The 60,835-nt window shown below is 35.7% G+C and overlaps 1 protein-coding gene across 1 annotated transcript; it reads left to right on the top strand.

The window, feature by feature from the left end:
* Positions 1 to 317: 317 nt before the first annotated feature.
* Positions 318 to 48,338, top strand: LOC123561643 (WD repeat-containing protein 37-like). Its single transcript, XM_045354149.2, has 12 exons — positions 318 to 372; positions 19,827 to 20,044; positions 23,739 to 23,809; positions 25,429 to 25,539; positions 30,424 to 30,609; positions 32,108 to 32,289; positions 38,889 to 38,949; positions 39,683 to 39,865; positions 42,972 to 43,110; positions 43,554 to 43,688; positions 44,095 to 44,206; positions 47,074 to 48,338. Exons 2-12 carry the CDS (start codon positions 19,920 to 19,922, stop codon positions 47,194 to 47,196), a joined length of 1,428 nt encoding a protein of 475 aa, XP_045210084.1. The 5' UTR covers positions 318 to 372; positions 19,827 to 19,919; the 3' UTR covers positions 47,197 to 48,338.
* The last annotated feature ends 12,497 nt before the right edge of the window (positions 48,339 to 60,835 follow it).

Consider the following 60,835-nt stretch of genomic DNA (forward strand, 5'->3'; position numbering starts at 1 on the left):
TAGAATGTATTTTACAGAACCAATACACAGGCCACATTTATCGGTAACCTTATTATATGACATTTTATATATATAGAGTAAAACATATTTTTTCTTTCCATACTGTATACTATATGACATTCGAGAAGGTTGCCGTTAGATTGGGCCGATGACCTAATGTAGTCTAGTCCATCAGTAATCAGTCCCTACCAGAAATTATACAATTCTGCACAAATAAGCTAATCCATTTCTTTTAAACTTAGCGCGGTTAGACAAACTCTTGTTTCCTCAACACTCTCTGGCTACCGTAAACCGTACACTGGCATTTAGCTAAACTTGCACGAGTTACTTCCCTTGCGGGCAAATGTCAAAATCGACAAAATTATAATGAGAGTAAGTAATTTTATTTTGATACGTTTCCTTTCACTTTGTTATATTGAATTAAACCCTGGAAAATGATTTTAAAACAACTGACCTTTGCCAGGGCTTAACTGGGTAGCCTTGGATAATTATGCATGTAGTGGTCTTACTAGCGTTTGTTTCGGATAAATGACGTACCGGATATTGAACACAACAATATACATATTTGGTTAAAGTATTGCATGCAACTGACTATCTAGGTGTATCTCAGTAACTACTGTAAACATTGGATTGAAAATTTGGGCAATTCTTCTTGGTTATCAATAAATTATGCCGCTTTTTCAGCTTAGAAATTTGCTTAAAGTTTTGCATGCAGTTAAGTTAGGAAGTACCTCTAGACAAGCCTGTTACAGTGCTTTAGGGTATAGTGGATAGCTAACTAATTTTTCCTGCATTCCAATTCAAAGAAATGAAAATAGTAATTTTTGTCCAGTATATCAGGCAGAAAACATCTATTCTTCTTAAAACATTCAGCTTTTCATATCAATTCATGTGTTTTTTCTCTCCAAGCCATTGTTTACATAATTATGAGCTGATTTAGGGTGTACAGGATAGTTTTGGTCATTTTTTCCATTATTAGTTTAAATCCACATCTTAACAAACTTTCCAAAATCTTTACTACAGATCAGAATAATAATGTATTCTCTTTTCAAAAACATTCAGCTTTTTAAATTTCTATCAAATACTTTTTATTCACTGACGTTTTTTACATATACACTGATTTAGTCTATAGGTGATAGCTTAATTTTACATTTGATGACATATGAAAAATAACACAACAAGCAAATATTTAAAATGTATGTCAGAATGTCTGTTTGCATGCCAGTGAAAAAATGATATGAAAATTTGTATAATAATTCAAGTCTAAATATAAAATTTATCAATCTATCCTCTATACCCTAAAATACGCTATACCCTAAAGCACTGTAGGGGTTTTTAGAGGTACGGACCTCCGATTTTCTAGAGATTAAGGGTCATTTACGTTTCAGATTTTGTTGAAAATGAAATAATAAATACGACTTCATCAGAATTCATCTTAAACTTGGATCTAAATGGTTTACAGATAACAATGTTCACCCGATTTGTTACATTTTCTTTTGAAACATAAATAACCAAAGAACACCAAATAAATCATGAGGATTCGAATTGGCAGGAAAAAAGATATAAAGATTAAACAAAATAATGTAAATTATCTTTGGGAAAAAACTATTTTTAATGATAATTAACCCTTAGGGTATTTATGTTTTCTACACATTTGGTAGCCGTTACAAGATACAAGGGACGTTTTCACAAACAGTTTCTTTTACTCGCTGTCGGTTAATTGATTATTAAACAATCAGTTCTGTGTCGATTATCATGATATCTTGTTAAATAACAAAATATTATGCTTAATTTATTTTTTCTGCTGAATTACAAATACAAGCACTCATTTATCTGTTATCAACAGTTTATTTTACAACAAACTAATCGGCACAGAACAGTGTATTCATTTGGAGTTCCTCGGTTATTTAGGTTTTGAAAGAGAAGGTAAACAATTGGGTGAACGCTGGTATCTGTAAACCATTTAGATCCAAGTTTTAAGTGAACACTGGTTAAGTCTTATTTTTTATTTCATTTTCAACAAAATTTAAGATATATATAACCCTAAATTTCTAGAAAAAGGAGGTCCGTACCCTTAGAAAACCCCTAACAGGCTTGTCTAGAGGTACGGATCTGTACCCCTAGACACTTCCATTAAGTTAACTATCAAGATGCATCTCTGTAACAACTCTTTGTATAGGAAAGATCGCCATGACGTCACGCATTAAAATCAGTTTATCTGGTGGTAGGCAAAAACAATGGTTTTACATCGTTTGTGTATGGGATCGGAATTTTAAATTTTTATTAACTTTTTCGCTCATTTCTGGATTTTCAAAATTTAAAAAGTTTTGAAATACTTACAATTTTCATATTTTCGTATTCAGATATGTTTTTTAAATGAATAACCGTTTTAAATAATATATAATTTTAATAGCGGCGTAGTAATGTTCAAAACTTTTAGAAAAACACTGTAAGTTAAGCGTTCATAATTAATCCATTTTATTTCGAAATAATAATAAAAAGTAACTAATAAAAGTAACTGTTTTATAACCTTTCCATTGATAAAAAATTATTGACATAATTTGTGTTTTAAGAAAGTTTAGACCATTAGAAAAACATCACTTTTTACAAAAAACATGGACGTTCGGCGTCCGCCCACGTACCCGATCACAGTTTTATCAGTTCTAAAAATAGAAAACACAACGGATTTGTATACAAACACGATCTCTCCTATTGAACTGAAACTTCATATCATGCTTCCAAGTTAGCAGACCTACTGCACAATGCTTATTAGTGACATACGCTAATTGTTAAGCAGTCATAGAACAAAAATGTTTTTAGCTGGTGTGATTATGAAATTTAATAATATCTTCAAGTTGTGGTTGTTTATTTAATCTTTGGTTGCTTGCAGTGGCATTGATTAATAATCTTGTTTAGCCACATTCTCTTGAAAACTATAAGAGAACTCTATAGCTTTGAAAGTGGAACATTGTACACTTGTTTATCATGGTTAAATAAGTGAGTAGACCACTGCTTGGCCAGATTGAAGGCTGCCTTCATTAAACATATAAATTAAACTAGAACAACTTTTTCTTGGCAGCCAGATGATGGATGTTTACCAAACTTTGTCTTTAGCATTCTTATAGGCCTGTCTCAATTTTTGTGCGCCCTCATGAGTGGTGGGGGCATATAGATTTGGTCTTGTCCGTGCGTGCGTCCGTGTGTCTGTGCATCTGTGTGTCTGTCCGAAGTTTGTGATGCGCCTAGCTCAAAAAGTAGAAACCTTGCATGAGTCTTTATCATGATATGAACTTGCGCACCTCCTATTTTTTGTCTGGCTTCGCCCCCTATTTTCCAGAGTTATGGCCTCTGAAATAGTCAAAAATGCACATTTTCACCTTGTGACACGCCTAGCTCAAAAAGTATTTGATGTAGATTCATGAAACCTTGCATGAGTCTTAATCATGATATGAACTTGCGCACCTTCTATTTTTCAATTGGGTCTGCCCCCTATTTTCAGAGTTATGGCCCCTGAAATAGTCAGAAATGCACATTTTCACCTTGTGATGCGCCTAGCTCAAGAAGTTTTTAATATAAATTTATTAAACCTTGCATGAGTCTTTATCATGATATGAACTTGAGCACCTTCTATTTTTCATCTGGGTCAGCCCCCTATATCAGGAGTTGTGGCCCCTGAAATAGTCAAAAATGCACATTTTCACCTTGTGACGCGCCTAGCTCAAAAAGTATATTATATAAATGGATGAAAACTTGCATGAGGCTTTATCATGATATAAACTTGAGCACCTCCTATTTTTCATCTGGGTCAGCCCCCTATATCCAGAGTTGTGGCCCCTGAAATAGTCAAAAATGTACATTTTCACCTTGTGAGGCGCCTAGCTCAAAAAGTATATTATATAAATGGATGAAAACTTGCATGAGGCTTTATCATGATATAAACTTGCACACCTCTTATTTTTTGGCTGGCTCCTTTCCCTATTTTTATAGTTATGGCCCCTGAAATAGTAAATTATGTGCCTAGCTGAAAAAGTATTTGATGTAAATTCATGAAACCTTGCTAGAGTCTTTATCATAATTAATCCTTTTTATAAAATGTTTGTTTAGGCTATACCCCATTAAGACTGCAAACATTTGAATTATTTCCTCTTATTTGTGACAAATGTACCAGTGGGGGGCACATCCTGTGTCCTACAGACACATTCTAGTTTTTTTTATTTCCCTGGTGTAGTTGGTGAAACAGGGCTTGACAAATCCACTTGCTTGCTCATTAACAAAAGCTCAGGGCCAATGGAACTTACTGTAGGATGCGTCCCTCCAGGATAAGTGAGATTTTTGACCAATAATATAGACTAGTAAATCCAATTAAAATGGAGCCATGCAGAAACCGGATACAGTACTACATTATGATCATATTAATTAATATTATTAATTAGCTTGATAGTCCTGATAGTACTGGTTTATGGACTTTTAAAACAGACGTCTGTAAAAATAATTTTTCCTGGTGAATTGCAGGATGAGTATAAATTTTAGCAGTATGAGTGAAAATTCTAAGCAGCTCATCCTGCAGGAGTCCTACAAAGACCTAGAAGGCATATAGTGTTTAAAATGACCATGTGTTAGTCCTTATGTTTGATTTTTTTCTTGAGTTATGTCTCTTTTGTCCTTGTGTCCATCCGTCCGAAGTTCGTGATGCTCCTAGCTCAAAAAGTATTTGATATAAATTGATGAAACCTTGCATGAGTCTTTATCATGATATGAACTTGCACACCTCCTATTTTTTGTCCGGCTCCGCCCCCTATTTCCAGAATTATGGTCCCTGAAATAGTCAAAAATGCACATTTTCACCTTGTGACGCGCCTAGCTCAAAAAGTATTTGATATAAATTGATGAAAACTTGCACGAGTCTTTATCATGATATAAACTTGCGCACCTCTTATTTTTCGTCTGGCTCCACACCCTATTTTTAAAGTTATGGCCCCTGAAATAGTCAAAAATGCACATTTTCACCTAATGACGTGCCTAGCTCAAAAAGTATTTGATGTAAATTCATGAAACCTTGCATGAGTCTTTATCATGATGTAACCTTGCATACTTGGCATTCTTCTTGAGAATCTTAGCACTTATTATAGAGTTATGACCCTTGAAATAGCCAAAATAGTGGATTTTTTTATTATGATGCTCATAGCTTAAAAAATATATGGCCTAGAATAATGAATCCTTTATATAAAATGTTTGTTGAGGCTATACCCCCTTAAGACTGCAAACATTTGAATTATTGCCCCTTATTTGTGACAAATGTACCAGTGGGGGCACACCCTGTGTCCTACAGACACATTCTAGTTTGGATTTAAAGTTTATACAACTACTATACTCTAAAACTTCTATCCAATTTAGTTGAAACCTGTCAACATCAACAGCATCAGTTGGACATGAGCTTATTTTCAGGACTTTTATGTTTGGTTATTTCTGTGCTCACAGTTACGAAGAACCATGAGGTATATTTAATGTTTGAACTGTCCATCATACTTCTTTAATGTGCTTAACTACAGTTTCCACCCAATTCAAACTTGGTATACATCATTAACATGAAGTGGACATGAGCATATTGTTAGGACTTCTATTTCTGTGAATCATATAATGTATGAACTATCCATCCGTCTGTCCATCATTCTGTTTGTCCATCTGCCTATCACATTTTTTTGTGTACTCAACTCCTCCTGCAGTTTTCATCCAATTCAAATGAAACTTAGTATATAATCAGCAGCATGAAGTGAACATGCACATACTTTCAGGACTTTCATATCCACTTATATTCTTCTGTTATGCCCCTTTTTTAGCTCACCTGTCACATAGTGACAGGGTGAGCTTTTGTGATCGCCCTTCGTCCGTCGTCCGTCCACAATTTCGTGTCTGCACGATAGTGGTTTCATTTATGATTTTATTATGCCCCCCTTTGAAAAAGGAGGGGTATATTGTTTTGCAGATGTCGGTCGGTAGGTCGGTCGGTCGGTCGGAATGTACACCTATCCGTTTCCGGATGATAACTCAAGAACGCTTGGGCCTAGGATCATGAAAGTTGATAGGGAGGTTGGTCATTACCAGTAGATGACCCCTATTGATTTTGAGGTCTGTATGTCAAAGGTCAAGGTCACAGTGACCCTGAATAGTAAAACGGTTTCCGGATGATAACTCAAGAACACTTGGGCCTAGGATCATGAAAGTTGATAGGGAGGTTGATAATGACCAGCAGATGACCCCTATTGATTTTGAGGTCAGTATGTTAAAGGTCAAGGTCACAGTGACCCTGAACAGTAAAATGGTTTCCGGATGATAACTCAAGAACACTTGGGCCTAGGATCATGAAAGTTGATAGGGAGGTTGGTAATGACCAGCAGATGACCCCTATTGATTTTGAGGTCAGTATGTTAAAGGTCAAGGTCACAGTGACCCTGAATAGTAAAACAGTTTCCAGATGATAACTCAAGAACGCTTAGGCCTAGGGTCACGAAAGTTGATAGGGAGGTTGGTCATGACCAGCAGGTGACCCCTATTGATTTTGAGGTCAGTATGTCAAAGGTCACAGTGACCAGGAACAGTAAAATGGTTTCCAGGCAATAACTCAAGAACGCTTTGTCCTAGTGTCAGGAAAATTGATAGTTAGGTTGGCCATGACCAGCAAATGACCCCTATTGATTTTGAGGTCATTAGGTCAAAGGTCAAGGTCACATTGGCCAGGAACAGTTAAATGGTTTCTGATCTTCTTGTCCAAAACCATAGGGCCTAGGGCTTTGATATTTGGTATTTAGCAAAATCTAGTGGTCCTCTACCAGGATTGTTCAGATTATTTCCCTGGGGTCAAATATGGCCCCACCCCTAGGGTCACATGGTTTATATAGACTTATATAGGAAAAAACTTTGAAAAACCTCTTGTCCAAAACCACAGGGCCTAGGGCTTTGATATTTTGTATATGACATCATCTAGTGATCTTCTACTAAGATTATTCAAATTATTCCTCTAGGGTCAAATATGGCTCCGCCCTGGGGGTCACATGGTTTACATATACGTCTATAGGGAAAAACTTCGAAAATCTTCTTGTCCAAACCGCAAAGTCTATGGCTTTGGTATTTTGTAATGTAGCGTCATTTAGTGGTTCTCTACCAACTTTGTTCAAGTTATCCCTCTCGGGTCAAATATGGCCCTGCCTCAGAGGTCAAATGGTTCATATAGACTTATATAGGGAAAAACTTTGAATCTTCATGTCCATAACTTACATCATTCAAATTTGGACCACATGTATAGTTTTGAGTGGCAAGATGAACCTTGACATGAGTTGACCTTGATCTTGACCTAGTGACCTACTTTCACATTTCTGTACCTACAGCCTTCAAATTTGGACCACATGCATAGGTTTGTGTACTGAAAAAAAACTTTGACCTTGTTATTGACCTAGTGACCTACTTTCATATTTTTGAAGGTACAGGTTTCAAATTTGGACCACATGCATAGTTTTTTGTTCCAAAATAAAATTTGACCTTGATTTTGACCTAGTGACATAGTTTCACATTTCTCAAGCTACAGCCTTCAAATTTGAACCACAAGCGTACTTTTGTGTACTGAAATGAACTTTGATCTTGAGATTGACCTAGTGACCTACTTTCACATTTCTGAAGGTACAGGCTTCAAATTTGGACCACTTGCATAGTTTTATGTTCCGAAATAAAATTTGACCTTGATTTTGACCTAGTGACCTACTTTCACATTTCTCAAGCTACAGCCTTCAAATTTGAACCACATGCATAGTTTTGTGTACTGAAATGAACTTTGATCTTAAGATTGACCTAATGACCTACTTTCACATTTTTGAAGGTACAGGCTTCAAATTTGGACTGCATGCATATTTTTGTGTTCTGAATTGAAATTTTACATTGATTTTTATCTATTACCTGCTATCACATTTCTCAAGCTACAGCCTCCAAATTTGAAGCACATGCATAGTTCTGTTTACCGAAATGAACTTTACCTTGAAATTGATCTAGTGACCTGCTATCACATTTCTCAAGCCACCGCTTTCAAATTTGGACCACATACACATTGTTTTGTACCTAAATGAAATTTGACCTTGATTTTGACCTTGAGCTAGTCTTGAAATTTGGAACATTCAAAAATGGCTCAGTGGATGGCGCCAAGATCAATCTGTAATCTCTTGTTAGGTTAATAGGTTAAAGGTCAAGGTCAGATTAAACCAGAATGATAGTACTTTTGTTTACAGTGAGCATATAATTTCTGTTCCTTGTGCAATTACTAATTGCATCAAGGGGGGCATTTCGTGTTCGACGAGCTCTTGTTTTAACCAAACTTGCACACAACTTGTATCACCATAAGATCTTGGTTCCTTTCTTGAACTGGCCAGATCCCATTATGGGTTCCAGAGTTATGGCCCCTGAAAGGGCCAAAATTAGCTATTTTGACCTTGTCTGCACAATAGCAGCTTCATTTATGATTTGATTTTAACCAAACTTGCATAAAACTTGTGTCACCATAAGATCTCGGTTCCTTTCTTGAACCGGCCAGATCCCTTAATGGGTTCCAGAGTTATGGCCCCTGAAAGGGCCAAAATCAGCTATTTTGACCTTGTCTGCACAATAGCAGCTTCATTTATGATTTGATTTTAACCAAACTTGCACACAACTTGTGTCACCATAAGATCTTGGTTCCTTTTTTAAACTGGCCAGATTCCAATATGGGTTCCAGAGTTATGGCCCCTGAAAGGGCCAGAATTAGCTATTTTGACCTTGTCTGCACTATAGCAACTTCATTTATGATTTTATTTTAACCAAACTTGCACACAACTTGTATCACCATAAGATCTTGGTTTCTTTTTTGAACTGGCCAGATTCCATTATGGGTTCCAGAGTTATGGCCCCTGATACGGCCAGAATTAGCTATTTTGACCTTGTCTGCACAATAGCAGCTTCATTTATGATTTGATTTTAACCAAACTTGCATAAAACTTGTGTCACCATAAGATCTCGGTTCCTTTCTTGAACTGGCCAGATCCCATAATGGGTTCCAGAGTTATGGCCCCTGAAAGGGCCAAAATTAGCTATTTTGACCTTGTCTGCACAATAGCACCTTCATTTATGATTTGATTTTAACCAAACCTGCACACAACTTGTATCACCACAAGATCTTGCTTCCTTTCTTGAACTGGCGAGATTCCATCATGGGTTCCAGAGTTATGGCCCCTTAAAGGTCCAAAATTGGCTATTTTGGCTTTTGCAGCCATATATAGACTTCATTTATGGTTTTAATTTGATACAAACTTCCAAAATATCTTCAACAACAATAAATCTTGGATTCCATGACAAATCAGATCCAGTCGTAGGTTCCAGAGTTATTTTATATCTGATTACCTCCCCTGATTGTAATCAAAATGGATTTATATCAGAAAGTACTTATAGGACTTATTTGAAATTTCGTTATTGTTATTAATTGGACTGAGACAATCAGGGTAGATAACTATGGACTGATTCTATGTCAAATTACCTCCCTTTATTTCAAATTAAAATGGGTATATCTCCATAACTAATGAAGATACTGATCTGAAATTTCATTTATGTCAACAGATTTATTTGGCAGATCCTTCTTTTGTTCACTTATAATTTTTTTTTTTTAATTACTTCCCTTTTACGTTGCTATAAATAGCTTATTTTAGTAACTTTTTTATTATTGGCCATAGGGAAAAACCGAGACCACTTTTCTGTGGTACAACATGGATGGTACCTCCAATTTTTAGGTGTATTTTGACATAGCTATACCTTGTAAGAATTTTTTTTCTTTTTGGTTAAATTTCTTCCCTTTGTTGTTCCTGTCCTTTAGACTTAGATATTTTTTCTGAGGACCTTCTTGGCCTCAAGTGCAATGATAACAGGTGAGCGATATAGGGCCATCATGGCCCTCTTGTTTAACTTACTACTATTATAACTGTATATCTTTACCTTTTGTACACAACTTTAATTTAAATGAAGCTTGGTAAATATCATCAACATGAAGTGGACCTGCATATTTGTGGGAATTTCATGTCCTATTATGTTTTGTTATGTGGTATAGATTTCCACTGGAGTTTTTTTCTAAGATTTGATTTTTCTATCCTGAATCAAGAAAGAGTTATTTTAGCATAAATCTAAATTCAATTTATTAATGAAAAATATAAATACAGGAAATATAGAACTATCATATTGTATTTTTCAAAGATTTCCATTGACAACTACATTTGACAGCTACAATTATATTAAGCTCAGAAGCCTTGAGAAAAGCAAGATTGACATATTATTACCTCCTTAAGCCTATATTGGTTGTGCAGCTAATGGATTTGGAAGCTACACATTGTTTTAAACTTCCCTTTTGTTAAGATTGTTAAAATATTACATCAAAACCAAATATAAAACTAGAAGGTATATTTATATCAAAAGAAACAGTTAATTTTTTAAATACTTTCATCTTTAACAAAATTTCAATAAAAATTCATGCATGTCTATTTGAGATCTAACTGTGTGTGATGTGTCTTTTTCTTCTTTAAATAAATCTCTAACAGGATATTTAAAACTGAAAAATATGATAAAAAGTTGCATAGTTTATTCAATGCTTTTATCTTCTTACAGTTAGCCTTGATTTTAAATTAATTAAAGATTTTATTACTATAAATTACACTCAGTGAAATGGACAGTATTGGTCAATTCAAATTTTGGTCCTGTGCAGTATTCCTGATCAGTATATGTAGTGGTCAATACTGGTCAATTGAATACTATGATTGTATTACTTATTTTTAAAATAAAGTTACCATGTTCAAGCATAGAGAATAATACAGTGGGATTATTGATCATGACAGCTAATTAGTGACTAGATAAACAGGCCAGCAACATACCTGTTGTATACTGTAAGGCATTGTGTGACAACTGCTCTCAAAACACAACCACTTCCATGAAAGGGTCCAGGTGTTCACAGCAATTTTTTATTAAATTATTTATACCAGTAAAAATAATTAGATTTATCACTTGTGAATCAAACACTTACTGCTACAGTTTATGAAATACTTTCAATTAAATTAACACTTTTTCAACATATTGTGACTTTTTTGTATAAAATAATGTATCTTTGTAATTTAATCTTACAGAAAATGTTCAATGACCAAAAAACTCAACCAGTATTGACCAACCGACCACTTCAGACCAACTTAGGAGTACGGATAAGGTTGCTTTAACTAAATAATAATGCCTGCATTCGCCATAATCAAGCCTCAAAATGCTCTTAACAGTCAGTATTGACTAATTGACCAGTACTGACCAATCGACCAGTATTAACCGGTATTGACCACTTCAGGGAGTATTGACCGGGGCGGTTTTAACCGCCCAACATTGTACACACATATACATGCACGCACCCGGGGCTCTCCCCCTCCAACACACACACACACACACACACACACACACACACACACACACACACACACACACACACACACACCTAATGAAACATTTAAAAAAGAAAATTCTTGTGTTTCTTTATTATAATTGTTTCTCAGTATCTCAACCCCTCCCCACTTCCACGCACCCGGGGCTCTCCCCCTCCAACACACACACACACACACACACACACACACACACACACACACACACACACCTAATGAAACATTTAAAAAAGAAAATTCTTGTGTTTCTTTATTATAATTGTTTCTCAGTATCTCAACCCCTCCCCACTTCCACGCACCCGGGGCTCTCCCCCTCCAACACACACACACACACACACACACACACACACACACACACACACACACACACACACACACACACACACACACACACACACACACACACACACACACACACACACACACACCTAATGAAACATTTAAAAAAGAAAATTCTTGTGTTTCTTTATTATAATTGTTTCTCAGTATCTCAACCCCTCCCCACTTCCCCCTTTCCAGCCTTCATTACCCTACCCCCATCCCACATCAAAAATCAGTTTTTTTGAGTCGGCTGAACGCTGAAAGCGTTTGACGAGTCTTTGCTATTGCCCGATTTCTCAATCACATTAAATGGCCTCACAACACAGCAATTGATGTAGTTCCATTAGATTGTCTTTAATTTCAAAGAGTTCATTGATCAGATGAAGTTCAGTTATGTCAATCCCATTTGCTGTGACCAATATGCGATGTAATCTGTCAAATTTATGAAGTGTAATTGTGCAATACTCAAATAAAGCCACGTATTTTCTTCCGCGGTAACTCATTAAGCATAAACACGCATAACGATTCTGCGGGATTTGGTAATCCATTTGCGCATATGATTATGGTGACTAATTTCATGCCTTTTTATCATAAAATAGCAAATATGATGTTCACAAATTAAATAAAAACTGCATATTAACTTATAAGCCAAATCATCCATTTGTTACCCTGTCCGTTTCAAAAAATAATCTTAAAAATCATTGCGCAAATAACAAATTTATTGCGCTGTGCATTTCATGAATTGTGCAGGCTTACCAAGCTTGCGTAACATCCAGCCAAAGTCAAAATTTAGTTCCAGAACATACTGCTAGTATTTTATTGAGTCGGGTACCTCTGAAAGCATTGGAATGTCTCTTATCAAAGAGTTTACCACATCGATGAAATTAAATTACGACAGCTTCATTTTAAATGACCCGAATAAGATATGTGCAGTATGTTAATTCTTCCGCGAGACTTCGCGGATGAATCCTAACTACATTCTGGGCACTTGTCGGCGAACGCACGTGACCTGTTTATAACAACACTTCTACGACTTTGCGTTTGAAAATACAGACTTCGGTTTACCGAAAAAATACTACGAAGATCGGCCAGATAAAAATGATGCAAAATCGCGAGTGGCGAAAATGCAAACGTCTATAACTTCGTTTTAAATTGTAACCTTTCTGGAATTTTGACTGGTACGGATAATTTGCTTACGATTCAGGTCACAAAAAAATGAAACCGTCACCCATTCATGATGACACATGGGTTGAATTTTGCAGTCAGTAAGCGGATAAATTATCGGGAGAAGAAGCTCTTACTGGTTTGTTTAATTACTACTGATTTTGAAAATGATTTTATTTCTTATTTTTCGAGAAATAAACAATCGGCGAAACATTAAATTGTATTTTCTTGTAGTTTTCGAAATCAAAAGTAGATCGTTTATATTAGACTGCTTTGACGAAACGAAACAACTTTTTTATGAAATGATTTAAGTAAGAGGTAATTTCACCGTCAACTTCAATACAGATACTGCCAGTTGCTGCTAAACTGTCTTTGTATCATCACAATTTGTAAAACATATTGTTGAAACTGGAGATTTTGGCGGTATTAAGAAAGGAAGTGTCTAGGGGAATCTGATTCTAGCGGTACGGATCCGTACCTCTAGACAAGCCTGTTAGGGGTTTTCTAGGGGTACGGACCTCCATTTTTCTAGAGATTAAGGGTCATTTACATTTACATTTCAAATTTTGTTGAAAATGAAAAAAACAAATAACACTTCATCAAAATTCACCTTAAACTTGGATCTTTAAATGTTTTACAGATTAACAATAATCATCCGATTTGTTACATTTTCTTTCGGAACAGTTCTTTCGTCCATCCATTACAAATTGTATGTGGCAGTCTGCGCTATAAAATTTCAATATATAAATTGTCATATTCAAATTTAGCATGTGCGAATATATACCAGCCGATAATTGCCTGTTTTGGTAATGCCGGAGGCAAATGTTTACTGGAAAAATATACCCTTACAGAAGCAAGCCTCTGTGGCGTACATGCTGCGTATTTGCTGTGTATATGCCGCGAACACAGTAGTACGCCAGAGGAGTACATTTTACATACACCGCATGCCGCGTACATGCCGCGTACTATTTCGACGAGTACACAGCATGTACGCAGGAGGTCACTAGTACACTTCAAGTACGCAGCACAGACTCTGAAAATTTAAGGAGTACACTGCATGTACGCAGGAGGGACTTGTACAAGAAAATAGTACACTGCATGTACACCGCAGATACTTTGAAATTTGTGCAGTACACTTCATATACGCGGGAAAGACTTGTACAATTTCTTTTGGCATTTATACTCAGTTTTTTTTTTATAAGTTAAAGTCTGAAGTAAACTTCATTTACGCGGGAGGGACTTGTTCATTTTCTTTTGGTGTTTATACTTTGAATTTTTTTAGGTAAAAGTCTGAAGTACACTTCATGCAGGAAGGATTTGTACATTTTTTTTTTTTTTTTGGAAGCAAGAACTTGATTTCCGAGTAACTTTTATCTTAATAGCATAGAATAGTTCAGATTACCGGTATTCTAAACAATGAAAATTTGCCATTTACTATTTGCAATGTTCATTTGTGAAGCTTACATCTTAGTGATTTCTGAGCTGCACCTTGCATGCAGTGTAAAAATATATTCTTTTTCATTTTGAATTAATCCTGGAGCTTTCTAACTTGGATAATTGAAAAGCCTTATTTGAACTTCGTTGCATTACATTTTGTAATACATGAAATAATTACCAAGATAATGCCTCAACAGCGCCCGAATGAGAAGAATTAATAGCTCTCACTGTTATTTGAATACTCTTAAGCAAAACACCATTCTATCATGTTTTATAAAGGCTTTAATGCTCATTATGTTAACTCATTAAGGCCTCACCAGATTAAAAAGTTGTTCATCGGATTTGCCGCTCGTATATTTTCAGAATGTTTTTGGCTAATTGCGCTCGCCCCATTGGAAAAAATCAATCCAAAATTTTTTGGTGCGCTACTTTTTACGGACGTAAAAGTGTATAAATGCTTATATAATTCCAGTCCTAGATTGTTCTCAGATGGATTTTAATCAAAATAAATACATACTACGCACACATAGTCTATAATAAATCATAACACTTATATTTAGTTGCATTAAAGTTGTTTCCCCTTGATGCAGTTACGCCATTTTCTTCAAATGTTTACCAAATTACATGCTACAAACATTGATTTATTTCATTGAAAAGTGGATGAAGAAAAGCATACTAATTTATTTGATAACATCAATCTACATTATTTTGGTAAGGGTAAATACTTATTGATGCATGTCACTTATCTTTTTTCTGTCCAAATGATCAGCATTTGCATACAAAAGTTGGTGGGGTAAGGAATTTACATTATCACAGCAGTTTCGCCACAAGAGTACACAGCATGTATACAGTAGGAGTACACAGCATGTACGCCGCAGGACTCGGGCCAGGAGTACACAGCATGTACGCCGCAGGAGTACACAGCATGTACGCAACAGGAGTACACAGCATGTACGCCGCAGGGGTAGTACACCGCAGGCTCATTTGCATGTGAAAAGTGTATGTGCCGCGTACATGCTGCGTACTATTTCCCGCATACTAAATTCCTCCAGCGTACATCCTGTGTACTATGTAGTCCACAGCATGTACGCAGCAAGTAGTACGCGGCAGAGCTCATTTGCATGTCAAAAGTGTACTACAAACGTACTATCGGTGTATGTGCGGTGTATATCCTGCGTACTATTTAAAGCCGTTGATTTTAGTACACATCATGTACGCATCATATACGCTGTATGTACACAGCAAGAGTACGCAGCAGGCCTTTTTCTTCTGTAAGGGTATATAGTCATGGGCAGTATCTTAGTGTCAGCTGTCAAATTGTAGTTTATACTTTCAATATTTTTATTTTTGCAAACCATTCTTCAATATTAGAGAAATATATTGGGTTTAAATACGTGTATAATGTCAATCAAAGTTTTACTAGGCATCGATTGAATGTCTATTTCATCTATTGTAACAAAATCTCTGTTCTGTTGGGAAAAAAACAACTAAAAACAAGCTGAAACTGGTAGACTATACTGCCAGTACATCAATCATTAGCTGACTCTCAGGCCCTTCAGGCCTTTGATTTTCACTTTAAGTTTTTTGTGTTTCTTTCTACTGTCTCTTATTATCCCAGACATTTCTTCACCTTGGTATATACATATGTATTTTTACTTAATCATGTTTCTCAGTATTCTTTCTAACTCAACAAAGCCCCACCCTCCAAATTTTCCACACTCGGAAATAATCCCCTTTCAGAATGTGCTCTTATTAAACTTTTCATCTTTTGTAGTGAGCATCGGTGTCTGCTGACAATTCTTTTTAGCTTCTTTTAAGCATTATCGCCTGTGGTCAACAGGTTACCCCTCTTGTTTTAAGGGATCAGTAGCTTGAGGGTCAAGGCCACAGTGACCTTGAAACTGAAAATGGTTTCTGATCAATATTTCAAGCACTTCTGAACTTCCAGATTTCATAGAAAATTTGTCTTTGGTCAAGAGATGACTCCTGTTGTTTTGTGGTCAGTACTCAGAGGTTAAGCTGTTGTTATTGAGGTCATTCGATCAAAGGTCATGGTCACAGCATACAAAATTTACCCATTTGCCTCCTGCAGACCATCTTGTTTTGTAAGGTCATTATAGAAGTTATTTACATGTATTTCAATGGTATTTAGAATAAATAAAACCACCAGACTACTGAATGAGTGCAGAAAATATAGAAATAAATAAGGGAAGAACTGACAGATAATTTGTTTAAGTAACACTAAATGTGATGTTTGCCCACAAGCATTTGTCTTTTTATAGCTCTGTGATTATATTATCACATCTTGGAGATTATTTTGCCCCGCAGATACTTCATTTAGATAAACTGATTAACAAAACCAGAAATTTCAGACCAGTAGTTTCAGACTAACAGTTTTACATATCATCATGTCTCTCCAAAAAATTGTAGGGATACATATTGTTTTTGCTCTGGTTGTCTGTCGATTTGTCTTTCTGTCCTTCTTTATCTTTAGTTTTCCAGATTACTGACATTACTTCCAGATTCTCAAGCATGAGGACTACCTGAAACTATTATTGTTTGATCCACCTTATCTGTAACACAAACCAGGTCCTTCTTTAGCTCATCTGTCACGTAGTGACAGGGTGAGCTTTTGTGATCACCCTTCGTCCGTTGTCCGTCCGTTCACAATTTCTTGTGAACACAATAGAGACCACATTTTGCAACCAATTTTTATCACACTTGCACACAACTTGTATTGGCATAATATCTCAGTTCCTTTTGAAAACTGGCCAGATCCCTTGATGGGTTCCAGAGTTATGGCCCCTTAAAGGGCCAAAATTTGCTATTTTTGGCTTGTGAACACGATAGACACATTTTGCAATCAACTTTAATCACACTTGCACACAACTTGTATTAGCATAATATCTCAGTTCCTTTCGAAAACTGGCAAGATCCCGTCATGGGTTTCAGGGTTATGGCCCCTTAAAGGGCCAAAATTTGCTATTTTTGGCATGTTGATAGAGACCACATTTTGCAATCAGCCTTAATCAATCTTGCTCACAACTTGTATTGGCATAACATAACATAACTCAGTTCCTTTCGAAAACTGGGCAGATCCTATCATGGGTTCCAGAGTTATGGCCCCTGAAAGGGCCAAAATTTGGTATTTTGGCTTTTGCAGCCATATAGAGACTTCATTTATGGTTTGATTTAATACATACTTGCCAGATATCTTCAACAACAATAAATCTTGGATTCCATGATAAATCTGTCAGATCCAGTCATAGGTTCCAGAGTTACCGCTCCTGATTGACCCCTGAAAGAGCCAAAATTTGTTCATTTTTACCTTGTGAACATGATAGAAGTGACATTTTATATTTGATTTTAACCACACTTACACACAACTTAAGTCACAATAAGATCTTGGTTCCTTTCGAAACCAGCTAGATTCCATTATGGGTTCTAGAGTTACTGCCCCTGAAAGGGGAAATTTTTTCTATTTTTGCCCTTTCAGCCATATAGAGGTTTCATTTATGCATTGATTTGATACAAACTTGTACAGAATGATTATCTTGATGATCTCTAGGCCTGGATCGAAACTGGGTCATGTTGGGTCAAAAACTAGGTCATCAGGTCAAATCAAAGGAAAAGCTTGTTAACAACCTAGAGGCTACATTTATGACCCTATCTTCATGAAACTTGGTCAGAATGTTTATCTTGATGATTTCTAGGCCAAGTTCGAAACTGGGCATATGGGGCCAAAAACTAGGTCACCCAGTCAAACCAAAGGAAAAGCTTGTTAACACTCTTATTCGTTTGATGTGCATGAAACTTGGTCAGAATGAAATATCGGATGAATTTTTATCTGGGTCATGTGGGGTCAAAAACTAGGTCACCAGGTCAAATAAAAGAATAAGCTTGTTTACACCCTAGGGGGCACATTTATAGCTCACCTGAGCACGTGCTCAAGGTGAGCTTTTGTGATCACCCTGTGTCCGTCGTCAACAGTTTGAATGTTAACACTCTAGAGGTTACAATTTTGGCCTAATCTTAAACTTGGTCATAATGTTACTAGTACCCTCAATAAAATCTTGGACGAGTTCGATATTGGGTCATCTGGGGTCAAAAACTAGGTCACCAGGTCAAATCAAAGGAAAAGCTTGTTAACACTCTAGAGGTCACAATTTTGGCCCAATCTTAATGAAACTTGGTCAGAATGTTTCCCTCAATAAAATCTTGGACAAGTTCAATATTGGGTCATCTGGGTTCAAAAACTAGGTGACTAAGGTCACCAGGTCAAATCAAAGGAAAAGCTTGTTAACACTCTAGAGGTCACAATTTTGGCCCAATCTTAATGAAACTTGGTCAGAATGTTACCCACAATAAAATCTTGGACAAGTTCTATATTGGGTCATCTAGGATCAAAAACTAGGCCACCAGGTCAAATCAAAAGAAAAGCTTGTTAACACTGTAGAGGCCACATTTATGACTGTATCTTCATGAAACTTGGTCAGAAGGTTAACACTCTAGAGGCCACATTTATGACTGTATCTTCATGAAACTTAGTCAGAATGTTAATCTTGATGATCTTTAGATAAAGTTCGAATCTGGGTCATGTGGGGTCAAAAACTAGGTCACCGGGTCAAATCAAAGGAAAAGCTAGTTAACACTTTAGAGGCCACATTTATGATCATATCTTAATGAAACTTGGTCAGAATGTTAATCTTGATGATCTTTAGGTCAGTAGGTCAGGTGAGCGATACAGGGCCTTTATGGCCCTCTTGTTTATTCTATCTTCATAAAACTTGGTCAGAATCATGAAGTCTTGGATGATTTCAAATCTGGGTCACGTGGGGTAAAAAACTAGGTCACTAGGTCAAATCAAAGAAAATGCTTGTTTACACTCAAAAGACCGCATTTTTTGGTCCAATCTTAATAAAACTTGGTCAGAATATTTGTCTCCATGAAATCACTAGGTGAAACATGTTTACACTGTTATGGTGTGTTGCAGGTGAACGACCTAGGGCTATCTTGGCCCTTTTGTTACAAAATGGCAGAAACTTAATTACAATGGAAGAATACCTCCTCAAAATTACTTCAGGTGTTGTTCAAGATATTACAGAAATCAAAAATTTTTCTAATACCACCCTCGGAGTTCTTTAAAATATGGTATTGTTTAATATTTAAAGAGAAATTAAGAAAAAAAATCCTTGTTACAGAATAGATAGATCAAGCAGTAAAATATAAAGACAGGAATAAGGAATGAATGTAACATTTTACTATTTATTGATTCTGCGTAAAGAAAGGGAGAAAAATTATTTATTGTCCTGTCCGTACAATTATTGCCAATATCCTAGATAGAGAACTTCTTGGCAGCTTCCTATAAAATATCCGTATTCTGATACCAGTTACTTCCACTACAATTATCTATAAATATCTTCACTCTGATTGCAGGTGCCTGCAGATAATTGGCAGCGATAAAGTTGTGTAATCGACACAGTAATTGACACTACTGTATAATTGATCAGCGACTGAGTATTGGTGACGATGCCAGTTGACAACGTCAACAAGAGTAAGAGTAAAGGACCGGGACATACGGTACGACAGCATAGCACGGGTATGGCGGGACGTTATGATTCTGACACTGACAATCCGCTTCCAGCTGCTTTCAGGTGAGTGGTATTGATTTTTGTTTGCAACTGACAAAGTATATGTTGGTGGTTCGTCTGATGGTTTATTTCTATTTTATTTATTTGAAGTTTTTGCAATTGTTAAAGATAGATTCCTGGTAAGGCAATAGGTAGAAAGATAGTGTACAACTTCTGGTTATTGAAAGTGTTAATTTTCTTTCATGGATGAAAATAAGATAAGGGTACCAAGTGCCATTGTTTTATTTCAAAATTCCTATTTATTATTCTTGATATAGTTAAATAGTGTGAAAAAAATAGAGATACATGTAATAAGCTGTGAGATATTTTCATACATTTTTTTCTGCATAGATTTAACCTCTCTTATTAAAGCACTTTCAGAGTTGCAATGTCATAATTTTTTTTAAATTATGATTCTTGTCCAGTAAATAATACATAATTATAAAGTTCTGTTGGACTGTTAAGATTTTGTAATACAAATTAATATATAAATATTTAATATATATAACAGAAATATATCAGAGTGTTGCAGCTAATGATGAGTCATATGAAAAAGTTTTAACCTTTGCCCTGCTAAATTTCTAAAATGGACTGGTCCATCATTCAGTTTGGGCAGTACCCCTTAATATTCAAAGGGATGTGTTCACTAAAAATTTACTGACTGAATAGCGACCAGTGCAGGCTGATCTTGGTCAGCACTGGTCGCAAAGGCAGAATCACTTGCCACCAGCAGGTTAAAGGTTAGTATCTTCATATTACTGACAGGTTTTGATGTAAACTGTGTAACTTACATTGAGAATACAATAATAATAAATGAAGATAGAAATATGAACTATACATAAGTCTCAAAGTTTTTGAGGGTGGTGATTGGATATTTTTGAATTTTTGAGATACCTGTACCTTTAATGTCAGATTTATGGCCAAATATGTATGTCAGATTGGGAAAATCACAGTTTAAAAAAAAAGAGAAAGAAATGTTATTTTTATGCCAACTAAAAGAAAGTTTTATGACATTTCATTTACAAATAAAATCAAAATTGTTTTTTTTTTTAATGGTGTCAAAAGTGACTGAAATTTACGTTGGAAAACACTAAGTCTTATGACAAAGAAATTCAAAACTAATCAAGATATTTTGAAATTTAAGAAGTTACTATCATGCTTGCAGTTCTATTAATACATAATATTAATGATACTGACTTATATTTGAAAAGAAATCAAGGGAAGAACTTGTAATGGAACAGGTTGATGGAACATCAGAATCTCTATTTTGTTTATCATTTAAAAACGTCCTGGATCATTTTCAAATGTTTATTTCTATGCTCTGTAAGGCGCCTTTGAACGAGTTTATCATGAAAAGGGCGCTATATAAATCTAGTAGTAATATATTTCATTTTAAATCAGGTTTTCATAGAAAACCAGTTATAAGATTGGGGTATGTTGTTGGGCAGGCGTCAAACTTGGTTTCCGCACAATAACTTTAGTTTGGAACAAGCTATAGACACCAAACTTGGCCTGTAGATAGGTGGTAAGGAGACGAAGGTAGGGATTGCACTTGGGTCAAGGTCAAGGTCGCTGTTGCTAAAAATAGAAAAATTGGTTTCCACACAATAATTGTAGTTTGCATTGATGTATTGAAATTAAACATGGCCTATAGGTAGCTTATAGAAAAACCAAGGTTGGGATTATATATGGGGTCATTTGGGTCAAGTTCAAGGTCAAGATAACTTATTTAATTTTCAAACTAAGAAAATTCCATGGTGCGCAGTGGTCTAGAGCATTGGGCCAAAAGCTACTTTTTAGTCAGTGGGACGAAAGGGCGTCGGTTCAAATCCTACTGAGATCCAAAAAAAATTGTTTTCTTTTCTTTTTTGTGAAAAAAAGGTAATGGTCAAGGTCACAGTTACTAAAAATAGATTTTTTTTCTCTAAAAATAGATTTTTTTCTCCGTGTGATCATCAAAAAGGTGGTTTCTGCTTTATAATTTTAGTTTGGACTTACTTACTGCAACCAAACTTTTTGTACAGCGATATTTGGAGTGACTGTTACTAAAAATAGATAAATGGCTTCCACTCAATATCTTTAGTTTGGGTACACTTATTGTCAGTATACTTGGTGTGTAGATAGCTTTTATCAAACACAAAAGGTTTGGAATGTATTTGAGGTCACTTGGATCAGGGTCAAGGTCATTGTAGCTAAAAACAGAAAAATGGGGGTCATATTTGAAATAAAAATAGATTTTTGTGCTGTGGAATGGAAGGGTGTTGGTTCAAATGTAACTGAGATCAAAAAAAAAAAATTTTTTTATTTTTATTTTTTGGTGACAAAAAGGTCATTTTAATGCCATTGGGTAACTAAAAATAGAAAAATATGGTCATAGTTTTAATGAAAAATATATGTATAATAGAATATGACTGTTTTTTGTCGAGCCCGCTTGCGGTAAGCTCGACTTAGTCGCCACTTGGCGGTTCGGTGTATTTGCGTGCGTCCGTCTGTGCATGCATCCGTCCGTGCAAGCATCCGTCCAATTTTGTCCGGACCATAACTTTGACATGTATGGACCAATCTTGTTTATATTTGGCATGAATGTTAACCTCAGTGAGAAGGAGTGTCTTATGCAAACCCCATTTCCTATCTTAAAGGTCAAGATCACAGTTGGAGGTCAAAGGTCAAATCGAAGAATGAGTTTGTCCGGAGCATTTCTTCTTAATGCATGGTGGGATTTTGATGTTAATTGGCATGAATGTTCACCATTCTGAGATGGAGTGTCTTGCACAAGAACCAGGTTCCTAGGTCTAAGGTCAAGGTCACACTTAGAGGTCAAAGGTCAGATACAAGAATGACTTTGTCCGGAGCATTTCTTTTTCATGCATAGAGGGATTTTGATGTTACTTTGCGCAAATGTTTACCACCATGAGGCACCCTTGTTTTTAGAATTACTTCCCTTTGTTTTTACTATAAATAGCTTATATTGTAACTTTTTTATTACTGGTGGTAGGGAAAAATCAAGACCACTTTTCTGTAGTATAACATGCATGTTACATCCAATTTTGAGGTGTATTATGACTTTAATCTCTACTGGTAAGGATTTTTGTTTGTGTGGACTTAGATTTTTTTGATCTTTTTATTTGGCATAAATGTTTGCCTCAATGAGACAGAGTGTCGTGTGCAACTCTCAGACCTTTTGACAGCTGGCAGGCTCGACATGTTGCCTGCGGGCATCTAGTTTAAAGAACCTGTTGTGTGATGTAATTGAAAACCTGGTTTTTGTGGAATTTCTACGTTTCTTGTACAGGGATATTTTGCATAAATAAAATCTCACATAAGTAAGTGTAATCAAGATGCCGTGTTTTGAAAATATGATCTTGATAATATTTTGGAAGGACTTTATTATACCCCAACAAAACGAAGTTGTGTGTGGGAGTGGGGGGAGGGGGGGGGGTATATAGGAGTGAGCTTCTACTGGTAGGGTTAAAATATTCCCAAGTGCAGAATTGAGTTTGAAGTCCTTACAAAGTAATTTTCTCAGCACCTGTTTTTAGCATTGTGGCAATGGCACATCTGCATTGTTACTTGAGTTTTACAGTCTGGCTTCATTTGCTTCTGGTTTCAATTACCTGCCCAAGAATCATGAAAGAAATGATATACTTTATTTGTCTGCTAATTTTGCATGATGTGTTGTACAGGTTTCCATAATTGGCAAAGTTGTGTTATATTTCAGGTCAAGACTTCATCATTTGTTTGCACAGATAGAAAAAGAATTTGAGACAGTGTATGCAGAGAATCTTTTATGTGAGTAACACGCTATAATATAATATATATATATATTATATTTATATATATATAAATTTTTGTTACCATAGGCATTTCTGATTTTAAAGGTTCATTTTGATAATGAATTTATTCCTGATTGTTTATGGAAGTGATTCAGTACATACGAAATGTGAATGGTTTTGAAATGTCATCTGGATAATTTCAGTGCAACACAGGCAGGATATATAATATATTGAAAGTGTATTATTGCTGTAGTGAACTTGTCCCACAGAAAATTCACTGAAACCAATTACATTTCCAGATTTGTATAATTCAGCCTCTAGGGATAGACAGATTGGAAAAGTCTTGCCCTGGGATTCTAGAGCACTTAGATGATTAGTTGAAAACTCTTGCTGTATTGTATACTCATATTTAAAGCTACACGCCTCCACTCATGTAGTCTGTGTAAAACCTGTAGAAAAACTACACTGTATTAGTCAGGGAGTAAAATCTGCTTTATAATACTTTACCAGCTTGCTTCAATGTAGATGAGATACTTATAAATAAAATCTGTAAGAATCCTTTGAAAGCGTAGAATGCAACCAAGAGAAATAATAGCAGACTCAATTTGATTGTGTTTGTTCATGAGAGGTATTGTAATGTACATCACCCCTCATGACCCCTAGCACTAGCTTAAATGGGCTTCTTTTAGAGTAAAATTGAATGTATATCAAAATCCTAAAGGAAATGAAAATTAAAAAAATAATTTAATTGACCTCTCACCCAAATAGGTTCAAGCCTTACTTGGTTTGTCATGCGACGTAGCAATCCAATATATGGTTTTGCCCAAATGGTGCTTGTGTCTACAATTATGCACACAAGGGCATCTTGGACATTTCTCCACATTTAAAGCTGGAAAGTGGCCATATGATAGTCTTAATGCTTTAAAAATGCAACATAAACAAAATGAAACTTATTTTATAGGTGTTGCTGTTTTGTGTGAAAATTTGGATATTTTTGTAAACCATCAGGATGCATGCCCCTAAAACATTTATAGATTTATGAAATATCAGCATATTCTGCAAGTTAAACAGTGGCACTGCAACACAAACAAATAGTAGATGAATATTACATAAGTGGATCCTGAGAAAGGCTCTTGAAAGTGGAAACATCAATTTTAAGTAGCAAAATTGATAAATCTTATTCTTTTATATTGTTGGTAGTTTTGGTATTTCTATACTACATAACTATTAAAAGCTAGCTGGAGATCTGATGCGGAGCCTCTGTGGCCAAGTGGTTAAGGTCGCTGACTGCAAATCACTTGCCTATCACGGATGTAGGTTCAAGCCTCACTTGGGGCAAAGAATTCTTCATGTGAGGTATATGGTTGTTGGTCTACCCAAGTGCCCGCCTGAGATAAAATAATGCCCAGAGGGGCACACTGGGGTTTTCCTCCACCATGAAAAGCTGGAAAGTCGAAATATGACATATAACAGTGTTGCTGTGACATTAAACCCAATAAACTGGAAAAAAAGATCTGAGGCAGTGGCGCAGCTCATCTTGATACAAAGATAGTTCAGGCTAACTGCTTACATCTGTTATTCTGAAATAAGTATGATAACAGAACAGAAATTACTTTATTTTTCTCTACTTCACAGTACAAGATAAAGTTGAAGGACTGCAGGAGAGATTGGATGCATATATTGCTGGAGACAAAACTGGCGTCGAGACCCTGGATACACCTGATGGAGGAGTGAAGGCAAAAAGATGTAAGATTGAATTTAAAACTAAAATCTAAAATATGAGTGAACTTTTGTTGAAAGTTAAAAGATAGTTATTGTACATTTAATGTGACCTTCTGTTAAGATCTGTTGCAAGTGTTGAATCTGCAAAAGGCATTAGAGACATGTTTTTGCCAAATTGGGAGAGAGGCAATTTATTTTAGATATGGTGCCTATAAAGCGCTTGATGAATGGCTTGCTGGTTACAGTCCGAGAACCTAAGGATTTTTGGCAAGTAATTTCGCAGGCCATTCAGTAAGTGTTTTCTTACATGACATCAGAAATTAATTTTCACGGTTTTCTTTTTAAATTTTTAGCTCACCTGTCACGAAGTGACAAGGTGAGCTATTGTGACCGCTTGATGTCCGTCATCCGTCGTGCGTCGTCCATCAACAATTTCTAAAAAAATCTTCTTCTTCAAAACCACTGGGCAGATTTACTTGAAACTTCACAGGAATGTTCCTTGGGTCGCCCCCTTTCAAAATTGTTCAAAGAATTGAATTCTATGTAGAACTCTGGTTGCCATGGCAACCGAAAGGAAAAACTTAAAAAATCTTCTTGTCCAAAACCGCAAGACCTAGGGCTCTGATATTTGTTGTGTAGCATCATCTAGTGGGTCTCTACCAAGGTTGTTCAAATTATCCCCCTAGGATCAAATATGGCCCCGCCCCGGGGGTCACATGGTTTATATAGACTTTTATATAGGGAAAAACTTTGAAAATCTTCTTGTCCAAAACTATAAGGCCTAGGGCTTTGATATTTAGTATGTAGCATCATCTAGTGGGCCTCTACAAAGATTATTCAAATTATCTCCGTAGGGTCAAATATGGCCCCGCCCCGGGGGTCACATGGTTTATATAGACTTATATAGGGAAAAACCTTCTTGTCTAAAACCATAAGGCCTAGGGCTTTGATATTTATTATGTAATATCATATAGTGGGCCTGTACCAAGATTGTTCAAATGATCCCCCTAGGATGAAATATGGCCCCACATCGGGGTTCACATGGTTTATATAGACTTGTATAGGAAAGAAACTTTAAAAATCTTCTTGTCTGAAACCACAAGACCTAGGCTTTTGATATTTGGTATGTAGCATTGCCTTGTGGTCCTCTACCAAGATTATTCAAATTATTCCCCTGGGGTGAAAAGAGGCCCTGCCATGGGGTTCCCTAGTTTTACATAGACATATATAGGAAAAAACTTTAAAAATCTTCTCGCCTGAAACTGCAAGGCCTATGCTTTAGATATTTGGTATGTTGCATTGCTTAGTGGACTACTACTAAAATTGTTCAAATTATGCCCCCAGGGGTGAAAGAGGCCCTGCCCTGGGGGTCCCAAATTTTACATAGACTTATATAGGAACACATTTTTAGCTCGACTATTCGAAGAATAAGTAGAGCTATCCTACTCACCACGGCGTCGGTGTCGGCGTCGGTGTCGGCGTCGGTGTCGGCGTCGGCGTCACACCCTGGTTAAGTTTTTCGTACCAGTCCACTTTTTGACAAAGTCTTTTGAGATAAAGCTTTGAAACTTTCAACACTTGTTTACCATCACCATTTCCAGTTGTAGGCAAGAGTACATAACTCTGTCAAGCATTTTGACTGAATTATGGCCCCTTTTGACTTAGAAATCTTGGTTAAGTTTTTCGTACCAGTTCACATTTTGACAAAGTCTTTTGAGATAAAGCTTTGAAACTTTCAACACTTGTTTACCATCACCGTGTCCAGTTGTAGGCAAGAGTACATAACTCTGTCAAGCATTTTGACTGAATTATGGCCCCTTTTGACTTAGAAATCATGGTTAAGTTTTTCGTACCAGTTCATATTTTGGCAAAGTCTTTTGAGATAAAGCTTTGAAACTTTCAACACTTGTTTATCATCACCGTATCTAGTTATAGGCAAGAGTACATAACTCCATCAAGGATTTTGGCTGAATTATGGCCCCTTTTGACTTTGAAATCTTGGTTAAGTTTTTCGTACCAGTTCATATTTTGACAAAGTCTTTTGAGATAAAGCTTTGAAACTTTCAACACTTGTTTACCATCACCATGTCCAGTTATAGGCAAGAGCACATAACTCCATCAAGAATTTTGGCTGAATTATGGCCCTTTTTGACTTAGAAATATTGTTTAAGTTTTTCGTACCAGTTCATATTTTGGCAAAGTCTTTTGAGATAAAGTTTTTAAACTTTCAACACTTGTTTACCATCAGTTATAGGCAAACGTACATAAATCCATCAAGGATTTTGGCTGAATTATGGCCCCTTTCTACTTAGAAATCTTGGTTAAGTTTTTCGTACCAGTTCATATTTTGTGTAAAGTGTTTGACATATGGCTTTGAAACTTTTATCACTTATGTATTATAATAGTCTTTATCTGTAGAAAAGAGTACATAACTCTATCATCTATTTTGGCTGAATTATGGTCCTTTTTGGACTTGGAAATCTGTTCTCTTTTCATACAAGTATATGTTCTGTCAAAACTACTTGACATATAGCTTTTAAACTTTGAACACTTGTTTATCATTATGATTTCCATCTGTAGGCAAGAGTACATAACTCTGACAACTATTTTGGCTGAATTATGGCCCTTTTTGGACTTTGAAATTGGTTCACACTTTGCCATTTAGTGCAAGACTTATTGAAATCCACAGATACTGGAACATTGTTATTCTAATCTATTTTTTTCTTTTGTTTGAATATCTGTGTTAATATTTTGACCCCATTCTTCAATCAATTCTTCGAATAGTCGAGCGCGCTGTCATCAGACAGCTCTTGTTAAAATCTTCTTGTCTGAAAGTTCAAGGCCTATGCCTTAGATATTTTGTATTAATCATTGCCTAGTTGATCTCTAAGAAGTTTGTTCGAATTATGCTCCAGGGGTGAAAGATGCCAGGCCTCAGGGGTCACTTGATATATGAGTTATATAGGAAAAAATACTTCAAAAATAATCAGATCTTATTTCCTAGACTGTTTAATTATAATTACCTGATGACCCCAAATGATAAGGGTCACCAGACTGTGACCTTGACCTACTGACCTACTTTCTTGTTTTTTAAGATACAGCCTTGAAATTTGGATGACATGTACAATTTTGCACACCGATCGTAAAACTGACTTTCATTGAACATGAATATGACCTACTGACCTACTTTCTTGTTTTTAAAGCTTTAGCAAAGAAATTTGTTCAAGCGAGCAACTTAACTCAGGTGAGCGATATAGGGCCATCATGGCCCTCTTGTTGGCTTATGTGTTGAATATAGATTGGTCGTTTAGATGAAAACATTGACTTGAAATAGAATATCAGTTTTTATCACTTTAGGTATTTAAATATTATAGATTTTTTTATCTATTTGAGGGGACTGTTCAAAAGGGGAGGGTGTGTACATGTATAGCTTTTAAGCAATGATGACTTTTTAGAAAAATACTAAAAAAAAATGAAATATTAATCAAGCCATATATACTATCATAGCAGGAACTGGATGGCTGATAGTGTTATACCTGAAAGATTGATTTTATCTAACACACCTGTAGAAATGATAAATGTTAAATGTTAAAATGAATCTATTGTGATATACATTGTATTGTATTACCTAATGAAACATAAGCTGATTTATGATTTATATATACCATGGCTTCAAAGTAAACCTGTTGGAAATATTCAATAAGTTAATGATGCAATTATCATTGTTTGAAACATGATCAATATTAAGGATACAATGTGTTGACAATGAAACTTGAAACTGTGTCACGGAGTACAGGAAAAAATGAAAAATTAATGTCTGCAGTTAATGTTTCTGTTTGTTTGTGCCTTGTAATCACCAAGTCTTGCTGAGTGACATTGCTTTCTGTGTGTGAGACACCGTTAGTAGTGAGGCAGCTTAACTCTTATAAAAGAATAAAAGAACATGACAAAGGATAATAATCAAGGGTATTGGTTACTTGATGTATATATGTAAACATGTTTTGTGACACTGTATTGCACTCCACCACTTTAAAGTCCCATAATGCTTTTCAAGTTTTCAAGTAGAAGAGCTTTCATTGCTTTTGTTGTCTCCCTTCCATCAGTAAGAAGGATTTCAAATAGTCAAGTGGGTTGTCAGACAGCTGTAACAGTTGTCTCCCTTCCATCAGTAAGAAGGATTTCAAGTAGTCAAGTGGGCTGTCAGACAGCTGTAACAGTTGTCTCCCTTCCATCAGTAGCTGTCAGACAGCTGTAACAGTTGTCTCCCTTCCATCAGTAAGAAGGATTTCAAGTAGTCAAGTGGGCTGTCAGACAGCTGTAACAGTTGTCTCCCTTCCATCAGTAAGAAGGATTTCAAATAGTCAAGTGGGCTGTCAGACAGCTGTAACAGTTGTCTCCCTTCCATCAGTAAGAAAGGATTTCAAGTAGTCAAGTGGGCTGTCAGACAGCTGTAACAGTTGTCTCCCTTCCATCAGTAAGAAGGATTTCAAGTAGTGAAGTGGGCTGTCAGTCAGCTGTAACAGTTGCCTCCCTTCCATCAGTAAGAAGGATTTCATGTTCACCTTGATGATATGTAGGTCAGGTTCAAAACTGGGTCACATGCCTTCAAAAACTAGCTGTGTCAAGACAGTTCAAATAGGCAAATAGGTCTACTTGAACTCTTGTGGGGACATTGCAACTAAATATAGAAAGACCATTTTAAACAGTTTCTCACAAATGGCTCAGTGTATGTTTTCCCGAAATTAAGTCAGAAGCAAAGTGAAAAGATAGGTATATGTCAAGTGAGCAACTGGTTTATATCATTATATTCATTTGTACAACATAGATTTTTTACAAAGCTTTTGAATATTAGAAATTTGCTGTCCTCTAACAGCCTTTTATCTGACCGTTTACATTTGACCTTTTCAGCTGCGAGTCACATTTCACAGAAAATCAAGAAGTCCTACATAGCGTCCACCAGTAAACTTGTGTCCAGTTTCCGACAGGCCACTCCGGCATACTCTGTGGTAAAAGATTTCCGAGGCCATAAAGATGGAGTGTGGGAAGTGAATGTATCCAAGTTGGACCATAACATAATTGGTACAGCATCAGCAGGTACACATTTTCAGTGTTATTCAAAGAATTGGAACAGCTGTTCTAGTCACTCAGGCATCAGCCTGGCTAGCGGCATCACACCTTAGTTAAAGTCTTGCATTTTAGTTGATAAAAAAAGAAATACATTTGAACAAAGCATCTTTTGGCAACTAAAACCTATAGGATTTTTGGGGAATAGTGGTGACTGTGTTAATTAATGAAGTTCTGTATGTCGCAAAAACAACTTCTGATCATGAAAGTCTTTATCAGACTTTGTAGCATAGATGTGAGGTCCTTTCCCAATTTTGTGTGGATGTATTTACAATGTCAGTCCAAGAATTGCAGAGTTATCTGTCCTGGACTTAGGCGAAAGGTGTACACTGATGTAATTTGGATGTGGGAGTTTGTTGCACAAGAAACTCTACCAGTCTTTTAAGTGATTCCAATGAAATTTTATATACATGATTATCTCTAAGTGTAGATGTGGTGACAGGTCTTTTCAGGGTCAGTTGATGTATTACAGAATTGTGCTCATGAACACAAACAAAATATAGATACTGCATTATTTATTTTGTTGTTGCAAACTACATCCATACTTTTAAAGGTTATTTATTTGATCACCTTGAAGTATTGATGTGCATGACATATTTTGTAGGGTCAGTTAAGGCATTTGTCCGGTATTGTATGGGTATCAATCGCTTCCAGTGATAGCTCTAGTTAGATTGAAATGGTAGACAGTAAGACAGGGGTATGTGTATGTTATGCAGGTATTACAGTAACAATAAGTGTACTAATAAAACTACCATTGTAATTTGGTTTCCCATATATCTAGTACGTTCTCTGCATCATCACAAATTTTGTCATCCACATAAAAACTGAAATCATACATAGTCTAGTGTTGAATACTGAATTTAATTTACCTTACTAAGAGATCCCATTTAAATTGTCGAATGTCTCAGCCATTTTTGTACAAGTTTTAAGAAGCGGCTCAATATACGGTGTGCTATTCCTGTTGCATTGGATGTGCTTAATGCTAACAGAGATTCTTTCTGATTTGGCCACATTATGTCACATACAGAACATAACACAGATTCATCTTGTTAGATGAAATCATTATTTTGTGTTGGAGACTATTTTTTTCTGTTTCGAAGTTCTCATGTTGACATTAAACTTTGAGTTTCTCAAATTTCATCTCCCTGTGAAACATCAGCTTTGCCTTGTGATGATGATTTCACAGCATGTCATGAATATCTCTGTAAGATGAGATATCATGAATATCTCCTCTGTCTTTGATAATTTTAACCCTTAGCCTGCTAAATTTCTAATATTATTCAAAAGGGTGTTGACATAAAATTTACTGACTGAGTAGCGAACAGTGCAGACCATGATGGAAGTGCAGGCTGATCTTGGTCTGCACTGGTCACAAAGGCAGAATCACTTGCCACCAGCAGGCTAAAGGTTAATGTAGTATAAGCCTCAGTAACATTTTGATATTTTCATAATAATTATTTTTTAATAGATCACACAGCCAGAATTTGGAATTTGGAAACTGGTCAATGTCTCCTACAATATGCCGGCCATCAAGGTTCTGTGAATGCTATTCGGTTCAACCCGGTAAAAGATCTGGTTGTAACAACTTCTGGTGAGGGGTTGGCTCACATCTGGTCTCCTCAGGTGAATCTACCACCACATGAAATCATTGTAAGTACAGGAGGACTTGTTAATGCAATAATGTTGAAAGTCTATATTTTGATAACTGTCTTCAAAAATGAAGGGCTGATTCACTACTCTCATTCATACTTTTATTTGGCCGGTAGGCGAGATAGTTTGTGATCAAATCAGTAATTGATGTTATTCTAAGGAGAACGTCATAAGATACAGAGACTGTTCCTAGTGTTCTGTGCCTACTTTGTTGTTTTTAGTCCCCTACTGGTTGAAAACCAATTTCGGGGACTATAGGAATGCGCTTTTCCGTCATTCCGTCCGTCCGTCCGCAATTTCGTGTCCGGTCCATAACTCTGTCATCCATAAAGGGATTTTAATATTACTTGGCACAAATGTTCCCCATAATGAGACGACGTGTCATGCGCAAATCCCGGACCCCTAGCTCAAAGGTCAAGGTCACAATTGGAGGTCAAAGGTCAACAGGGCTTTTTTCCTGTCCGGTCCATAACTCTCCCATCCATGAAGGGATTTTAATATTACTTGGCACAAATGTTCCCCATGATGAGACGACATGTCATGCGCAAAACCTAGACCCCTAGCTTAAAGGTCAAGGTCACAATTGGAGGTCAGAGGTCAACAGGGCTTTTTTCCTGTCCGGTCCATAACTCTGCCGTCCATGAAGGGATTTTAATATTACTTGGCACAAATGTACCTCATAATAAGACGATGTGTCATGCACAACTTTCAGACCCCTAGCTCAAAGGTCAGTCACACTTAGCAATCAAATGTCAACATAGCATGAACAGGGTCTGTTTCGTGTCCGGTCCATAACTCTGACATTCATTAAGGGATTTTAATATTACTTGGCACAAATGTTCCCCATGATGAGACGATGTGTCATGCGCAAATCCCGGACCCTTAGCTCAAAGGTCAAGGTCACAATTGGAGGTCAAAGGTCAATAAGGTTTTTTTCCTGTCCGATCCAGAACTCTGTCATCCATCAAGGGATTACAATATTGCTTGGCATAAATGTTCCCCATGATGAGATGACGTGTCATGTGCAACACCCAGTACCCTAGCTTAAAGGTCAAGGTCACACTTTGAGATCAAAGGTCAGTAGGATTTTTTTCCTGTCCAGTCTATAACTTTGTCATGCAAAAAGGATTTAGATATCAGTTGGCACAAATATTTTCCTGGATGAGACAACATGTTATGCGCAAAACCCAAGCCCAGGGTCTAATGTCAAGGTCACACTTGAGACCAAAGGTCAGACACAAGAATGACTTTGTCTGGAGCATTTCTTCTTCATGCATGGAGGGATTTTGATGTAACTTGGCACAAATGTTCACCAACGTAAGACGGATTGTCATGCGCAAGAAAGGTCAAAGTCATATTTAGAGGTCAAAGGTCAAATTCAAGAATGACTTTGTCCGGAGCATTTCTTCTTCATGCATTGGGGGATTTTGATGTAACTTGGACCAAATGTTCACCACCATGAGGCACCCTTGTTTTTAGAATTACGTCCCTTTGTTTTTACTATAAATAGATTTTATTTAACTTTTTTATTATTGGCCGTAGAGAAAAATCAAGACCACTTTTCTGTGGTACAACATGCATGTTACATCCAATTTTTAGGTGTATTTTTACCTATCTCTACCTGGTAAAGAGTTTCTTGTGGACTTATATTATATAGATTTTTTTTTTTTTTTTTTTTTTTTTTTTTTTTTTTAAGATTAATTTTCTTTTGTTGGTACTATAAATAACTTATATGATAACTTTTTTATAATCGGCAAAAACATTTCAATATGAAAACAACTGTGGGTTTTTATATATGCACATTTTAATCCAAGTGTGTTGTTATAACATATTGTATATATAGTACAATATTGTTTATACATCATTGACAGATATCAGTACATTATGTTATATACTGCAGTAGAGAAAATTAGGTGCCTTCCAGTAGGGGACTTTGTATTGCATGGCAATACTTCATTCACTTGTTTTTATATATTTTCCATCTGTCAGTCACACATTGATAATGAGCTTTATGATTAAACATATATGAATAAAGGAATGAAAGGTGACCAAAGACATTGTACATTTTGACAGCACTTTCTAATGCATAAGGTGATATAGTTTGTAAATGAAATGGACACATTCAAAATTATTCTTGAAATTTGAGTAACACTCGCTTTCTTTGTTATTTTGCAGCTGCAAAAAATGCAATTATGTACAGTAAATTATTTCATTGGCAGTGCCAGAAAATAAGTTTACACACTAAAAGAACATGACTTTTTGTGGGAAGAATTTACCAAGATTTACCGATGAAAAATATATATATTTGTTTAGAAAATTGCTGTTAACATGTAGCTAAGTCAATACACATAGGACTGGCATACTGTGGGCATGTTCAAGTCATGAAATAATTCCTAATCATTTAATTATCAGTGTTATGACAGGGTGTAATGTTGTTCTATATTTAGCTATATTGTAGGATGTTTAATAATCCAGAACACTGGTGAATACCAAATGAAGTATACCAAAATATAGAATATCCAATACATTTTGTCCCTTTGATGTTTCATCTCAGTAGATTTAAGCTAGCAGAGCTGCATTTCCTTTGATCACATCAATTTCACCATACTGAAAGTTTTAAATCTAATAACTATCATGTGGCTTTGTTGAAAATATTACAAACAGATTTGTTTAGGGAAACATATGCATATTTGCACGATTGTATTTCCAAGCTTTTTAACTTCATGTTTTGAAAAATATCAGAATTGCTTCAAAGGTGATTGCTTTTGGTGTGTCAAGTAACATTATTAGGCTTTTATTTTTAGCTCACCTGTCACATAGTGACAAGGTGAGCTTTTGTGATCGCATGGTGTCCGTCGTCCGTCCGTCCGTGCGTAAACTTTTCCTTGTGACATCTCTAGAGGTCACAGTTTTCATGGGATCTTTATGAAAATTGGTCAGAATGTTCATCTTGGTAAATTCTAGGTCAAGTTCGAAACTGGGTCACGTGCCATCGAAAACTAGGTCAGTAGGTCTAAAAATAGAAAAACCTTGTGACCTCTCTAGAGGCCATAATTTTCAATCGATCTTCATGAAAATTAGTCAGAATGTTCACCTTGATGATATCTAGGTCAAGTTCGAAACTGGGTCACGTGCCTTCAAAAACTAGGTCAGTAGGTCTAAAAATAGAAAAACCTTGTGACCTCTCTAGAGGCCATATATTTCACAAGATCTTCATGAAAGTTGGTCAGAACGTTCACCTTGATGATATCTAGGTCAAGTTCGAAACTGGGTCACGTGCCACCAAAAACTAGGTCAGTAGGTCAAATAATAGAAAAACCTTGTGACCTCTCTAAAGGCCATATTTTTCATGGGATCTGTATGAAAGTTGGTCTGAATGTTCATCTTGATGATATCTAGGTCAAGTTCGAAACTGGGTCACGTGCGGTAAAAAACTAGGTCAGTAGGTCTAAAAATAGAAAAACCTTGTGACCATTCTAGAGGCCATATATGTCATGAAATCTTCATGAAAATTGGTCAGAATGTTCACCTTGATGATATCTAGGTCAAGTTCGAAACTGGGTCACGTGCCCTCTAAAACTAGGTCAGTAGGTCAAATAATAGAAAAACCTTGTGACCTCTCTAGAGGCCATATTTTCAATGGGATCTGTATGAAAGTTGGTCGAAATGTTCATCTTGATGATATCTAGATCAAGTTCGAAAGTGGGTCACGTGCCCTCAAAAACTAGGTCAGTAGGTCAAATAATAGAAAAACCTTGTGACCTCTCTAAAGGCCATATTTTTCAATGGATCTTCATGAAAGTTGGTCTGAATGTTCATCTTGATGATATCTAGGTCAGGTTTGAAACAGGGCCATGTGCGTTCAAAAACTAGGTCAGTAGGTCTTGAAATAGAAAAACCTTGTGACCTCTCTAGAGGCCATACTTGTGAATGGATCTCCATAAAAATTGGTCAGAATGTTCATCTTGATGATATCTAGTTCAGGTTCGAATGTGGGTCAAGTGCCATCAAAAAGTAGGTCAGTAGGTCAAATAATGAAAAAACGTTGTGACCTCTCTAGAGGCCATATTTTTCATGGGATCTGTATGAAAATTGGTCTGACTGTTTATCTTGATGATATCTAGGTCAAGTTTGAAACTGGGTCAACTGCGATCAAAAACTAGGTCAGTAGGTCTTGAAATAGAAAAACCTTGTGACCTCTCTAGAGGCCATACCCTTGAATGGATCTTCATGAAAATTGGTCAGAATGTTCACCTTGATGATATCTAGGTCAAGTTCAAAACTGGGTCACATGAGCTCAAAAACTAGGTCACTATGTCAAATAATAGAAAAAACGACGTCATACTCAAAACTGGATCATGTGGGAAGAGGTGAGCGATTCAGGACCATCATGGTCCTCTTGATTTGTTAGTCCAAGTCAGCTTCGAACTGTTGGTTTCAAACTTTAGGATGGTTGCATGTTTACTGGTTTAAGAGATCAAAGGAAAAAGTCACGTTGATCCGAAGTATGAAAATTATATCAGAACAGTAGGATGATAGGTTTATTATCATCTGTCAGAGATTTGATGTATTTAACCAAGGAATGACTGTAGACCTCAGGTATTTGAGAATGGATAAGGTAGTGGGAATAATTAGATCCTGTATATTTTTTAGATCACTGATTCATGTTAAAACTGTGACCTACAGCTTCACAATGGTTTTCAGTAAGTGAATAATAAAAGCAAAGGGATACAGATATGGTATTGTCCATCAGGCAGACTAGCTCCCATCACTATGTTTGTTCTGTCATATTTCTTATATATAAGTTTCTTTATTAACTCCAGCAGGTTATTTTTATATGGACATTTTATATTTTCCCTCATTCCAAACATAGGATGCATCAGATAAAATGTTCTATTTTTGAGGCTTAAGATTTACTTAGAAATGTTTGTAGTATTTAAAAAAAAAAACTGCAGCTGGGGAGACAGACTGTCACTCAGGCTGTTAGTCCATCCGTCCGTCTGTGTATCCATCCATCCAAAATTGAAATTGCTTATACATCAAAAATTGTGTTAGCTAGAACCACCAATTCTCACATAATTATTAATTAGAACATAACCTTTACTCACATAATATTATTATCCCCCTTGACCCAGTTAAAGCCAAGTTTTTCCCCTTGATCTTTGATTTATTAAAATGTAGGTATTTTTGACTGTATCTGATTAAGCTATTAATGGATCTTCATGAAACTCAATACAATTACAGATCATTATAGAGTAGTGATGCATGCTCAACTTTCATCATGATCTCTTCAGTAATTGCACTTACTATTTCCCACTTAACAAAGTAACCCATGGATGGATTAGACATGGATGGATCTAGATGAAGTTTAATGCAAATATAGATCACTATAGGGCAGTTGTGCACATGCAACTTTTGTCAAGATATCTAAATTAACTTTAGTGTTATTACCCTTGAATTGTTTTAAAATACTTAAATTCCAACATCACTAAGTAGTCAGTTAATAGAATTTCCTAACTTTAGGTATCACATTCGATGGGGGATACCAGTTCATTAAATTTGTGATAGCTCTAGCTTTTTACAAAGGAAGTGTCTAGCCGTCCGGTAACCGGACGCCTAGCTGCATTCTAGTTGTCTGGTTACCGGACGGCTAGCAAATCCTCGCGGGATTTTCTAGTTGTCCGGTTATTGATTTCTTAATGAATAAGTAATGATTTTATATAGTTTTAAATGTTATTTACTTAAATTATCAATACTTTTCTGATTTTCAGTCAATTAAACGCAAGAGATCGTGCTTGTTTACAAATCCGTTGATATTCTATTTTTAGAAATGATAAAAAATTGATTGCCGAACGTCCATATGCTATTTTGTAAAAAGTGTTGTTTTTTCTAATGGCCTAAACTTTAATTATTAAAAGACAAATTGATATATCTTTTTTTGAAGAATGGAAAGCTTAAAAAAAGGTAATGCATTCATTAATTTTGACAATAATTATTTCAAAATAAAATGGATTAATTATGAACGCTTAACTACTGCTGTTTCTCTTAAAGTTTTGAACATCACGCTGTCGCTTTTGAAAGTAGATGTCATTTAAAACAGTACATATAATTCATTAAAAAATATTTGAATACTAAAATATGAAAATTGAAAGTTCTTCAAAACTGTTTTAATTTTGAAAATCCAGTGAAAAAGTTGTTAAAATTTAAAAATTCCGATCCCATAAAAGCCTCCAGATGAACAGATTTTAATAAGTGTCGTCATGTCGATCTCGCCATTATTGAGTTTGGCAAACTTCCATTTTATCGGCTGAATAATGCAGTGATTTATTGTAAATGTTTATTATATGTATTAACACAAACTTTTGTTTGCATATAAGTATCGATATCTTATGTAAATAACATTAAAACTGTATAAAAATCATGTCTTGTTCATTAGGAAATCAATTACCGGACGACTAGAAAATCCCCTGAGGATTTGCTAGCCGTCCGGTAACCGGACGATTAGAACGCAGGCTAGGCGTCCGGTTACCGGATGGCTAGACACTTCCTTTTACAAAAGCTGCATGAAATATTTACTAAACTTAATTTGTTGTTTTCAGAGATCCCATTCATCAGGAGAGGATGACCTTGACATGTCAGAGAAAGAGGACATGGCTGATGGTAACTATAGATAGTTTCCATTTTTCTGCAATATTTATCTCCCCAAGAAAAAAAAGAGGGTTAAATTTCTAGATATCTAATAGAGATAGATTACAACAAAAAACATCAGTAAAGATATAAAGACACATGTAAAATTTCTCCATAAAAGTAAATATTAGGTATGTAGCAACAATGCATGAACAAATTTTTAAACAGAATTTCACAGCATTGTGAGAAATTCTTGTCTAAATTGTTACAGATTTTATATTAGGAATGACTGTCAGAGCTGGGGGAGATAATTTGAACCATGTAAAAAGCATCTATAAGTACTGTAGTCTTCATTTAAAACATTTTTATTAAAATGGCAGTTATAGAATGTGCATAATCAAAATATACAATGGAATGTTTTCTCTGATTATATCAGAATGGTCTCACCAGTCTGAGTGGATAATCTGTTTAAGATACTATTTAGGAAAATGAATTAAAAAAGATGACAATCTTGTTTATGTGAAATTACATGTTAGAATGAATATAGATCTATAGAGGAAAGTGTTGTTTTGTTAAGCATACTAATACAGAGCATTTTAGCACTAGGGTTTGTCTTTATTCATATGGGTGCACTATAAGATACCTGAGCTTTATCAAGTAGAAAAAAAAACATTTATTACTCAAGACTTTTCTTGAATCATTGTTATTTAACATGAATGAAAAAGATACATGAACAGTTACTGGTTATACCAACTTTTTTTTCCAGATTTTCCGGAACAGACAGTTAATAACACACTTCGAACTCCGTCAAAAGAGCTGATTGGTCATCACAGTGTGGTGATTGCAGCTGATTGGCTGAATACTGGAGATCAGGTGATCACAGCATCATGGGATAGAACGGCCATCTTGTTTGATGCAGAAACTGGAGAAAATATTTCCACACTCACAGGTACTATTTTAGATCTGATTGTTAACATCACTTGGAGTGTATTCAGTAGTGTTATATTTGGCAGTACAAAATAAACTGAAATGGCAGTAGTTTGGCCTACTAAAAGAGTTGTTATATGGGTGCAGTATTTCTTAACTTACCTTAGCCAAAGGCTCATGGTGAGCTTTTGTGACTGCTCAATGTCTGTCATCCGTCGTGTGTCGTGCGTCGTCAGTCCGTCAACATTTTCTAAAAAAAATCTTCTTCTTGAAAACCACTGGACAAAATTACATCAAACTTCACAGGAATGATCCTTGGGTGGTCCCCTTTCAAAGAATTGAATTTCATGTGGAACTCTGGTTGCCATGGCAACCGAAAGAAAAAACTTTAAAAATCTTCTTGTCCAAAACCACAAGGCATAGAGCCTTGATATTTGGCCTGCGACATCATCTAATGGTCCTCTATGAAGATGTTCAAATTGTGTCCCTGGGGTGAGAAGAGGCCTCGCCCCGGGGGTCCCAAGTTTTACATAGACTTATATAGGAAAAAACTTTAAAAATCTTCTTGTCAAAAAACCACAAGACCTAGGCTTTGATATTTGGTATGTAGCTTGCCTTGAGGTCCTCTACCAAAATTTTTTCAAATTATAACCCTGGGGTAAAAAAAGAGGCCCTGCCCGGGGGGTCTCAAGTTTTACATAGACTTATGTAGGAAAAGCTTTAAAAATCTTCTTGCCTGAAACTGCAAGGACTAGGCTTTTAAATATTGGTATGTTGCATTGTTTTTGTGGTCCTCACCAAATTGGTTCAAATTATGCCCCTGGGGTGAAAAGAGGCCCTGCCCTGGGGGTCCCAAATTTAACTTTAGACATATAGGGAAAAATCTTCTTGTCTGAAATTTTCAAGGCCTAGGCATTTGATTTTTGTTATGTAGCATTGCCTAGGGGAAATCTAACAAGATTGTTCAAATTATTCCCCTGGGGTGAAAAGAGCCCAACCCTGATGGTCACTTGCTATATGAGTTATATGGGAATAAATACTTCAAAAATTATCAGATCATATTTCCTAGACTGTTTTTATATAATTACCTGATGACCCCAAGTGATTAGGGGTCACCTGACTGTGACCTTGACCTACTGACCTACTTTCCTGTTTTTTAAGATACAGCCTTGAAATTTGGATGACATGTACAGTTTTGCACTCCGAATTTAAAAAACTGACTTTCAGTGACCATGAATATGACCTACTGACCTATTTTGTAATATTTTAGCATCAGTTTGACATTTTAAACATGTGGCTTATATTACTCAGGTGAGTGATTCAGGATCATCATGACCCTCTTGTTTATCATAAGTTTTAATTTAGTGGAGCGCCAGTGTGTAATTCTTTAATTGCCCCTTATCACGACTAGGTCTATTCTGCATAAATATTGCACTATTATAACAATGCTTACAATAACAGTTTGACAAGCTCTTAATTATACCCCCTGATACAAAGTATATGGGGGCTGTGTTGGAGTCATGCATGTCTGTCTGTATTTCATGTCTGCTCTGTATCTTCTAAACTGCTGGGAGAATTTTTGTTAAACAAGCATCAGTTGTTAACTTTATGAGGATGATATGAAGAATAGTGCAAAACCCAGGTCTCTAGGTTCATGGTCAAGGTTACACTTGGAGGTCAAATGTCAGATTGCTTATCTTTGTGTCTGAGAACAAGCAGCAGTTGTTACCTTATCAAGACAACATGGTGAATGCACAAGCAAGGTACTAGGTCCACGGTCAAGGTATAATTAAGATGTCAAAGATGAAAAAGTTTAAGTTTGTGTATGCTCCATATCTTTTTAACCAGCAGCAGGATTTTCATAGAATTAGACAAGAGTTATGGCCATTGACTTAGTCAAAAATATACATAAAAGGGCATAAATATTTGTGTCACATGTGTCTTAAAACATATTTAACCTAGGGTCAAGAAACTTAAAAGGAATATTATTCAGTATGTGAAGTTGAGCACCTTGTTTTTTGTCTCGCCCACTTTTAGTGGAAGTGAGACTTAGCAATCCAAATACCGGAGGCAGTGGCTTGGGGGTGACGGTTTCAACCATTGGGAGATGATTTAGAAACTAATTTTACTTCCCCTTGGTGAGTTCAGGCCCCCTAGTGACCTTGACCTTGAAGAAATTAGCATTTTATTTTTTACGCCTTTGAAAATTACGCCTTTGAAAATTCACAAAAATGACACTTCTAAAAAATTGTTACATATATTGCTTTGAAACCTTGTAGGATGGATCAAAAACTCATTTTACACCCCCATGGTGAGTCTTGGCCCCCTGGTGACCTTGACCTTGAAGAAATTAGGATTTTTAAAGATTTTTTAACACCTTTGAAAATTCACAAAAATGAAAATTTCTCAAAAACCATAACATATATTGCTTGAAACCTTGTAGGATGTTCAGAATCTCATTTTACACCCCCATTATGAGTCCTGGATCCCTAGTGAACTTGACCTTGAAGAAATTAGGATTTTTTGACACTTTTGAAAATTGACAAAAATGACAATTTTTCAAAAAATTGTTACAGATATAGCTTTGAAATTTTGGAAGGTGGTCTTAAAACTCATTTTACACCTATTTCATGAGTCAAAGCTCCAGTGGGTGAGACACCTATTTCATGAGTCAAAGCTCCTGAGACACTCAGGCAGTGGCCTTGATATTTTTAGTTTCTGATGGTGAAACTAGGGTTATGGCCCTTGATTTTGTCAAAAATATGCATAAAGGGCATACAGGTTTTTAACATGTATCTGAAAAATGATTTCACTTAGGGTCATAAAACATTAGAGTATTGTTATATAGCGTGTGAAGTTGTGCACCTAGTGCAAAATCAAAATATGTGATCATACCAACACTAAGCCGCAGTAGCACAACTTTGCACTACATGAAAACTATGTACGACTCCTATATTCTTAGCATCTATAAGGCCCCCAACTACCAGTAATGTTAGAAATACTCAATCTACAATAGGTTGTTTGGTGATGTGCTTGTTGATTCAAAATAAACAGATTCTTTGACATATCAATAAAAAAAGTTAAGAAGACTACAATGTACTTTTATAAGTTGGTGATAATTGTTGCAGGTCATGATCAAGAACTAACAGAAGTTCGAGCCCACCCTGCACAGAGTCTTGTTGTGACATCATCCAAGGACACGACCTTCAGATTGTGGGATTTCCGTGACCCAAATATGCCAGTCACTGTGTTCCAAGGTCATACTCAGTAAGTACATATTTTCCAAATACTACAAAAGTTGGTAAATTTGTAAAATTGAAATTGGTGTCAGGAAGTCATTCCTGGATAATGTTTCATGCTTATTTCTAAGGCTATATTTCTAGTAAAAGATGATTTATTACTTTGTTCTCAATTTCATTAATTTTGAAAGGATAAATTGAATAATAATATCAGTGTATGACATACACCAGACTTCCAATATAAAAAAAATAAGTTATTATATGACGCAAAGATGAAAAGAGCTCTTAAAGCAAAAATATTTCTGGTATGAATAAAAAAAAATTGAAGGAAATAAACCTTACTGTTATTTTCTTGCCATTACTTTGTTTTGCCACAAAAACATTTTAAAAGCTAGCATGCTTTACTTTCTTGAGGTTGTTTACTTTCTTACATTTTCCAATTGCTCACTGTATTTTGTATGATGTAAACAGGCCAGTGACAACGGCAGTGTTTGCAGGTCAGGAGAAGGTTGTCTCTGGTAGTGATGATAGAACAGTTAAAGTATGGGACCTGAAGAACATGAGGTCACCAATAGCAACCATCAGAACAGATTCCTCTGTAAACAGGTACTACCGGAATGTAAAAATTACATTTGAACCTCGGAGTAGAAATTATGCAGTTTTTCTAGTTGCATCAATACCTCCATGTATAGCCTTGGTCCTTTATTAGCCTGTTTTTTTTACTTACACAAAAGAAGTCCTTTAATACTTATTCAGACACATTAATTTTGTATTGTCATAGTTAAATATGTTGTACAAAAGAAACATTGTTCAAATGTGTTTTGTTTTTACACAATCTATAGATTTCTTCTTGTATTGAACAAGAAGCTGCAACAAGTCTGACAAATCTTGTACATTTTATAGAATTATGCCTCTTTTGATTCTTATTATGGTAGAAAATGCAAAACATTCAACTCACTTTAAAATTATTATACTGTTGTTTACAGTAAACAGAATCCTTTTGCATTTGTAGACTTTGTGTGTCTCAACAAAATATAATAGCCATACCCCACGACAACAGACATATAAGGTTGTTTGACATCAATGGAAACAGGATAGGAAGATTGCCCCGTAGTAACAGAACTGTAAGTATATGTTGTATAATGTTGTTTGATATCAGTGGTAACAAGATAGGAATATTGCCATGTGGTAACAGAACTTAAGCATATACTATATAAGGGTTGTTTGACATCATTGGTAACAGGATAGGAATGTTGCCTCATAGAAACAGATCTGAAAGTATGCACTATATAAGGTTGTTTGACATCATTGGTAACAGGATAGGAATGTTGCCTCATAGAAACAGATCTTAAAGTATGCGCTATATAAGGTTGTTTGACATCATTGGTAACAGGATAGGAATGTTGCCTCATAGAAACAGATCTTAAAGTATGCGCTATATAAGGTTGTTTGACATCAGTGGTAACAGGATAGGAATGTTGCCTCATAGAAAAAGAACTAAGTATACACTATATAAGGTTGTTTGACATCAATAATAATGGGATAGGAAGATTGCATTATAGTAACAGAACTGTAAGTATATTCTGTATTATAATACAATAAAGGTTGTTTGACATCAGTACTAGGAAGGATGAATGAAGGGAGATCACTGCTGTTAGACTAGACAATTTCTTGGCAGTGTTTATCCTGTTTCCTAGAACCAAGTAGATTCTTAAACTCTCCAAGAGTAGTAGTTGTAAATTCCTAAAAACAAAGTAAATTGTAATATGAAATAAGGCAATGCCTCAATCGGGAATAATTACAGTCCTGATCAGCTTGCCCAGAAATATGCGTTTGTATCAATTTAAAGATAGATTTAGGAATAAAAAAACAATACTGCCCATATTTGTACTGATGTGCAAGACGTTGCAGTTCGGACAAGTTATGTGGATGCTTATTACGCATAAGGAAAAGGCGTATTCTTCCAAAAAATTTGAAGTCAGACGCTCTGTGCACGTGCCGGAAGACCACATTTTTTAATTCGATAGTATATCTCATTCGGTATATATCGCATGTTGCCATAAAGGGATTGATCCTGAATTCGATAGGATCAATTCCCTATTATCTATGAAGAATTGATTGTAGTTATCCCTCAATTCTCATAGAAATAAAGCATTTATATACCTAGTTGTTTGTCGATTTGCATGAACTTATAAAATGTTTTTAGCTCACCTGTCACATAGTGACAAGGTGAGCTTTTGTGATCGCGCAGCGTCCGGCGTCCGTCGTCCGTGCGTCCGTGCGTGCGTGCGTGCGTAAACTTTTGCTTGTGACCACTCTAGAGGTCACATTTTTCATGGGATCTTTATGAAAGTTTGTCAGAATGTTCATCTTGATGATATCTAGGTCAAGTTCGAAACTGGGTCACGTGCCTTCAAAAACTAGGTCAGTAGGTCTAAAAATAGAAAAACCTTGTGACCTCTCTAGAGGCCATATATTGCACAAGATCTTCATGAAAGTTGGTCAGAATGTTCACCTTGATGATATCTAGGTCAAGTTCGAAACTGGGTCATGTGTCATCAAAAACTAGGTCAGTAGGTCTAAAAATAGAAAAACCTTGTGACCTCTCTAGAGGCCATATATTTCACAAGATCTTCATGAAAATTGGTCAGAACGTCCATATTGATGATATCTAGGTCAAGTTCGAAACTGGGTCACGTGTCATCAAAAACTAGGTCAGTAGGTCAAATAATAGAAAAACCTTGTGACCTCTCTAGAGGCCACATTTTTCATGGGATCTGTATGAAAGTTGGTCTGAATGTTCATCTTGATGATATCTAGGTCAAGTTCGAAACTAGGTCACGTGCCCTCAAAAACTAGGTCAGTAGGTCTAAAAATAGAAAAACCTTGTGACCTCTCTAGAGGCCATATATTTCATGAGATCTTCATGAAAATTGGTCAGAAGTTCACCTTGATGATATCTAGGTCAAGTTCGAAAGTGGGTCACGTGCCTTCAAAAACTAGGTCAGTAGGTAAATAATAGAAAAACCTTGTAACCTCTTTAGAGACCAAAATTTTCATGGGATCTATATGAAATTTGGGTCTGAATGTCATCTTGATGATATCTGGTCAATTTCGAAAGTGGGCCCACATGCCATCAAAAACTAGGTCAGTAGATCAAATAATAGAAAACCTTGTGACCTCTCTAAAGGCCATATTTTTCATGGGATCTGTATGAAAGTTGGTCTGAATGTTCATCTTGATGATATCTAGGTCAAGTTCGAAACAGGGTCATGTGCGGTCAAAAACTAGGTCAGTAGGTCTAAAAATAAAAAAAACCTTGTGACCTCTCTAGAGGCCATACTTATGAATGGATCTCCATAAAAAATTGGTCAGAATGTTCACCTTGATGATACCTAAGTCAAGTTTGAAACTGGGTCTGTGCCTTAAAAAACTAGGGTCAGTAGGTCAAATAATAAAAAAAACCTTGTGACCTCTCTAGAGGCCATACTTTTCATGGGATCTGTATGAAAGTTTGTCTGAATGTTCATCTTGATGATATCTAGATCAGTTTCAAAAACTGGGTCATGTGCGGTCAAAAACTAGGCCAGTAGGTAAAAAATAGAAAAACCTTGTGACCTCTCTAGGGGCCATATTTTTCATGAGATCTTCATGAAAATTAGTGAAAGTTCACCTTGATGATATCTAGGTTAAAATTCAAAACAGGGTCACGTACCTTTGAAAACTAGGTAAATAGGTCAAATAATAGAAAAACCTTGTGACCCTCTAGAGACCATATTTTTCAATGGATCTTCTTGAAAATTGGTCAGAATTTTATCTTGATAATATCTAGGTCAAGTTCAAAACTGGGTCACATGAGCTCAAAAACTAGGTCACTATGTCAAAGAGTAGAAAAAACGACGTCATACTCAAAACTGGGTCATGTGGGAAGAGGTGAGCGATTCAGGACCATCATGGTCCTCTTGTTATGTAAACTTGTTATACATTATAGGGTCATAGTAAGATGGTTTGTAGCGTTGCATGGGCTGAGGACAACACAGTCTGTAATCTAGTCTCCTGTGGATTTGATCGCAAAGTGCTTGGTTGGAACATTAATCTACAAGTCAAGGAATAGTTTATGATGAAAGAGGACAGGAACAGTGGTGTGTGTGAGGGGATGGTGGCACTATTATGTTAAACATTTATTGAATTCCTGACTGGACTGTGTTAAATTTTCTTTACTCAATATTGTGGACATATCTGGTTAACTATTGCCTGGTGTTGGTGGAGGGCAATACTTGACTGGTTTCTTTCACAACCGAGGAAAATAGTTCTTGACTGTTGCCATAGCTTTTCAGTAGAGATGCTGTGTTACATGACACAAAATGAAAAATGATGTACTCAACTGTTTAATATTAAGGGATATTTATAGAGCCACAAGGCAAAATGTGGACAATTGACTGGCTGCCTGTCTGTTCACCATGCATATAGTTGTAACTATTGACCAATAATATTAACTCCTGTAATAACTATTTTCTAGCTTTATGGGGAAGCGAAATGAAAAGGTTTGTGGTAGAGATTTTTGTATGGAAATGTGTTTATTATTACATAGTGAAATTTTTAATAGAATGGCATCTTTTTATGGTTTATACTGCATACTTTTTGCTTTGGTTGTATATTTTTTCTGTATTTAATTTTGTGCACATAGTTTTGTCTGGATAATGTCCTGTAAAAGAATAAAATTCCACATCATGCAGTGTTTGGTCATGTCAAATAAAGGTTATGATAAAATGATGTAACATCTTGATGACTGTAAAAGAAATGTTGTTTGCTGATAAAATATCATCTGATATTTTTATGGTTTATCAGAGGAACTTTATTTATGTTTGTGAAATTTAGTGTTGTAAAGAGTTCAAATCTAAATTAAACTGAAAATGTTTCCATAAGATATTGTTTTAGCTTGACTATTCAAAGAATAATGAGAGCTATTCTACTCACTTGGTATAGGTGTCACATCACACCTTGGATTTGCTTGAAAGTTCATATCTCAGTAACCATTGAAAGTATCATATTGAAATTTCATATAATAATACTTGATCGTCAAACCTACTTACAAAATCAAGTAAGATAACTCTTGATAGAATTTAATTTAAATGATGGCCCTTTTTCAACTTGGAAATATGGCTAAAGTTTTGTGTGTTAGTAATTGTCAAGCTTTTACATATATTTGGTTGAAACATCTCATCATGCAAAGTTTTTTGATAGAATTGCATCTTTTTATGGTTTCTAACTTACTTGGTTTCTAACCAAGTTAGAGAACTCTCGGTTGAATTTAATGTAGATTATGGCCCTTATTTGAATCTGAAGATTTTGATAAAGTTTTGCGTGCAAGTTGTTTTCATTGCAATAATAAAATCTTAATTTGTTATAAATCGCAAGAAATGACTCAGTTACACAAGTTTTGCAAAGTTATGACGTATGTATCACTTAAATGTTGAATAGTCAAGCGCACTATCTTATGGACAGCTCTTCTTTTGTGATATATCTCCTATTGAATTTTGTGGCATTGCCATGGCATTATGTACTTGTGCTTCTGATAATATTGTGCAATTATTAGTATCTTAGAGATTATTTAGATTTATTTCATGTTTGATCATGTCTGTAGGAATTGTTTTGTAAAGATTTCTTGTTTTCTTTTTAGCTCACCTGAGCACTTTGTGCTCAGGGTGAGCTGTTGTGATTGCTCACTGTCCGGCGTCCATCCGTCCGCCGTCCGTCCACACTTTCTTTTAAACAACATCTCCCCTAAACCACCAGGCCAATTTTGATGAAACTTCACAGGGATGTTCCTTGGATGGTCTTCTTTAAAAATTGTTCAAAGAATTGAATTCCATGCAGAACTCTGGTTGCCATGGCAACCGAAAGGAAAAACTTAAAAAATCTTCTTGTTTAAAACCACAGGTCCTAGGGCTTTGATATTTGGTTTTTAGCATCATCTAGCGGTCCTCTACAAAGAATTTTCAAATTGTCTCCCTAGGGTCAAATATGGCCCCGCCCCGGGGGTCACATGGTTTATATAGACTTGTATAGGGAAAATTTATTTTATTATCCCCCGCCGATGAAATCGGGAGGGGGGTATTGAAATGGCCTTGTCCGTCTGTCTGTGCATCCGTCCGTCCGCAGCCATTTCTCAGTAACTAGCAGGTAGAATTTCATGAAACTTGAAATAAACATGAACCAACATACAGCGATGATGCCCGTCAAGTTTTTTTTTTTGATTGGTCAATTTTCCTTAGAGTTATTGCCCTTTATTTACTGAAAAATGTCCGTCCGCAGCCATTTTTCAGTAACTAGCTGGTAGAATTTCATGAAATTTGAAATAAACATGAACCAACAAACTGTGATGATGCCAGTCAAGTTTTTTTTTTGATTGGTCCATTTCCCTTTGAGTTATTGCCCTTGATTTAATGAAAAATGCCCCAAAATGTCTGTCTGCAGCCATTTCTCAGTAACTATCAGATAGAATTTCATAACACTTGAAATAAACATGAACCAGCATACTGCGCTGATGCCCATCAGTTTTTTTGTTTTTTTTTGGATTCAGTTTCCCTTAGAGTTATTGCCCTTTAATTGTTAAAAAATCCAGATTTGTACATAAGAAACCAACCAATTGGTAAAATATCATTAAATTTCCATGAACATTTATTATAAACATGTGAAGTTTTGTAACCACACCTAGGTCCCCCCACCCCCGAAAAAAAAAAAAAAATTCCTTTTTATTTTTTTTTTCAAATCTATCATGAATATTTTATCAACATGCAAAGTTGTACCGTTGCCCCACTTAGTCATGCCCACAATCCCGATCATGCATCCTTTCCCCCCCCCCCCCCCCCCCCCGCCATTTTTTTTTTTTTTTTTCATTTTCAATTTTCCATCAATATTTATAATCAACATGTAAAGTTTTGTACCCTCACCTGGTCACCCCCACTGCCCCCCCCCCCACACACACACACTCCTCCCCCAAATAAAGCATTCATTTTCAGTTAAAATGATTTTGACTAATGAAATTATTTGCTTCTTAGTAACATCCTTAACTTTTTGCAGGATATATCTTTTTGCCATTCCTCACCGCAAGCCCTTTCGGAATTTGCTTGTTTATTTGGGTTTTACGGTGCACCAACAGAGTAACTTTGAAAATCTTCTTGTCCAAAACCACAGGGCCTAGGACTTTGATATTGGTATGTAGCATAATCTAGTGGTCCACTACCAAGTTTTTTCAAATTATCCCCCTAGGGTCAAATATGGACCAGTCCCGGGGGTCATACGGTTTACATAGACTTACATAGGGAAAAACTTGGAAGATCTTCTTGTCCAAAACCACAGGGCCTAGGGCTTCGATATTTAATATTTATTATACCTCACATAAATGTCCAATGCAAATTTCCCATTAGCTTAACTTGAATAATATATCATATTCCCCAGTGATTTTATATCACATGCGCAAAATCGTTATTTTCAATTTCTGCGCAGGTGATATGATCCATCATTTCATATCACATGGGCAACAGCGTTATTTTGTTTTTCTGCACATGTGATATTATTTTTTCATATCACCCGTTGAGAGATTGATTTCAGACGAGGCGCTTATATAATTATACGTTAGGATTAAATTACCCTTTTCTGGTACTCTTGCATGAGCGAACACGGCTGAATTTTCTTTTTTATGCTACGTGCAAAATATTTCGAAAACAATTTTTCATCAAATATTGAATCGAAACTACCAAAATAAGTTTGGAAATGATCTAACTAAGAAAATGAGTGATCACACTTATATGTTTCATTTAGAAAAAAGAGAGTTATCGCCGTTTTTCGAATGCTACTGATTGACGCAATGTTGAAATATTAGAATAAATATAGGGGTCAGCGATACGTAAACGTCTCGACTAAATCTATCAAAAAAGTCTTATTACACAGCAAAGTCGCCACAAATTATGAGTGCTAACAAGTAAAGACTCTTTAATTCTGTCTTCATTATTTGGTTAGTAATTACTTTTTAATGTTAAATAAATTATTATGTTGATTTTCCAGCAAATGCTATGACCATTATAAGCTTTCGGTATAATAAAATAAATATTGCATTCCTGAGAGGGTGATATGAAAAATGTTCACCCCTCGAAATATGAATATAGACCTCGGCTGGCGCCTCGGTCAATATTCATATATCTCGTGGTGAACATTTTTCATATCACCCTCTCAGGAATGCAATATTTATGTAATATCACATCATCTAATGGTCCTCTACGAAATATGTTCAAATTATCCCCCTAGGGTTAAATATGGCCCCGCCCTGGGGGGTCACATGGTTTATATAGACTTATATAGGAAAAAACTTTGAAAATCTTCTTGTCCAAAACCACAGGGCCTAGGGTTTTGATATTTGGTATGTAGCATCATCTAGTAGTTCTCTACCAAGTTTGTTCAAATTGTCTCCCTAGGGTCAAATATGGCCCTGCCCCGGGGATCACATGGTTTATATAGACTTATAGGGAAAATTTATTTTATTTATTTGGAGTTTACGGTGCACCAACACAGTACTTTTGAAAATCTTCTTGTCCAAAACCACTTGATGTTTGGTATGTTGCTTTCAAGTGGTCCTCTACCAAGATTGTTCAAATTATCCCCCTGGGATCAAATATGACCCCGCCGTGGGGGGGGGGGGTGTACACATGGTTTAAATAGACTTGTACAGGGAAAAATTTATAAAAAATTCTTGTCTTAAACCATAAGGCCCAGAGCTTAGATATTTAGTATGTGTTATGCTGTAGTGGTTCTCTACCAAAAGATTGTTCAAATCATGACCCTGGAGCCAGTGTAGGCCACTCCGGGGTGGTCACTTGTTTTACATAGACAGTTTTAGAAGTAGTGGCAAAGAAATTTGGACCATAAGCAAAATATTTGATACAGATTTCAAGATCCATCTTGAATTGTCTTAATCATGATATACTGAACTACTTTCTTGTTTTTGAAGGTACAGCATAGAAATTTGGACCACATTTATAACTTTTGATACCGATTTCAATACTCATCTTTAATATTCTTAACCCTGAACTTCTGACCTACTTTCTTGTTTTTTAAGCTACAGCAAAGAAATTTGGACCACCAGTTTAATTTTTAAACAGATTTCAGCAGTTATCTTGAATAATCTTTACCATGACCTACTCACCTAGTTTTTGTTAGTGAAGCTTAAGCAAAGAAATTTGTTTAAGCAAGCAGCTAAACTCATGTGAGCGATATAGGGCCATCATGGTCCTCTTGTTTAGATATTGTGTTTTACTTGGTCAAAAAATATAAAATTTTGTTATTTTGTTTTGTATCTAGTATTTCATAAAAGTGTCCACAAAACAAGCCAGATCTTGAAAAATTCCTTACAGTTATGCAGCTCTCTTGTACCTTGTAACCTTTGTCCTGAAAGACAGTGGAGAGGGAGTATAAGGCAAGTGTAGGTAAATTATTTTCACCAGTTGAGCTGCTCAGACTGTGGTTTTGATTGAATTAATTTTTAGCTATACCAAAGAAAGTTCTAAATGTAAACACATTTTATGTATAAAATGAACTAGATATCGGTTGCAGTAGATATGGGTTGCCAACAGTGCCAGATGTTGAATCATTTTTCTTTAGTCTGATTTGTATTTTTAAAATGTCTTTAATATTTTCTTAAATTTATTTTTGAATAAGTGTCAGATTGTTTATTTTTTCTACTTTCATGGACTAGTGATTGACATGTTTAATTTAAGATAGATTGCAATATTTTGTGTGCGTTTACAGTTCATTAAAAAATGTAGAGTTTCATTAAAAAACTGAACAGTTTGTCTTTTTATTCTTTTTAACAAGTGTAACAACATAAATACTGGCACACAATTTATTTTTTTCTGGTGCTAAAATTGTTTGTGCCAGTGTATGTTTGTTTATTTTGACATGTTTACATACAATTATGAACTGCCATTGTTTGTTTGTATTGTAGATCGAGCCTTAATTCGGCCAACTTCTTTACTAAAAAAATGTCAGAGGCTTTTCTGTAAGGTAACGGAACGTAACATAACATATCTTTTATTACTTTTAAGCATATTACAATGCATTGACATACACATAGCATATTCAACATTTTTGGCATAATTATGTAAAATTGAATTACTCAGCAACAGTAGATACTAATATGAATGAACAGTTCAATACAAAGAGAATGTTAACCATGTTAGACAATGCATAATTTTAGATGAAAATTGTCAGTTGATTCCAGACGAATGTCTGTGTTATCCTTGGTATTTGTGTGTATGTACAATTACTCATGCTTGTATATTTATTTGAAATGATAAATTACGTGATTGGCAAAGGTGCCAGTTTTTTTTAGCTCACCTGTCACAAAGTAACAAGGTGAGCTTTTGTGATCGCGCAGCATCCGTCGTCCGTCGTCCGCCCGTCTGTGCGTGCGTCCGTGCGTAAACTTTTGCTTGTGACCACTCTAGAGGTCACATTTTTCATGGGATCTTTATGAAAATTGGTCATAATGTTCAACTTGATGATATCTAGGTCAAGTTTGAAACTGGGTCACGTGCGTTCAAAAACTAGGTCAGTAAGTCTAAAAATAGAAAAACCTTGTGACCTCTCTAGAGGCCATATATTTCAAAGATCTTCATGAAAATTGGTCAGAATGTTCACCTTGATGATATCTAGGTCAAGTTCGAAACTGGGTAACGTGCCATCAAAAACTTGGTCAGTAGGTCAAATAATAGAAAAACCTTGTGACCACTCTAGAGGTCACATTTTTCATGGGGTCTTTATGAAAATTGGTCAAAATGTTCACCTTGATGATATCTAGGTCAGGTTTGAAACTGGGTCACGTGCGATCAAAAACTAGGTCAGTAGGTCTAAAAATAGAAAAATCTTGTGACCTCTCTAGAGGCCATATATTTCACAAGATCTTCATGAAAATTGGTCAGAATGTTCACCTTGATGATATCTAGGTCAAGTTTGAAACTGGGTCACGTGCCATCAAAAACTAGGTCAGTAGGTCAAATAATAGAAAAACCTTGTGACCACTTTAGAGGTCGCATTTTTCATGGGGTCTTTATGAAAATTGGTCAGAATGTTCACCTTGATGATATCTAGGTAAAGTTTGAAACTAGGTCACGTGCGGTCAAAAACTAGGTCAGTAGGTCTAAAAATAGTAAAACATTGTGACCTCTCTAGAGGCTATATATTTCAAAGATCTTCATGAAAATTGGTCAGAATGTTCACTTTGATGATATCTAGATCAAGTTCGAAATTGGGTCACGTGCCATCAAAAACTAGGTCAGTAGGTCAAATAATAGAAAAACCTTGTGACCTCTCTAAAGGCCATATTTTTCATGGGATCTGTATGAAAGTTGGTCTGAATGTTCATCTTGATGATATCTAGGTCAAGTTCGAAAGTGGGTCACGTGCGGTCAAAAACTAGGTCAGTAGGTCTAAAAATAGAAAAACCTTGTGACCTCTTTAGAGGCCATACTTTTGAATGGATCTTCATAAAAATTGGTCAGAATGTTCATCATGATGATATCTAGGTCAAGTTCGAAACTGGGTCACGTGCCATCAAAAAGTAGGTCAGTGGGTCAAATAATGAAAAAACCTTGTGACCTCTCTAGAGGCCATATTTTTCATGGGATGTGTATGAAAGTTGGTCTGACTGTTCATCTTGATGATATATAGGTCAAGTTTGAAACTGGGTCAGCTGCCATCAAAAACTAGGTCAGTAGGTCAAATAATGAAAAAACCTTGTGACCTCTCTAGAGGCCATATTTTTCATGGGATGTGTATGAAAGTTGGTCTGACTGTTCATCTTGATGATATATAGGTCAAGTTTGAAACTGGGTCAGCTGCCATCAAAAACTAGGTCAGTAGGTCTAAAATTAGAAAAATCTTTTGACGTCTCTAGAGGCCATATTTTTCAATATAGATCTTCATGAAAATTGGTCTGAATGTTCACCTTTATGGTATCTAGGTCAGTTTCGAAAGTGGGTCACATGCGGTCAAAAACTAGGCCAGTAGGTATAAAAATAGAAAAACCTTGTGACCTCTCTAGAGGCCATATTTTTCATGAGATCTTCATGAAAATTAGTGAGAATGTTCACCTTGATGATTTCTAGATCAAGTTCAAAACAGGGTCACGTACCTTTGAAAACTAGGTCAATAGGTCAAATAATAGAAAAACCTTGTGACCTCTCTAGAGGCCATATTTTTCAATGGATCTTCATGAAAATTGGTCAGAATTTTTATCTTGATGATATCTAGGTCAAATTCAAAACTGGGTCACATGAGCTCAAAAACTAGGTCACTATGTCAAATAATAGAAAAAAACGACGTCATACTCAAAACTGGGTCATGTGGGAACAGGTGAGCGATTCAGGACCATCATGGTCCTCTTGTTTTTAATGTGGTCACATAAAAAATCCTGTAATTATTTGTGGACAGTACAACTTCAGTTTCAATGAAAAAGTATCTGTCCTTTATCTAAAAAGTTAGTAACCACTTTAGATCTCTGATCATTGCCATATTCATTTTTGTATACTCTAGGTAATGTATTTTATTTATAACTTTGGAAAATATTAGAAAGTCTCAGCTCATTATATAGGGTCTAGTCAGATCAGTTACTCTGTGCTATTTATAAATCTTTCATCCTATCTGCCTCAGCAGCTGTTGTTTATTGCTTAATATTGCAGAAAAATCATCCGTACAGAATTCATATTTATTATGTGGCTGTTTTTAGGCAAAATTGAGAATAATGCTTGCTTGAATTTATACTTCTATAATTGTAGTTCTGACCAAAGTGATTATCCTATAATAGACATTTGCAAAATCTAAGACAATATTTACAAGTCTTAGTTATCTTTGTTTAAGTTGGTTTATCTGAAACAACCCGAGATATAAATAACTGCTGTGAACTTGTTTGTAAGTAGAACCAGTATGTCTGCTTACTTCACATCCTACAAGTTTACAACATTTTATTTGTCAACAGAATGATGTCACATTCTGACTAAATGTATTCCATATTGGGTAATTGATGAAACAAAATTTCCAGTGCATGTGACCATTGCTGAAAAACTTAAGAAAATGAATGTTGGTGACCAGGTACAAGGTTCATTTTTTTGCTCTCACTTGATAAAGGTTTCCTTGACGGTCTACTCCGTATCTATCACCAACAAACCATGTTACTAAATAGTAATATAATTATATACTATTTTCTGACCTTTGAAAGCAGAGCTAGGTACCATCTTTATTCTGAACAATGTTGTAACATTGTCTTACTGGTTAGTTTTTGGTATTGATCCAGCAAACATAATGCAGAAATGTTTAAATAAAAATGTATGAAATACTTTCTCTAGTTTCTTTTAGTTACTTTTATCAACTCACCTGAACTATGTCCATGGTGAGCTATTAGTATACTAGGTCGGTAATCTGGATTCATCTTCTTGTCTCAACATTTTTACTGAAACTTCTCCTCCATAGCCATTTGATTGAAGTTGACAAAACTTCGTTTGGATATTTCTTGGATGGTCCTCTCTACCAAAGTTGTTCAAGCATTCCATTCCATGCAGAATTCTGGTTGCCATGGCAATCAAAAAGTGAAGATTTCAAAAAGATTTGGTATGTATTGGCATTGCTCAGTGATCTACCAAATTAATTCAAATCATGCCCACTGGGGGTCAAAATTGGCCCAACCACAGAGTTCACTTGTCTAACATAGCCTCTATTTATTAAAAACTTTAAAAAAAATTCGTCTAATACCCAAAGACCTAAAACTTAGATATTTTTCATGTAGCATTATGTAGTGGTCCTTTAATATAGTTTGTTCCTCAAGGCTGAGAGCTTAGATATTAGGTATGAAGCAATGTCTAGTGGTCCTATGCAAAGTTTATTCAAATCATGCTCCTTGGTTCAAACTTGGCCATGCCAGGAGGTTCACTATTTTTTACGTCTGTATATAACTTCAAAAATCTTTTTGTCTAAAACCTGAAGGCCAAAAGCCTAGATATTTGGCATGTAGCAGTGTGTAGTGGTCCTTTACCAAGGTTGTTCAAGTCATGCCACTGGGGTCAAAACTAGTTCAATGTTGGCAGACCAGAGCGTGCTCATGGTGAGCTTTTAGGATTGTTGGATGTCCTTTGTCTGTCCATAGTTGTCCACAATTTCTTTAAGGAACAGCTTCTAAACCACTATTTCAAGTTCAACCAAACTTCACTGGATTGTTGTAAGTGGTCCCCATTCAGATTCATTCAAATTACGGTCACCCATGCAGAATATTGTTGCTGGCAACCGAAAGGAAAAAATTTCAAAAATCTTCTCCTCAGAAATTACTGGCCGCATTTTGATACAGTTTCATAGAAATAAAATATTCCTTTAGTGACCCTCTTCCAATTTTCTTCAAATCATTCTTTTCTGTTAAAGGGGGCAGGAATAGTGTTCCCTATGTGGCTATATCAAAAACTGAAAATCTTTGAAACTGCTAGTCTGAGTTCAAAATAATTTTTCAGTAATGCTCCTCAACTTAATCCGTTTATATCATTCTATTTTATTTAAAAGCATGACCTCCAGGAGGTTGGGTTAATTTTCCTTATATAGTTTATTGAAAAGTTTGAAAAACTCCTCTAAAACTGCAGGCTAGATTGTAAAATAATTTCACAGCAATATTCCTTTAGTGACCCTCTGTCAAATTCCTTTAGGTCATTTTGTTTGATAGAAAAACATGGCCACCAGGGGGTGGGGCTAGTATTGCTTTTAGTGTGACATTGACTGACCAAAGTCCTTCAAGCTCCAGCCCACATTACCCTCCACCCCACCTAAACAAGAACTTTTTTTTACTTTTATTTCCTTGATATTGTCTCTTAGTATGACATCATCATACCCGTCCTGACAAAACACCTCATATAAAATGATATTGTCTCTTAGTACGACATCATCATACCCGTCCTGACATTACACACCTCATATAAAATGATATTGTCTCTTAGTACGACATCATCATACCCGTCCTGACAATACACACCTCATATAAAATGATATTGTCTGTTAGTACGACATCATCATACCCGTCCTGACATTACACACCTCATATAAAATGATATTGTCTCTTAGTACGACGTCATCATACCCGTCCTGACATTACACACCTCATATAAAATGATATTGTCTCTTAGTGTGACGTCATCATACCCGTCCTGACAATACACACCTCATATAAAATGATATTGTCTCTTAGTGTGACGTCATCATACCCGTCCTGACAATACACACCTCATATAAAATGATATTGTCCCTTAGTATCCTATGTCATCACTACCCCTCTTTCCCACCCAACTCTATAACAAACACACAATATTTTGTCTCTTGTGTCTATTTAATCTCAAAATAATTTCAGATATTTTTCTGGTCATCCTCTACCACTCTACCAAAACTGTTCAAGCAAGCGTTGGAACTCAGGCAAGTGATCTTAGGCCATCAGGGCCCTCTTGTTTAGATTTTGTGTTTTCATTCTAAACAAAAGTTTTCAGTGCTAAACATGAAAAACAGTCAGTCTTCTTTTCTTCATTGACCTTAATTTTTTTTTTCCAAAAAAAACTTTAACTCATTTAATCTTAATGTCTTTTTAGTCCCCTACTGGTGAAACACTGGAGGGGACTATAGGAATGCCCTCCGTCCGTCTGTCCTTCCGCAAATCTGGATTCTGCAATTACTCAAAAAGTATTCCAGCTATCTTCATAAAACTTGGTATGTGAAATGTGAATAGAGGGCAATATGTAGATTATGCACGTACATGTATTATGCCTGTAGGTCAAAGGTCAAGGTCACTATTGAAGGTCAAGTAAAAAAAAATTCCGCTCCATAATTTTTTTATGCATGAATGGATTATCTTAGTGCTATACACAAACATTCCCCATAATGAGACGATATGTCAACGCATGATCTAGGCTTGTCAGTTAAAGGTCAAGGTCACTGTTAAAGGTCAAGTAAAATTTGTTTCTGCTCCATAACTTTTAATTGCATTGAAGGTTTACTTTTACTACTACACTGAAATGTTCCCCATGATTAGACTATTTGTCGGGCACATGACCCATGGTTGTCAGTCAAGATCACTATTGAAGGTCAAGTAAAAATTGTTTCAGAGGGATAAACTCTAACCAGGTTTTCCATTGGTAGGGGACTTCAGTATTGCCACTGCAATACTCGGTCACTTCTTTTTAATTTCGACAATAAACACTAAAAACATCGATTTGCAGTGAATCTTAATCATCGGTTCCTATCTTATTTGATTTCGCTGGAGATGTTCTATGATGTTGATATATTACTTTATTATTACTCCCATCCAGACCCTGTCTCAATCATGTCTAATGTGTGTGGAAAAACACAATATTGTCAGACATCTGATATTACTTAAAATGATTTGTTGCCATATCTGAAAACAAAAAAGGAGAGTTAATTGGCATATAATTGGTTAGGAGACCACATCAAGTCTTTTTTTGATTTTTTTGGAGAAGCAAGATGCTTAATGAACTATAAAATATTTTAAGTATTTATTACTGGTTTCATCCCATGTGGTTCTAGAATGATTTGTGTATGAAATGAAATGTAACCACTGTCATAGCCTTGCATGATTGCAAGAGGCAACCGATAGGGTCTTAATACTTGATTTTGCTGTATCTCTGTGATTCCAGCAGGTATAAAAGTTTTTGTTTCCTTGCCTCATATTTTTATAAGCCCAAAATGGGACATGTTAAGTGTTTCCAGCAGGTGAGGCAGGCTGAAAATATCAGTGTCTGCTCTATAACTGGTGAACTTCATAATATTATCAGAACTGAATTATACTTATACAAAAAGTGCATCTCTATAAAATCTAGGCTAAGTTTAATAACCAGTCTGTTTGGACTAGTATCTCCAAAGTAATGGCCCTTGAATTGGTCAAATTTGACAGTGTCTGCTCGGTAAACAGAGTATTTTTTTCTTTGATGTCAACCATACTTATATAGAAGATGTATTACCATAAAATTTAGGCCAACTTCAATAACTAGCCAGTTCTAACCAGTATTTCCAGATTATATTCTTTATTCTTATGGCCCCTGAATTTGTCAAAAATGACTGTCTGCTTGATAGGTAGAGTAATTTTTCCCAGAATTAACTTATATAGAATGTGTATCTCTATAAAATCTAGGTCAAGTTTGATAACTTCAGATCAGTATCTCCAGAGTTATGGCCCTTGAATCTGCCAAAATTTACGTTTATTGCTTGATAACTAAACTAATTTCTCTTAGGTATCTGCCTAACTTTTACAGAGCATAAAATTATGTTACTATAACATCCAGGTGAAGTTCTATAAGCAGTTACTTTTTATTTCTTCACACCTTTAACCAAGAAACTTTTCTGAAAATATTTCTTTTAAAATCTGTTTTTCTGATTCACATCATCACCAGTCTCATGACACAAAGTCAATAACTCTGGAACCAATATTTCATGAATTATGCCCCCTTTTAGTTAGAACTTTGAGTAGTTTTGATGTACTTTCATTTTATCTCGGTTATTTCTATATGGATTTACTACAAACTTTAATAATTGTTCCTCATTATCACTCACATCACAAGACAAAAAGGTGATGAATCTCCCCACAGTATTTCATGAATTATGCCCCTTTTATAATTAGAATTTCAGAATTATACCAAACTTGGTCTGTAGCATTCTGGCTTAGACCA

The sequence above is a fragment of the Mercenaria mercenaria genome, chromosome 10, assembly GCF_021730395.1.
Source record: "Mercenaria mercenaria strain notata chromosome 10, MADL_Memer_1, whole genome shotgun sequence".
NCBI classification, from domain to species: domain Eukaryota; kingdom Metazoa; phylum Mollusca; class Bivalvia; order Venerida; family Veneridae; genus Mercenaria; species Mercenaria mercenaria.

What these genes read in the sequence shown, in the direction of transcription:
- LOC123561643 (XM_045354149.2), top strand. Translation starts at nt 19,920, where the DNA reads ATGCCAGTTGACAACGTCAACAAGAGTAAGAGTAAAGGACCGGGACAT. An exon ending in AGGAGTGAAGGCAAAAAGAT is followed by an intron (nt 25,540 to 30,423) that starts GTAAGATTGAAT and finishes TGACCTTTTCAG; the next exon opens with CTGCGAGTCACATTTCACAG. An exon ending in GAAAGAGGACATGGCTGATG is followed by an intron (nt 38,950 to 39,682) that starts GTAACTATAGAT and finishes TTTTTTTTCCAG; the next exon opens with ATTTTCCGGAACAGACAGTT.